We start from the raw sequence: 72,089 nt of genomic DNA, 5'->3' as shown, positions 1-72,089 counted from the left end.
TCTGGAAATATTCCAAAGACATAATGTAGATAAAAAGCATCTATTCAAGGGGCGCCTGGGTGGCTCGTCAGTTAAGCATCTGCCTTCGGCTCAGGTCATGATCTCAGGGTCCTGGGATCGAGTTCTGCATTAGGCTACCTGCTCAGTGGGGATCTGCTTATCCCTCTCCCACTCCCTCTCCCTCTCCCTCTGTGATCTCTCTTGATCTCTCTCAAATAAATAAAATCTTAAAAAAAGTATTTATTCAAGAAAATCTACTAAAATTTAGTAAGAACTATGATGGTATATGGTATTTGACTGAGATCTTCTTTCTCCTTATCCCCTCCAACTTAATGAGATGGAAATTACACTCTGGACTAATTTAGCCAAGAACACAGGACTTCATCTGCCCCCAGATCCCAGTTGGAGGGCTATCTTCCCAAGTAGGACAGTGTGTCAATATTTTTCATCTCCCAAACTACCTGTTGCTCAGTGCTGAAAATAATGTGGCCCCAATCACTCTTGCCCAAGCTCATGAGTCAGTGGTTCCATTATAGGAGAGGGAAGTCAAGAAGATCTGAAACTACAATCCCACTCTATCAGAAACATAGACCCTAAAGTAGAAGTTTCACTCAGAGACAAGTATGCCATTAGCTCCATGCCAGCTCCAGAGCAATGGTTCATAAATTTTTACCTTGTGAAGAGAAGTAAGTGTTAAACAGATAGCTTTCAAAGTCTCCCAAAGGAACTGACTTCATTCCAAAGTATGGACAAATTCAAGTCTACGGCACTTTCAAAACCAGTGGAAGTTGTAGTAAAAAATAATTGGGAAGAGATTTGTGGGTTTCTTGTACATAAAGTCTATATTATAGGCTGGTTTGTTTTCCCTAGACACTCAGAGAAGGGAAAAAGTAAGAAAAACCTGCTTGTGGTCAAAATAACTCAAAAACTAACATCAGAACTATCACTTCAAAGGAGCCCAAATTCCATTGCTTACGTCTATGTAATAATTTATACTGCAGGGCTTTGTTGAAACAAATAGATTAGCATATAATGCAAATACCATAAGGAGAGGAGGAAAAAAAGGAGCAAAAAAATAGTCAAAGAAATTATTACTGAAACTAAGCACATTTTTGAAAAATTGTAACTTCATATCCAGGAAGCTCAACAAATAGGATAAATGCAAAAAGATCCACAAGCAGATACATCATAGTAAAAATAATGAAACAAAAGACAAGAAAAATCTTGAAAGCAGAAAGATTAAAAGGACTTATCATTTACAAGGGAACTACAATAAAGTAAAAAGCTGACCTAGTGAAAACAATGAAATCCAGAGGTGGTGGAAGAATATATTCAAAGTGTTCAAGGGAAAAAAAAAATCCAGTAACAAAGAATTCTATATCCAGTAAAGCTATCCTTTTAAAAGGGCTAAAAAAAAAATAATGATCCCAGAAAAACAAAAAACTGAGATAATCTGTCACTAACAGACCTGTCTTATGATAAATATTTTTTTTAAAGATTTTATTTATTTATTTGACAGAGACAGAGATAGCGAGAGCAGGAACACAAGCAGCGGGAGTGGGAGAGGGAGAAGCAGGCTTCCACCCGAGGAGGGAGCCCGATGTGGGACTTGATCCCAGGACCCTGGAATCATGACCTGAGCCGAAGGCAGACGCTTAATGACTGAGCCACCCAGGCGCCCCTCTTATTATAAATATTAAAGAAAATTCTTTAGGCTGAAAGCAAGAGACCAGAAAATAATTAAAATTAACATGAATAAGCAAATAACTATTATAATGGTAATGATGTGATTATAAAGGACAGTATAAATGCATATTTTTCATCTTCTTCAATTGATTTAAAAAACAATTATATATAACAATATCACATATTGTTATATATATTATATATATTATATAGAGAGCAGTTATATAAAATAATACAAATATTGTGCCTAGAGCATACACAAATGTAATATTTGCTACTAAGGAAGCAAAAACATGTTGGTGGGAGCAAAGCTGGGCTAAAGAAATAACTACAGACTGTTACTTGGATCCACAAGGACAAATAAAGAGAACCAACATGGATAAATAAAATTAACAAAACAAAAACTATAACTATAGTATACAGTATATAACTTCCTCTCTTTTCTTCTTTCAATTATTATAAAGACCTGAAATCATAGTGTATTAGGTATAAAAAATGTACTTTTAAATTTGTACAATTATAAATATAATATGTACAACAATAATAGAATAAAAAAGGATTAAAAGAAATAGAACTATGTAGGAGTAGCATTTATATATCTCATTGAAATCAGGTTAGGATAAATCTGAAGCTGATCCTTATAAGTTATGATATACATGGTAAACTCTTGAGCAATCATTTAGGAAATAACTCAAAACATGTAGTGAAAAATCATTAAAGAGATTAAAATGCTACATTATAAAATATTAACTTAATGCAAGACAAAGCAGTAGAGAGGAAATACAAGGAAAAAAGACATCAGACACATAGTAAACAAAAAAGTAAAATGGCAGACATAAATCTAATAATATTAATATTAACATTAAGTATAAATGATTTAAAAAATTCAATAAAAGTACAGAGACTGTCAACCTGAATTTTTTAAAAAGGGATGTGACTATATATTGTCTACAAATTTACATGTACACATACAAATATATTAAAACTAAAAGAATGTGAAAAAATGTCATCATGCAAACAATAATCACAAGAAAGCTAGAGTAGCTAAACTAGTATCAGACAAAATAGATGTTAAGACAATAAATTGTACTACACATGAAAAGAGATATTTTGTAAGGTGAAAAGGTCAATTCCTCAGAAAGATATAACAATTATAAACATATATACACACCTAATAACAGAACACCAAAATACATGCAGAAAAAAAAATGAAGGGAGAAATAGAAAATTCAGCAATATCAGCAGAGACCTCAATACCCTACTTTCAATAATAGATAATAGAAAAACTAGATAGAAGATCAACAAGGAAACAGAAGACAAAACTACAAACCAACTAGACTTATTATCTATAGAACACCACTCCAACAATAGCTGAATACATATACATCCTAAGTGAACATGGAACATTCTCCAGGATAGTCTATATACTAGACCATAAAGCAAACATTGACAAATTTAAAAGATGAAATAATACTAATTGTTCTGACCCAAATGAAATAAAATTAGGAAAAATCTTTATTTGGGAAATTCACAAATACATGGATATTAAACAATATGCTCCTAAATAACAATTTAATAAAGAAATCAAAAAGAATATGAGTAAATAAGATGAATGGAAATGAAGACAAAAACATGCTAAAACTAATGGAATCTAGATGAATGGAAATGAAGACAAAAGCATGCTAAAACTAATGGGATCTAGTACACAGTGATAAATGTATAGCTGTTTATATATAGATTCAAAAAGAAGAAAGACCTTATTTAAATCAGTAATCTAACTTTCCACTGTAAGAAACTGGAAAACAACAAACTAAACTCAAGCAAGCAAAAAAAAAAAAAAAAAAAAAAAGACAAAGAAAAAAGAAAGGAAATCAGATAAATAGAGAGGAGTAAAACAATAGAGAATATCAATAAAACCAAAACTGGTTCTTTGAAAGATCAATGAAGTTGACAAACCTTTAGTGAGACTGACAATGAAACAAAATAAAAACAAAACAAAGAGAGAGAGAGAGAAACAGGGACAGAGACAGAGAGAGAAGACTCAAATTATTAAACTCTGAAATGAACAAATTAGACAACTTCAATGAAATGGAAAATTTCCTAGATAGACACAACTAACCAAAAGCAACATAAGAAGTGGATAATCTGAATAGACCTATAATAAGTAAAGAGATCAGTCATCGAAAAGCTAACTAAAAAGAACAGCACTCCCCAGTGGCTTCACTGCTTTTACCAAATATTTATAGAATGAACTCCAATTATTCACAAACTCTTTCACAAAATAGAAGAGGAGGAAAATGCCCAACTCATTTTATGAGGCCAGTTATACCCTGACACCAAAACCAAACAAAGATATGAAAAAAGAAAGCTATACCTATATATCTCTTACCAAGAGATATGGATGCAAAAATCCCTAATCCCTAATACTAGATAACCAAATCCAGCAACATATAAAAAGTTATACTTAAAAGATAAAAGGAAACTGTCTTTTTCTATTTACAGACAACATGATTTTGCACATAAAAACAAAAAAAATTAAAAACTAAAAATAAATTTCAGAAATAAAACTATTTGTGTATAGTCAACTGACTTTTAACAAGGGTGCCAAGATCATTCAACAGAAAAGAATAGTCTTTCAATAATTCTGGGACAATTGGATAGTCACATGCATAAAAATGAAGTTCGACCCTTGTCTCACACCACATATAAAAATTAACTCAAAAATAGACAAATGACTTAACTGTAAGTGCTAAAGCTGTAAAACTCTTAGAAGAAAACACAGAAGCAAATCATCACGATCTTGGATTTGGCAATGGATTCTTAGATAGGACACCAAAAGCACAGGCCAAAAAAGAAAAAAAAATACATTGGACTTTATCAAAATTAAAAACTTTTGTGCTTCAAAGGATACTGTCAAGAAAATGTAAAAACAACTCAGAATGGAAGAAGATATTTACAAATCATATGTCTGATATAGTGACTTGCACCAAGAATTATTACAACTCAATTTTTTTAATGGTCAAAAGATATGAATAGACATCTCTTCAGGGACTATATAGAAATGCCCAATAAGTACAAAAAGAAATGTTCAACATCAACATCAAAGAAACATGCAAATCAAAACCATAATGAGATACCACTATCATACCCACTAGGATGGCTAGATCTTGAAGTCAGAGAATAATAAGTGTTGATAAGGATGTGGAGAAACTGCCACCTTACACATTGGTAGTGGCAATGTAAAGCAGTGCAACTGCTTTGAAAACAGAAAGTTTCTCAAATAAACAAACATAGAGTTACCATACGACCCACCAATTCTACTTCTAGGTACTTAGCCCAAAGAAATAAAAACATATCCATGCAAAACTTGTACACAAATATTTATAATAGCATTGTCCATGTATTATTAATTGTGCTAAAAGCTGTAAACAACCCAAATATCCATCAACTGATGAAAGGATAGTCAAAATGCAGTATATGTGTGTGTGTGTGTGTGTAATACTTATATATAAGGGATATTATTGGAATGGTTTACTGAATATAATTGAATACTATAATAATGGAATATCATGTGTGTTCATATGTATAATATATATTATATTACATCACTATATATATAATGAAATATTACTGGAATGGAATATTGAATATAATGGAATATTACAATTATGGGATATTATTCAACTATAAAAACAAATGAAATATTAATGCATGCAACATAAATAAATTGCGAAAAAGATTGTGCTAAGTCAAAGAAACCAGGCAGAAGACAGTCACAGAAGACCACATACTATATTATTCCATCTATATGAAATGTCTAGATTAGTCATTTAAGTCTATAGAGGCAGAAAAAATAGTGGTTGCTTAGAGCTGGAAGAAGGACGGGAGAAAGTGGAGGGATGGTTTATGGACATAATGGACACAGGATTTCTTTTGAAATGATGAAAATGTTCTAGGAGCGCCTGGGTGGCTCAGTCGTTAAGCATCTGCCTTCGGCTCAGGTCATGGTCCCGGGGTCCTGGGATCGAGCCCCACATCGGGCGCCCTGCTTGGCGGGAAGCCTGCTTCTCCCTCTCCCACTCCCCCTGCTTATGTTCCCTCTCTCGCTGTGTCTCTCTCTGTCAAATAAACAAATAAAATCTTTAAAAAAAGAGAAAATGTTCTAAATTTGATTGTGGTGATGGTATCAAATATATTTGAATACACTAAAGTCTACCGAATCGTATACTTTACATGGGTGAATTGTGTGATATGTGAATTACATCCTGATACAGCAGTTTAAAAAATGAATGGATGAAGAAAAATAACAGCACATCTTTGCAATTTGAAAAGGTATACTTGTATCTAAGTTTGGTAGGAGCACTATAAAGACATAAAATAAATTCTAGTTGAATTAGTAAACTAAACCATTGCATGGGAATTACCATTAGCACTCATGAAAGGAGAAGATACTTCGAGACAGTAACACTCAAAACTAAGTAGCAACACCAAAAAAGTGACCAATGATTTTAAGTGGAATGATTATTCAGAATTATACATTGTAGTAAAAAGGATATTTAGAGTCAGAAGAGCTAGATTGTGTTAGAGGCTCCCCCTAAGAGGTCATCTTGTTCAAGCTACTTTTCTAAGCCACAATTCCTATTCTGTAAAAGTTGACAATTTTAAACTGCAAAGCAGTATATAGAAATGTGAAAGATGTATTAAATATATAGAATAGGGTTGAATTCTAATGTCAAGTACATATTTCAACAAATATTCATCCTGTAGAATTACTAACTTTACTTGTCTTTTCTAAATCTCTCCACAGGGTTGCTTCATCTTTAAAATATTTAGTAACCATGCCAATAATAGTCCACAAAGCCAATTTTACACAATATCCTTTTATCTCTTTTCCTTAGTGGGAGGAGCATGCAACTATGGTAGTATTAACTTGTGGCATGCCTGAATTCCAAACAGAATAGTAAACTGAACTTCACTGTTACCATTCTATTTATACTCATTCATCATCACCTACAGGTGAGCTTTTACCCTCATAACTTCCTGGGCACCACATTTTTACTGCATAAGATTAATGTCTTCTTCTACTATTACTTTCAAAATTGTGACTAGTAATTAAACGTGTAAAATAATCATCAAAGAATGAATCATTACTGAATAATTAGAAGGACAGATTGACCAGAGCACGTAGGATTACACGGTAATGAATTAGGGCATGTGCATATTATAGTGGAGCCCTTCAGAGATGCTATTATGAGAATAAGACCATTGCCAAGCTAGGCTAACTATAATGAAATTGTAAGTTATTATAATTAAAACATTCAAGTGAAATAGTTATTTTTCTATTACAATTTAATTTTTCACCAGAACATAAAAGCAGTCCATAATACACCAAAATTTATTCCCTATATCTTAAGGATTAGTTTCATTTTCAAACTCCTATTACCTATTAAAATTTTAAGTCTATCTTGATTCTGTCTTAAAATTAAGTCATACCAAAATGGTTTTGCATAACAATTTCCACAAATTTAGAAAAAGTTTAACCAAAGGCCATGTATTCTTTGCAGTGCATAAATTGTTTGCAACAAGGACCTTGAACAGACTTGTTATTAATTGGCTTTTTAAAAATTTTTTTAAAGATTTCATTTATTTATTTGAGAGAGGGAGAGAGAGTGAACACAAGTAGTGGGGAGGGGCAGACGGAGAAGGAAAAGCAGACTCCCCACTGAGCAGGGAGCCTGATGTGGCGCTCGATCCCAGGACCCTGAGATCATGACCCTGAGATCATGACCTGAGCAGAAGGCAGATGTTTAACCAACTGAACCACCCAGGCACCCTATTTATTGGCTTTTCAAGCTTTGTGATTGAGACTCAGAAAACTTTAACAAAGATACACAAATTAGATAAGTAACATAGTAATAAACTGTCTTTGACCTAAATCTGAGAGATTTAAAAAACGGTTAAACACATATAATATTCCAAGTTATTTCCTTTATGCTTTTGAGTAACACAGAGATTTCATTGCATGAGTTTTTATATTTATGTAAGTTGATGCTAAGAGTATATTGAGATATTCATATACATATTAACTTTTATGATAAATACCCTATTATTTATTAAAAAAAGACTACTCAAGGTTATCCAGTAAAGTAGAATATAAATTTCAAATAATTCCATTTAATTCTTCCTTCCCTGTCAAAAATGCTATTTGAAAATTTATAAGAAAAATGTATTTGGGTCCCTTCTACTCTCACATTGTCTCTGGGACCGAAATAGCATCAAGATCTAAAAAAAATAATAATAAAAAAAATTAGTGCTGTCGATAATCGGATATTCTCTATCTGCAATTTTTGGGCATTGAGGAATTTATTTTTTTTTAAAGAATTATTTATTTGACACACAGAGAGAGACAGCTAGAGAGGAAACACAAGCAGGGGGAGCGGAAGAGGGAGAAGCAGGCTCCTGGCTGAGCAGGGAGCCCGATGCAGGGCTCGATCCCAGGACCCTGGGATCATGACCTGAGCTGAAGGCAGACGCTTAACGACTGAGCCACCCAGGCACCCCTGCATTGAGGAACTTATTTAGCCTACATCATTAAATAATATATTGACAAAACTTCCCTCAATTGCTTCCACTCTCAGAAAATATGGATTGGACATTATTATTCCCTGTTCTTGTCGGTTTTCCATTTTTTAGATCAGCTCTCATGATTCTATTAAACACACAAACACTAGAACTTTGCCCTCAGCAAAAATACAGAAGCAAGAAAGGCCCCTCATTTATGGATAAATAAGAACTTATATTAATGCACACTACAACCTTTTTTAAATGTTGCCAATATTCACTAAAATCAATTTATCCTCACAATACTTTGAGATTCTTATTAACTTATGGCACAGATTGAGAGACAGAGAGTTTATATATGACCTTGTACGACATGACAAAGTGAATTTTAAGAGCAATGGGAGCTACTTTCAAGTTTAAAGTAGGAGAGTGACATGGTATGATATACATTTAAATAATAGTATGACAGTAGGAATAAAGGAGAGCTAACAGAATCAGAATATGGGCACTGTAATAGTCTAGGTAAATGGTAGCAGTGGCCTGGAGTAGAGCCCGGTGAAATGCAGAGAGATAGAATAAGTCTAAATTTCTATTTGGAGGCAGAACCACACTTGATGATGGATTAATACGAAAGGGAAGAGAAAAAATATATCTTAGTGTTGGGGCTTAAGCAAATGAGAGAATCACCACATTTTATAGTCAGGAGGAACTGAGAAAAATCAAACCTACAGGGAAAAAATCAAGAGCTCTGTTGTTTTTATGTTTCAAATGATTAGATGTATGTTGTCTGACACTAACTTCATATAGCTACTGAGCACTCAAAATGTGAAGACTCAAAATTAAGATAATAGTAGTGAAAAATATACAATGGATTATGAAAACATAATGTAAAAATAAAGTAAAATATTTCATTAATAATTTGTATATTGATTCCAATTTTAAGTGGTATTATGGGTATATACATCATATAAATATTAAAATGAGTAACTAGAAATTTTAAATGACTCTGGGGTTCACATTATATTTCTATTGGAAAGAACTTGATTAGCCTATGAGCTAAAAATAATGGACAGCTAAAAAATTAGTCAAATTCATGTTTTAATTTTATTAAACTTACCTGTAACCTCCTTTTCATATGTCTACACACACTAAAAAAGACTAAGTGAGGAGATCCACCCATTAGGCCTATAAATCTATTTCTTGTAGAAAATATTTTTCTAAGTTACAAAATATGTGTTAGCATTTTTGAAGAGTGAATATTTGTCACAGGAAAACCAAGAGCATGGTGATATCTTCTCATTCAAAAAAACTGATAAGGTAAAACTTCTCCATGAACTTACTTTTAAAAATAATAATGTTGCTAAATATGACTTTGTTTTTAAATTTAATATATATATATTTTTCTAATTTCCCTTCTTTTGGCTATGAAAAAAAGACAAAATTTTTAGTATTTAGAGTTTAATGTGAACGGTAAAATTGTAAATATTATGTAATTGTGCACTTAAAAATACTACTTGAAATATGGAAATATGTGCACATGCACATACATGGTAAGAAGTATCTAAGGAAACAAGTCAGCAGTCTGCTGGAAGAAAATATTTGTGTTTGTTATTCAAGACAATATCTGTGCATAGGGACTGTCAAACTGGTATGCTGGTGATATGTTTAAACAGTAAAATTCTATCTGAATTTTTGCTTGCTATTTTGCAGGAAACACATCTAGAAATACAGGAAGACCAGCTTGAATGAAATTTGAAGGAGACTGAGTTGGAAGACCTCGATTCTAACCTTGGTTCAGTCATGACAAGCCCAAGAAACATTAAGTGAATCACTTTAGCTTCTTATTAGTCTCTCTTAGAAAATAAGATACCGGTATGAATAGTTTCTAAGCTTCCTTCTCACTACATTCCTATTTGGGAATTATATGTTTCATTGTAAAACGGTTCTACAGAGTAACAACCTACATGTCCACAACTACAGTTAGCACCTGGTAAGACTGCAACACTTCCAGGTTAAGCTATTGTAATTCTAAAATATTTTCACTAATGAAAATGGCTATTTGATCTTTGCCTTCTTATTCTCTATTCTAAGATAATGTGTATGCAAATTATGTTTTTGATTGGTAAGGCATTTATCATTTCTGAAACATAATGAATTTAGTGGTTATACAGGAAACTAAAATATTTGTTTTTCTCCCCTGGTTTGATTTTTTCCTATTTTATCACTTGGAGGAAAAATGTAGAACACAGGATTGATCATGTTTCACATGCAGACTCTGTCACCAGGTTTACTGCTTCCTTTGATCTGTAGTGGTTTTTAAACTTTCTAAAGGTAGAGCAGATATATAATTCACAGCAAAGGAAGAAACATAGGTATAAGTCTTCAACAAAAAAAATTATTTTCTAATTATTTGAGTTTCATAAAGTAATGTGAAAGTGGGGACAGAAAATATTTGCTTATATTTGCTTTATCAAAACATATAATCATGCTCATAGGACTGAAAAGCTGGAAAATTCAAGTCCCTGTGGACACACATGTGCAAACCGAATCCTTGGAAAACAATTCTGAAAAAATCAGCACTGTCTTACAAATACAGAGCTATAAGTAGAAACGAATGAACTAGAGGGGTCTAGAGTATTACTTTCAAATCAAGAGCACAATTTTTTTTAATGCACTGGATTTGAAGTATTGAGCATGTTTTCTCAAAAAAAAAAAAAAAGAGAGAGAGAGAGAGAAGGGAAATTCCATCTTCTTAATACCACTCGGCTATGGAACAACATTCCCCATCATACTGCCTCCTACCTGAGGTTTTGTCTTTTCAGCATTCTTTCTTTAATCCCTCTTGTACATCTCTGTCAAATTAAACTGTAGGAAACATTACTTTCAACACTTTACCACCCTAATCATAAAAGCCTCAATAAACTCCTTTGGTTACCCATATCTGGGTAATCAAGGTCTTCTACAATCAGTCCTCTGCCTTCTTTTCTATACCAATATATCAAGAAAGAAGCAATTACTATGTTTCATTTTATTTTTTGTTTTGTTTTTCCCCACACTCCATTCTTTAAAGGCATAAACATGGAGACAGGAAAAGTGATTCTAGGGAAGGACAGGCTTCAGATCATGGAGCCAAAATTAGCCCATGAAACAAAATGCAGGACTGAAAGGGAAACCAAGTTCACTAAGAGCATATGTTCAAGCCATAAAGATGAAGAGACAAATCTCAAGGTTGAGGGCCAGCCCTAGCAAGAGGGTCAAGAAGAGATGTGATGAAACAGAGTCTAGAGAGGTTCCTTGAGCCACCAGAACATGGCAGGTACATTTCACAGGGTTTTTCCAGGTAGAATGTATATGGAGAATTTTTTGAAAGTTACCAAGGGGATCTAAGCCTTTAGTTGTGATAAGTGAAGAACAACAACAAAGAATGAAAGAGATAGAAGAGACGGAGAGAGAGAGAGGGAATGGAATGATGGAGACAGAGAGAAAGAAGGGAGGAAAGGAAGGAAGGAAGGAAGGAAGGAAGGAAGGAAGGAAGGAAGGAAGGAAGGAAGGAAGGAAAAGTAGAAGAAAAAAAGACTAGAATTTCCAAGTCCCTCTTGCCCAGAACAGAGTATTTCTGTCTCAAAGACGGCTATGATGCAGATTCCAGGCTTAAGCATTTAAATACACTTTTTAAATGCTTGGTTCTTCAGAACTGTAAGAACATTACAGCTGGATGAAAGATAATTTTTCATCTTCTTAGATGTCAAATTCCTTTGAGCAATTTGGAACATTCAAAAAGTATATTGACAGATCAGCAAAAATGAAAGGGCATTTTCATCACCTTGAGAAATGGTGATCAAAGGAAATGTGCCAACCAATTAAAACATGATCAATACCTCTATTTCCTTTCTTTTCTGTCATAAACTGTGGCTAAAAAGAATTAAGTTATTATTTTTTCAAAGTCCGCTTCATCTTGATAATGTCATATAAAAAAGCAATTTGAATCACAAGGGTTTAAATATACCATGTGGTAAATTACATTGATACAATTTTATGAAGGCAATATTAATCATATTTGAAATACATGACAGTCTATTAGTTGTTTTAGTTTAAAGCAAAGCGACTGGGATTGGTAGGCTTAAAATGCTTTTATGCTTTTGTACAAAGATATATAAAAACAGAATTAGTATGAGTTACCAGTTTAAGAAATCACAGTCTTTATCTTCTTATTTTAAAGTCAGCTATGATAAAATCTTTTCTTCTACAGTGTACCCACTTCCTTATCTCAGGAAAAGACCTGTGTTTTGCGGCTGGCTTGGTAATTTGGATATATAAAAATGGGAGTATATTTTATCTATATGCTACACAGCATGTATACATTTAGAATTTTGATTTATAGCTTTCAGATAGCTTGGGAAGACACATATAGGTCTGGCACACACCCAACTGTCAAAATATTAGGAGCCTGGGGTGCCTGGTTGGCTCAGCCGTTAAGCGTCTGCCTTTGGCTCAGGTCATGATCCCAGGGTCCTGGGATCGAGCCCCACATCGGGCTCCCTGCTCAGCGGGAAGCCTGCTTCTCTCTCTCCCACTTACCCTGCTTGTGTTCTCTCTCTGGCTGTCTCTCTCTGTCAAATAAATAAATAAAAATCTTAAAAAAATATATATATTAGGAGCCTGGACACATCCACAACTTCTACAGTTCCATGGTCATTGATTAAAAACTGTCAAAATCTCACTGAGAAGATAAAGATCCAAATGAGACTCCCAAGGACAAATGTCTTACAGTTACAGTCTGTGTACATGCTTGCTTCTTTCATCTCACTCTAGAGGCATCTGCTCTTCTCTTTCCGTTTGCAGTGACTCCTCAATCCTTCTTGGACCCCCTCTGAACTACAAACCCGGTAGCTCTTACCATACTTTACTCACACAACTGAAACTCTACGGTGAGCTATGCCCTCCTATTGAGTATGCCCTGAGATAGTACCAAAGTCAGGCCCCTAAAAAACAAGCTAGCATACTTGAAGTAAACCATGTCTCACCTGTAACCCATATACCAATGTTAAAGGACAAGGCAGAGGAGTCAGGAGGTAGGAAGACCTTTGCAGGAGTCCATGTGATGGATGGGTCAATGTCAAGGGAAGAATTTGATTTCTCTTATCCTGGCTTCAATTATGTTTCAAGCAAAACAGAAAGCAAGGACCATCAACAGGATGAAGTTGGAAGATGAGATATTGGACTTGAAAAATAGATAAAAAGGGTGAGAAACAGCTGGCTAAAAAGGAACAGAGCATAAAAGTGTGAGCGGCCTATGGACATAACAATGTACTACCTGGAGACATTAAGGAAACTTGGTTCATGATCATAAACTTGAATACAGTTTAATCATTGTGTTTGTGAGTTTTCTCTCAGTCATTTCAGCAGCAGAGGATTAAATTATTTATAGTCAGAAAAACAGTGTATGTGGGTGTGAGTGTGTTTTTCATGAGGAGGAGGATGGGTAGAATAAAATAGACAATTTAAAATTACTATCTACCTTTTCTTTTTATTATAGTGCCAACAGCTTTCCTCCAGCATTAACAATTTATTCCCTTCATCTAAGCCATGCATTTTATAATTACTTGTTTTGTAGTCAGCTAATTTATGTGCTTTTATAATTAAAGTAGTAATTATATAAGTTATTTGGAAGGCATCTCCGCTCTAAAAATTCGTTATTTAAAAATAAAGTCAAAAATTCAGAAAGCATGAAAATTGGCCCAAAAACATATAAAAAGATATTAACAGTGCTACATAGTTATGATCTTAGCAATGAATCTTTGTTAAAAAATATTCATAAACATGCTTAAGAGAAAAAACTAAGAATTGCCGAGAGCACTGTAAAGAAGGATTTGCCTACAAACAGAAATTCTCTAGTAGTTACATTGTAGAGTGATAAAGACATCCTTGGATTGGCTCTGTATGTTTTACCTTCTAACACAGACTAGCACATTGAGCCCCAAAGAAGGAAAGGCCTGTAGTTTCCTAGACGCAAAGTAGCAGAATGGATGGGCAGCCATGGCTGCAGAGATGCCCAAGAGGAAGATCCCCATAAGTGAAAGCAAAGATATAAAGACAAATTACCCAACTAAAGTGTCACAAAAAGAAAGTCTATCTCATCTTAAAGACTATAACAAAAACACCAAGTGTTAAAACAAGTTTACTATATTTCTGAAAGGAATAAAGCAGTATATTCAAGGACAATACATTGTATGCAGTTTAACAAAAATGGTTCTTCACTTATCATTGTGGTTGCTCCTATTATTGCTGAGAAATCTATAAACCCAAGTCATTATATAAATATGTAAAAAAAAAAAACCTGAAAAATGTATATAATCATCTTAAAATGTGAAATAGGTATTTAATTCAATAAAAATCAAGTACTAGTATTTTTGTGGAAAAGTAACATAGAAGAATTTTATCATAATTATCGATTTTTAAAATGGTCACTAACACCCAAAGGATAAAATATTATAAGTTTTCATCTATTAAAAAGAATGTCTACACTACATCAAAAACTAATGATGGGGTGGGAGGAGCAAGATGGCTGAGGAGTAGGAGACCTGGATTTCGTTTGGTCCCAGGAATCCAGCTGGATAGGGATCAAACCATGCTGAACACCTACGAACTCAACAGGAGATTGAAGAAAAGAATAGCAGCAACTCTCTGAACAGAAAAGTGACCACTTTCTGGAAGGTAGGACGTGCAGAGAAGTGAATCCAAGGCGATATTCCGGAAGATAGACTGCAGGGGGAGGGAGCCTCCATCAGCTGCTATTGGCAAGTGATAGAGCCGCGGAGCACAAAATCAGAGCTTTTAGAAGTCTGCTCCACTGAGGGATGTTGCTCCAGTGGCTAAGTGGGGAGTGAAACCCTCGCTGGGACAGCATGGTTTCAGGACACTCGAGGTCACAGAAAGACCGGGGGTGAGTGCAGCAGAACTCCCAGGTATTAGAGCGGGGAAGCCAGCTGCAAAGATGGAGCCAAGGCGCAGGCTTTCAGCTCGGGGTTGCCATAAACTGTAATCTGCGGCACAGTCGGGCCACTGCTCTTCCAGCAGGGACCCAACAAGTGGCAGATCTAGGGAGACTCCCTTCCCTCCCCAGGGAGGAGCGGTGCGGGAGCGCACCATAGGAATCTGCTGGGTTTGGAGACTCCAAATGGGGTCAGGTGCCAGAGATGGAAGCACTCAGTCACAGGCCAGGTGAGCACGGAGTGCGGCTGGAGACCAGGGATACAGGAGGGATTGACTGCTTTTCTCTGAGGGCTCACTGAGGAGTGGGGCCCCGAGTTCTCGGCTCCTCTGGGGCGGAGACTGGGAGGCTGCCATTTTCACTCTGATCCTCCAAAGCATACAGAAAGCTTGCAGGGAACAAAAGCTCGCGAGAACAAACCCGAGCAGATTACTTATTCCAACCCCCGGCAAGGGCAGGGCAATTACACCTGAGGCAAAAACATTTGAGAACCACTGCAACAGACCCCTCCCCCAGAAGATCAGCAAGAACAGCCAGCCAAGACTACTATTACCCATCAATGAGAACGGCAGAACTCCAGCACTAGTGGAATACAGCACATAGAATTCATGGCCTTTTTTCCCATGATTCTTTAGTCTTTCAAAGTTAATTTTTTAAATTTTTTTTCTTTTTCTATTTTTTTTAATTTTGCTTTTTCCCCTTTTCAACCAACATCTTATCAATCCCTTTTTAAAAAATCTTCCTTATTTTTCATTTTTAGAGTCATATTCTATCCCTTTATTGTAGTTAACTTTATTTTTGGTATATATATATATATATATATATGTTGTTCTCTCTTTAAAATTTTGGGATATAGTTTCTTCTGACAGATCAAAATATACCCTAAATCTCTAGTGTATGGCTTTGTTCTAGTCTCCTGCCTGATCACATTTGCTCTCCCTGTTTTTTTTAATTTCTCTTCTTTCTTTTTTCAACCAATTTCTTATCAATTCCTTTTATAAAATCTTTTATAATTTTCATCTTTACAGTCATATTCCATCACTGCATCATACTTACCCTTATTTTTGTACATATATAAGTTTTCCTTTCTTTAAAATTTTGGGAAGCAGTTTCTTCTCACAGACCAAAATATGCCCAAAATCTAGTGTGTGGCACTGATCTCTTCACCAGCCTGATTATATTTGATCATATTCCTTTTTTTCTTTTTTCTTTCTTTATCTTTATTTTCCCCCAGTTTCAGGTCTCTTCTGATTTCTTGAGTGTATATTTTTTTGGGGTCGTTGTTACCCTGTTAGCATTTTGTTCTCTCATTCATTATTCTCCTCTGGACAAAATGACAAGATGGAAGAACACACCTCAAAAACAAGAACAAGAAGCAGTATCGACTGCCAGGGACCTAATCAATTGGACATTAGTAAGATGTTGGAAATAGAGTTCAGAATGATGATTATAAAGATACTAGCTGGGCTTGAAAAAAACATGGAAGATACAAGAGAAACTTTTCTGGAGAAATAAAAGAATTAAAATCAAGTCAAAATCAAAAAGGCTATTAATGAGGTGCAATAAAAAATGGAGGATCTAACTGCTAGGATAAATGAGGCAGAAGAAAAAATTAGTGATCTAGAAAACCAAATGATGGAGAATAAAGATGCTGAGACAAAGAGAGATAAATAACTACTGGACACGAGGGCAGAATTCGAGAGATAAGTGATACCATAAGACAAAACAATATTAGAATAATTGGGATCCCAGAAGAGAAGAAAGAGAGAGAGGGGCAGAAGGTATATTGGAGCAAATTATAGCACAGACCTTCCCTAATTTGGGGAAGGAAACAGGCATCAAAATTCTGGAGGCACAGAGAACCCAACTCAAAATTAATAAAAATAGGTCAACACCTCGACACCTAATAGTAAAACTTACAAGTCTCAGAGACAAAGAGAAAATCCTGAGAGCAGCTCAGAACAAGAGGTCTGTAACCTACAATGGTAGAAACATTAGATTGGCAACAGACCTATCCACAGAGACCTGGCAGGCCAGAAAGGACTGGCAGGATATATTCAGAACACTAAATGAGAAAAATATGCAGCCAAGAATACTATATCCAGCTAGGCTGTCATTGAAAATTGAAGGAGAGATAAAAAGCTTCCAGGACAAACAAAAATTAAAAGAATTTGCAAACACGAAACCAGCCCTACAAGAAATCTTGAAAGGGGTCCTCTAAGCAAAGAGAGAGCCTAAAAGTAACATAGACCAGAAAGGAACACAGACAATACAGAGTAACAGTCACCTTACAGGCAATATAGTGGCACTAAATTCATATCTTTCAATAGTTACCCTGAATGTAAATGGGCTAAATGCCCCAATCAAAACACACAGGGTATCAGATTGGATAAAAAAACAAGACCCATTGATATGCTGTCTGCAAGAGACCCATTTTAGATGCAAAGACACCTCCAGATTGAAAGTGAGGGGATGGAAAACCATTTACCATGCTGATGGACATCAAAAGAAAGCTGGGGTGGCAATCCTTATATCAGACAAATTAGATTTTAAACCAAAGGCTGTAGTAAGAGATGAGGAAGGACACTATATCATACTTAAAGGATCTATCCAACAAGAAGATCTAACAATTGTAAATATCTATGCCCCTAACATGGGAGCAGCCAATTATATAAGCCAATTAATAACAAAAGCAAAGAAACACATCGACAACAATACAATAATAATGGGGGACTTTAACACCCCCCTCACTGAAATTGACAGATCATCTAAGCAAAAGATCAACAAGGAAATAAGGACTTTAAATGACACACTGGACCAAATGGACTTCACAGATATATTCAGAACATTCCATCCCAAATCAACAGAATACACATTCTTTTCTAGTGCCCCTGGAACATTCTCCAGAATAGATCACATCCTAGGTCACAAATCAGGTCTCAACTGGTACCAAAAGATTGGGATCATTCCCTGCACATTTTCTGACCACAATGCTTTAAAACTAGAACTCAATCACAAGAGGAAAGTAGGAAAGAACTCAAATACACGGAGGCTAAAGAGCATCCTACTAAAGAATGAATAGGTCAACCAGGAAATTAAAGAAGAATTAAAAAAATACATGGAAACAAATGTAAATGAAAACACAACTGTTCAAAATCTTTGGGATGCAGCAAAGGCAGTCCTAAGAGGAAAGTAGATAGCAATACAAGCCTTTCTCAAGAAACAAGAAAGGTCTCAAATAAACAACCTAACCCAAGTAATGGAGCTGGAGGAAGAAGAGCAAATAAAGCCTAAACACAGCAGGAGAAGAGAAATAATAAAGATCAGAGCAGATATCAATGAAATAGAAACTAAAAGAACAGTAGAACAGATCAACGGAACTAGGAGCTGGTTCTTTGAAAGAATTAATAAGACTGATAAACCCCTGGCCAGACTTATCAAAAAGAAAAATGACCCAAATAAATAAAATCATGAATGAGAATGGAGAGATCACAACCAACACCAAAGAAATATAAACAATTTTAAGAACATATTAAGAGCAACTATATGCCAGCAAATTAGATAATCTGGAAGAAATGGATGCATTCTTAGGGATGTATAAACTACCAAAACTGAACCAGGAAGAAATAAAAAACCTGAACAGACCCATCCACTAAGGAAATTGAAGCAGTAATCAAAAACCTCACAACAAACAAGAGCCCAGGGTCATGGCTTCCCAGGGGAATTCTACCAAACATTTAAAGAAGAATTAATACCTATTCTTCTGAAAGTGTTCCAAAAAGTAGAAATGGAAGGAAAACTTCCAAATTCATTTTATGAGGCCAGCATTACCTTGATCCCCAAACCAGACAAAGACCCCATCAAAAAGGAGAATTACAGACCAATATCCCTGATGAACATGGATGCAAAAATTCTCACCAAAATACTAGCCAATAGGATCCAACAGTACATTAAAAGGATTATTCCCCGGGGCGCCTGGGTGGCTCGGTTGGTTAAGCGACTGCCTTCAGCTCAGGTCATGATCCTGGAGTCCCGGGATCAAGTCCCACATCGGGCTCCCTGCTCAGCAGGGAGTCTGCTTCTCCCTCTGACCCTCCTCCCTCTCGTGCTCTCTGTATCTCATTCTCTCTCTCGCAAATAAATAAAATCTTAAAAAAAAAAAAAAAAAAAAAGGATTATTCCCCAAGACCAAGTGGGATTTATCCCTGGGATGCAAGGTTGGTTCAACATCTGCAAATCAATCAATGTGATAAAATACATTAGTAAAAGAAAGAACAAGAACCATATGATCCTCTCAATAGATGCAGAAAAAGCATTTGACAAAGTACAGCATCCTTTCTTGATGAAAACTCTTCAGCATGTAGGGATAGAGGGTACATACCTCAATATCATAAAAGCCATCTATGAAAAACCCACAGAGAACTTCATTCTCAATGGAGAAAAACTGAGAGCTTTCCCCCTAAAGTCAGGCACACAGCAGTCCACTATCACCACTGCTATTCAACACAGTACCAGAAATCCTAGCCACAGCAATCAGACAACAAAAAGAAATAAAAGACATCTGAATTGGCAAAGAAGATGTCAAACTCTCACTCTTTGCAGATGATATGATACTTTATGTGGAAAACCCAAAAGACTCCACCCCAAAACTGCTAGAACTCATACAGGAATTCAGTAAAGTGGCAGGATATAAAATCAATGCACAGAAATCAGTGGCATTCCCATACACCAACAACAAGACAGAAGAAAGAGAAATTAAGGAGTCGATCCCATTTACAATTGCACCCAAAACCATAAGATACCTAGGAATAAATCCAACCAAAGAGGCAAAGGATCTGTACTCAGAAAACTATAAAATACTCATGAAAGAAATTGAGGAAGACACAAAGAAATGGAAAAACGTTCCATGCTTGTGGATTGGAAGAACAAAAATTGTGAAGATGTCAATGCTACCTAGAGCAATCTACACATTCAATGCAATCCCCATCAAAATACCATCCACTTTTTTCAAAGAAATGGAACAAATAATCCTAAAATATTATGGAGACAGAAAAGACCCCAAATAGCCAGAGGAATGTTGAAAAAGAAAAGCAAAGCTGGTGGCATCACAATTCCGGACTTCCAGCTCTATTACAAAGCTGTCATCATCAAGACAGTACGGTACTGGCACAAAAACAGACACATAGTTCAATGGAAAAGAATAGAGAGCCCAGAAATCTATGGTCAGCTAATCTTCGACAAAGCAGGAAAGAATGTCCAATGGAAAAAAGACAGTCTCTTCAACAAATGGTGTTGGGAAAATTGGACAGTCACATGCAGAAGAAGGAAACTGGACCATTTTCTTACACCACATACAAAAATAGACTCAAAATGGTTGAAAGACCTCAATGTGAGACAGGAGTCCATCAAAATCCTAGAGGAGAACACAGGCAGCTATCTCTTCGACCTCAGCCACAGCAACTTCTTCCTAGAAACATTGCCAAAGGCAAGGGAAGCAAGGGCAAAAAGGAACTCTTGGGACTTCATCAAGATAAAAAGCTTTTGCACAGCAAAAGAAACAGTCAAGAAAACCAAAAGACAACCGACAGAATGGGAGAAGATATTTGCAAATGACATATCAGATAAAGGGCTAGTATCCAAAATCTATAAAGAACTTATCAAACTCAACACCCAAAGAACAATTAATCCAGTCAAGAAATGGGCAGAAACATGCACAGACATTTTTCCAAAGACGACATCCAAATGGCCAACAGACACATGAGAAAGTGCTCAACATTGCTCGGCATCAGGGAAATCCAAATCAAAACCTCAATGAGATACCACTCACACCAGTCAGAATGGCTAACATTAACAAGTCAGGAAACGACAGATGTTGGTGCGGATGGGGAGAAAGGGGAACCTTCCTACTCTGTTTGTGGGAATGCAACCTGGTGCAGCCACTCTGGAAAACAGTATGGAGGTTCCTCAAAAAGTTAAAAATGCTATGACCCAGCAATTGCACTTCTAGGTATTTACTCCAAAGATACAAATGTAGGGATCCAAAGGGGTACATGAACTCCGATGTTTATGGCAGCAATGTCCACAATAGCCAAACTATGGAAAGAGCCAAGATGTCCATCGATAGATGAATGGATAAAGAAGATGTGGTGTACATATACAATGGAATATTATGCAGCCATCAAAAGGAATGAAATCTTGCCATTTACAACGATGTGGATGGAACTGGAGGGTATTATGTTGAGCGAAATAAGTCAAACAGAGAAAGACATGTATCATATGATCTCACTGATAATGAGGAATTCTTAATCCCAGGAAACAAACTGAGGGTTGCTGGAGTGGTGGGGGGTGGGAGGGATGGGGTGGCTCGGGGATAGACGTTGGGGAGGGCATATGCTATGGTGAGCACTGTGAATTGTGTAAGACTGATGAATCACAGACCTGTACCTCTGAAACAAATAATACATTATATGTTAAAAAAAAAAAAAGAAAAAAAGAGGATAGTAGGAAGGGAAAAATAAAGGGGGGGAAATCGGAGGGGGAGATGAACCATGAGAGACTATGGACTCTGAGAAACAAACTGAGGGTTCTAGAGGGGAGGGGCGTGGGGTGATGGGTTAGCCTGGTTATGGGTATTAACGAGGGCACGTATTGAATGGAGCACTGGGTGTTATACACAAACAATCAATCACGGAACATTGCATCAAAACCTAATGATGTAATGTATAGTGATTAACATAACATAATATAATTAAACAAAAATCTAATGATGTATTGTGTGGTGACTAACATAACAAAATAAAATTAAAAAAAAAGAATGTCTATATTATTTCTATATTATTCTACAAAGTCTAGTCCATCCAATGAGAAAGAAAAAAAGAGCATTACTATTAAAACTGATAGGCCAAAGGGCCAATAAGGATATTCAGATGAGATATACATATATCTCAGAAAGCCATAGTTACTCAGAAATTTTAATAAATTCAGTAAGTTTTAATAAAGCAAAATGTTATTTGTTTTTGGTTTGTTTTTGCTATGCTTCTATTTTGGATCTAGAGTAACACAGAAAAGGGTTTGTCATACTAAGACAAACTTTTACTCCATGTATTAGATTCTACTTAGTCTTACATTACTGATATTCTGAAATGCTGTTCAATTCTCTTTACTTGTACTTAATATTTTTTGCATATTGACTTATAAGAATTGTTCACTAGCTTTTATTGTAGCTATCTTTTGTTATATGCATTATTATGGTTCAAGATATATGGTTGTGCTATATAAATTTTAAATAGTTTGTGCATTTTGAAATAATCTGTTTTCTAAAAGTCTGCATGAAATAAGTGAAACCCCCATCTAACTCTGGAGTTTCATTAATGGATAATGTCTTTATAACTGTCTTCAATTCCTTCCATCCTTACTTAAAATTTTCTATTTCATACCATTTATTTATATTCCAGTTCATAAAGTTTTTGCAATACACTGCAGAGATTTTGGAAAATATATAAAAGCAAAAACAAACTTTTAAAAAATCACTGTAACTGCAAAAAGAATAAATAGCCACTGTGAACATTTTGGTGTCTATAAAACCTCCCATGTCTCATCATTCTCCATTTGCACAACATCCCTTTGTCTTGGTAGTTTATCTTTCTTCCTTTCTATTTCACCCTTTCCCCCAGCTGGCTTTCTGAACAACTTTTATGGAGCTGGTCTCACTTTGCAGTGAGAGTCTATCAATTATACCAGAGTTTTCTTCTGGAAATCGAAATGGATCATTTAAAACTCTTTGTTCTAAGTCTTTTTGATACTGATCTGCTCCCCTCCTCAATTTCTACAGTACTTTAATACACCACCACCCAATGTCTGTAGTTTCTCATACTTGAACAAGGCAAAATAAATGTAGGTCAAGGACAGCCAAAAAAGGTACATGACTTAAACTTTGACTTCTCTCTATCCATATGAGTAACAGCTTTGCTATTGTCACAGACATCTTCCATTGTGAAAACAAAGCAATTCGTAAAAATCAGTTCCCCGATTTTGCAGAATGACAAAATTACCAAATCACTGCTCCATTAACAACTTGCTTCTATTACCTATTATGAAATTCATAAAAATTTGTCTTTGGGAAAATGAAATATTTTAACTAGATTTCCTCCAGGTTAAAATCCAGATAGTTCCCCCTTTCACACTTCTGCTAAGCCAGACTTGCTATCTCCAGAGGTCAATAATGAGGTTTTGGCAGAGCACTGGGGATCTAGTTGGAGGTAAGTTTCATCCCCTTGTTATATACCAATGCATGCACATAAAAACTATTTATCACAGGCTACAAAGAAATAAGGTTGCATCTGCAGCCCGAATAAGGGCTATTTAGCCTTTAGGAAGAGACTGTCTGACTTATTTTTATTCCTTTCTTTAGCATATGCAAAACTGTATTTCCACATGGTCAAGTCTTTCTCACTAGAAAACTTCATTAGGCCAAAAGTTCAAAGTTGCCTGATTATATATTCCATCATTTACTACCGTCTCCTGTGTGTGTCTTCTCCTCAGATATCTGAAGGGGAAAGGTAGCTGAATGAAAACATAAAAACACGTCAAGATATCTTAGTCCAAACTGTACTATTACTTCTATATAAATCCCTCTTTTTACATGACTTGCATTTCCAAAGATTTTGATATACATTCAGGCAAAGATAAATGTACAAAGATGATTATCAGCCACTGTAATACAAGAACTTTTATCAAATAACCAATTTAACCTGGTGTTTGTTAAAATTTGCAGAAGAATGCTGTGTGGCTATTAAAACTGATTTTTATTTCTTTGACTTACGTTTCAGGTGTTACCTAGTTACTCAGAGGAATAAAGATGAGGAAAACGGCTGTTCACATTTTTTCTAGTAGGTGTGAAAGGCTGATGGAACTAACATATCTTCATTCCCAGGTTCAAAAGTCACATGGCTTTTTATTAAGATTGTCATGGACATACAGATAAATAATGCCACAAACTGCCCCATTTTTCCTCATTCTTCACCCTCAAGAATGTAAGGTGAAAAAATTATCCTAACTTTTTGTATTGCACACATTACACCTTGATCACATATACTGAAATCATAATATTTTGACTTCACTGCACTGAATAAATGTATTATTAAAATTTATTTTATCTGTTTCTTCTAGTTCTGAATGTGGTCACTAGGAAATTTAAATTGCATATATGCCTTCGACTTATGAGTCACAGTGTATTTCTATTGGATAGCTCTGTCCCAGATATGTGTATGATACAGTAATATTTAGAGATTTATCCATGTAGATACATGAAATATGTTTATGTACAGTTATCACTATCTTCATTTTTCCATAGTATATTTTAACATCCTCTTAGACTTCAATAGAATTAATACCATTCTCCTCATTCTGAGCTTGGATTTGTGAAGTTTCTTATTTTCCTTAGATACCCTGACTTCCATTCCAGGCCTTGCTGCATAACAGGAAATCTTAACTTCTGATACCAGGTTTGGTGTTATCTTTTAAAGGTTTTTACATCGTGAGGGAAACAATCTGTGAGAGACTCAGAATCCAAACTCGTGAATAAGAGTTAAATCTTAGAATACACAAAAATTTACTTTCAAAGAAAATGCATTTTAATAACAATATATATCACTATTTTATAGACAAAATTCCTGGGCACCTGGATGAAACATTTCCTCTCCAATAATTAAGATTATATAATAAATGTGAAATATGTTTTCTTCATAATACCTGGGCTCTCCTTCATAAAAATGTTTTACTTATTACCTTATAAATATTCTCTCTGTATCACAGAGGCCTTAGTTTAAGGAAGGCAACTTCTCTTAGCAATATTAAGATGTTGACTCTGCAATCAGTCAGGGAATGAAAAATGAAGTTATGCATATTTAATCTACTCAGTGAGGATTTGGGGCTGCCTCTGAGAATAAGAGAGAAAATTAATAACTCCCCACCCTCCTTCACAAGGATATTTATGAGAACAAAATTATATCAAAACATATGGGAAAGCATTTAGGAAGTGTAACAGGATATAAAATGTAGGGCACTTTATGATTATTTTTATGAGTGATAATTATTTAAAACTTTAGAAGAAACATTCATTGACTTTTGTGAGTTTAACACTTCTTTTAAGCCCTAAAGGCCAATTCCCTTTTTTCTTCAAATAAAAAAATATATCTTACATCAATAATAGAATATATATTTTCTCACTTTTTTTAACATTTCAAGAATTCTACTTTATGTAGAACAGTGTTTAGCCTTGACCACCTTGTCTAAACAGTCTGTGCCAAAAGGATTCTTACATGGTATTCCTCCCAGCAAAATAATGTATAGAGTACAGTTTCTTCCAGAGCTGTACAAGAAAAGAGCAGATAAGGCAGAAAGAGAGAAAAAAAGGGAGTTTTTGTTTTTCATTTTCCTTATTGCCAGTGTATATATAATCCTTTAAAATATTAATTTTATATTCATTATTTTATTTATCCCCAACGTCCTTAAAACAATTCTTATTTTTCAAACTAAGCTGTACACAGAAGAAAGAAGGAAGGAAGGAAAGAAGGAAGGAAGGAGGAAAAAGAAAGAATGAATTCAATCAAGGAGATGGGGAGGGGGAGGAAAAGCGGGACAGAAGGCAGTTAGGAAGGAAGAGAGAAAAGGAGGGAGGGGAAATTAGGCCCTGGATGGAAGTAGTACCTAGCAAGGACTAAACTTTTAACTGTATTTTCAGCTGTAAAATTGACTACGTTAGTATTGAAAGTTTCTAGTTTCTAATTTGGAGACTGAAACTCACTTTGGGGTAACATTCTCACTTTGTTCTGGGACAGACAATGGTAGGATAGACCATTTAAGCATGAGGACTTATAATTATGAGACCTACCCATCTTTGTCCTTGTTGCAGCTGTGAATAGTGAGGTAAACCAAGACAAGTACCTCAGGCTATAATGCTATCTTTCTTTCTTTTTTTTTTTTTTTAAGATTTTATTTATTTATTTGAGAGAGAGAGAGTGAGAGACAGAGAGCATGAGAGGGAGGAGGGTCAGAGGGAGAAGCAGACTCCCTGCCGAGCAGGGAGCCCGATGAGGGACTCGATCCTGGGACTCCAGGATCATGACCCGAGCCGAAGGCAGTCGCTTAACCAACTGAGCCACCCAGGCGCCCGCTATCTTTATTTCTAATAAGAAAATTTTATAATTGGGTATAGTACTGTGCTCCCTGAAAATATATTTTTCCCCATCAGTTGGTCACATGGGTAAGAATCATTGTTTCTTTTGTGTTGTTGTTGTTAGGTGAGATGTAGGATTTAAAGGGGTTGAGGAAGGGATGATGAGTTCAGACTAGAGCTAGCTTCTCCTACTGAAACGACCTCCAATGATTATGGCCACCTCCAATGACTGTATTGAATTTCTTTGTATGCAGTGACTTCAGTAAGACCTTAAGACCTTAGTGGGGTTATGGTGTTTTTGTTTTTGTTGTTTTTTGTCACCAGACCACAGCATCAGTGCCCAGTTGAGTGACAATAGCACAACAGCCAAAAAAGAAAGGTCTAAGAGCCAGTTCTGTAGCATATATAACATGGTCATTAATTTGCCCTCACGAAAGTCAATGTGCAAAAGAAAGTTGAAAACTTTTTTTTTGTCATTTCTCTATCATTCTTCTGAGCTCCACCCTGTTTAATAACAAACATACCTAGACTTGCCAATGAACACTATCTCATTTACTCCTAATCAGTCTTATTTCAGCTTAAATATTAATTCTACCCAAGTCTATCTCTTCATGACTGTTAAATAGTCCTTTCTGATGACTTTGATCTAGATGTTTTTCAGAATTAAGTTCTCCCCTCCAACTGACCACCCACCTCTCCAGAGGTTCTCCTATTTTGAATGGTGGCTCTGTGGGTGAGGGACTTCTGGTAATGGTAATGGTAAATTGTAATGGTAAAAAGTGATGATAGTAGGCTGGGACTGAATATTACCTGCACATGCCACCTTGTCTCTTCAGTGGGGAGCAGACGGTTTCTTGGACTAGTGAAGATTTTAGCACAGCTGATTTATTTGGCCATCGAGCATAAAGTTCTGGCGCTGGACACTGGAACTTATTCTGTCATATTATGACTTATGGAAGGCCCAACAACTAGACCTAAATGGGACAGAAATATCCCAGCAATGTCTAGTATTTTTTTTTTACTCAATCCAGCCTGTTTTATTTGCTACAGAATGGCTTAAACTTATTTATTTGCTTAAGAACAACTGGGTATGTTAGCTGCTAAATGGAAAAAAGGGCTTGGGGTAAATATTCCCAGAGCAAGATACCCTTTGTTTGGGTACTTATTTATTATTGTATTTGTTTAACTGCTGCCATTCTGCTTCTTTCCAGATCTATTCCCTCCTTACCTTAAACACACACACACACACACACACACACACACGCCTGTGGTATCGGGGACTTTTTTTATTCATGGCTGTATTTCTACACTTAGAAAATTGCCCGATACATAGTGAAGAGTCAATAAATATTTGTTACATGTGTGTATGCATGCATGCATGAACTTTCATTTATACAAGCCAGAAAACTCAGTGAGAAATGTTCTAATTGATTAATAAACATTTATGGCTTTCGTATCCAAAGTGCAGCCTGTGGACTAGCAGCATCCACATCAGTCGATAAGTTGTTAAAAATGCATCATCTTGTGTCCCACCCCAGATCTTAAGAAGATGGAATCTGCATTTCATCAAGTTGCCAAGGTGCTTCATATTGTACAGGACAGTTTGAAACACCCAGTCTCTTGTTAAAGAGTCATACATATCGCCAAACCCTCACCTGCACCTAAGGCAGCAATCATTAATTAATCAAGGTAACCTTTTCCACTGAATCTCACTCAATCGAAACTCAAAACCATTTTCACTGTCCAACTCTGCCTAGCTTTGATTGATCAATAAAAATTGACATGGAGAGTTACAGATTTGTGTTTATTTCATAAAGTTAGTTTCTTCTTATCTTTTCAATTTGAGGAATTAGTAAAACTGGCAGTTGAAAAACGTAGAGGCAACTATCAATTAATGAAGGAGTATTTATGTAATGTTAAATAAATGATTAGCTCTAAATTAAGCCTTTTAGAAGATAAAAACTTAGTAAGCGATCTCTTAATGAATTTACAATTTTATACATAAGCTAAAATGGAAAAATAAACATAAATGCAAGGGTTAGAAACTAAATAACTAATTTTGCAATACTGATCAAATTAATAAGTATAGAAACTAATATTTTTTTTAAGATTTTTTTTTAATTTATTTATTTGAGACAGAGAGAATGAGAGAGAGAGAGCACATGAGAGGGGGGAGGGTCAGAGGCAGAAGCAGGCTCCCCGCCGAGCAGGGAGCCCGATGCAGGACTCGATCCAGGGACTCCAGGATCATGACCTGAGCCGAAGGCAGTCGCTTAACCTACTGAGCCACCCAGGCGCCCGAAACTAATATTTTTAAGTCCTAAAATATAATTGGGATCTTAGGATTTTTTTAAATATAAATACATACAGGAACTTACCAAAATAATACTCTAATTTTAAAAATAATAAAATTAATGCTCAAAGAGCATAAAATACTTAGCCAAGAAGCTAAGGGATAAAATGGTGATTTGGACAATTTGTGACTCATCTCCAAATAAAGGTCAATAAAAGTATGCACATAAATAGAAAAGTAAGAATGACTGGCACCATCCAAGGAAGAGGGGTTATCATCTCTTGTGTTTGCTACTCATCATCCCTTCCTCCAAGGAACTGTGTTTATGAGATCCCAGATCCCACTCCTCCCCTTCTTTTTTCCTTGGCACTTACTCCAAGAAACAAGGGGTGAAACTGTAGGCCAAAGTAAGGTCAGTCAGATCCTCTTATCTGCACATCTGAAACCATCTGAATCTTGAGGCATGGCTCAGGCACTGAAGGCTGTTGGAACTGAGTCGTCTGTTGGCAGCCCTGATGAAGTTTCATGGATTCGTTTCTGAAATCTCCAGATGGGTCTGAGCACAGTGTGAAATTTTAACTTGTCCTTTGATGACAGTGAGACACTCAGTGTACTTTCAGTAGCACACTTTATTTTTCCTCAGTTAACTAGATTTGGTTTTTGTGGCTTACAAAGGAAGAAATCTATTCGATAAGGAAACCGATAAAGACAGAGGGATTTAAGCAAAAGACTGCAGGTGAATTATGGGAGAATTTGTAATTAACTGCTAGAAAGAAATGGGGTGAAATACAGCAAGATTTGTATATATATATTCTGTGTGGGATAGCATTATGTGGGATGTATTAGAGAGCCAGATATTCAAGGAACCACCAACATACTCACTGACAATGAAGACCAGGAATAATGGGTCAATATGGGGATACATCAATTTAAAGAAGACCAGTAATGTCAGTTGCGATAGACTAGTTTTTGCTTGCCCTTTTCCATTTTGCTCTTATTCTTTTAGAATAAGAACTGCAATATTTTTCTGGTATATGGTCACCAAAGACTACATATGCCTGCTTAGCTACAGCTAGGTATGACCATGTGCCTAAGGTTTAGCCCATGGGATTTAAGCAAAAGTATTTGTGAAATTTCTGGATCATGCCATTAAAGCAAAGAGGCAAGTTCTTTTGCCAACCTTTCCACTGACTAGAAAACAGGCTTGGTGAATGGAGCAGCGATTTTAGGCCACAATATGGACTCCATGGGTTTAGGATGTCAGAGCTGCACTGAGAAATATTCATAGCAACCTGGGCTACATATATTTGGACTGCACTGTGAGAGAACATTATAATTCTATCTTGTTCAGGAACTGCTATTTTGGCTTTTGTTACGAAACTTGATCATTATCCTTCCTATTACATGAATGGAGGTTGTTCATGGCAACATTGAAAGTGAGAAAGTGACAAGCACAGACTTGAAATTCTTGCCTCAAGGTATGGAATAAAACACAGGATTTTAAGCACCAAGGTTTAGTGCTTAAACTTGTATAGAGCATTTTACTAAATATTAAACTCAGCAACTGATTTCACACAATCGGGGTTATACAACAGCAGTTAAATACATTATCTTTCAAGGTGTTTTTTTGAGAAACCTACGATATTAACAGTGAAAGATCAGGATCTTAACAATAACAGTGATATCCCTGAGAACTCGGGAGATTCCAAATAATCTTAAACCTCCAAAACTTATAGAAAAATTCTCCTTGCTAAATCTCCTTTGCCCGAGGAAGCTTTCAAAACAAACAAACAAAAAACCAAACCACACACACAACCAAAAACTAGAAAAAGAATAGTTTCCTTATGTACTTTCATTATTTTCTTGTTTAAAAGGGATTTTGAATTCAACATGTACTAGCTGTAAAATGCAAAGATGAGCCAAAGGAAATACTATACCTTAAAGTTTCTCAAATAAATTAAGAAAAAACTATATTAGAAAATATCTGGAATCATTTGTGAGAATGGAAAGAGAATGGGCATGACAAAAGATGTATTAAAGTTGTTACATATAGCTCAATTTCTTGGCATGAACACACGTTACCAGAGAAGCAGAATTCAACATTGTATAGACCACTTAGTATTTCCAACTACCTAACTACTCATTCTGATTTGGATGTATAATAGGCTTTGTAAACTTAAAAAGTTCAAAACAAAATTATTCATTTCCACATGCACCCCTTTAACCACAAATTCCTTCCCCAGGCTCCCCCATTTCTGGAATCGGTACCAGTTTTCATTAAGTTTCCGATGCATAAAACCATACAGTCGTCATTTATTTCTGTGCTCTCCTTATACCCACATTCAATCCTTAATCAAATCAACTGGATCTTCCAAATATGTTCAGAGTCTGACCACGTATTACAACTTCTACCATGACTTCTCTAATCCAAGTCACTTTCATTGCTTACCTGGAAGATCACATTCTCTGAACAGCTCTATGATCTCTATAGACTGTAAATCAGGCTCTCTCACCCTCCTACTTTTAGTTGTATTTGGTCACAGAGAGGCATTAGCATGAGATTTAGAGGGTAATAGAGAAGAGAATAGAGAACAGAGGTTTCTTTGGTTTGGGACTTTTTTATTTGCTAGTATAAACTTTTTTATTTGCTTTTTTATTTTATTGTTTGCTATTAATTTCCCTCTAAACACTGCTTTATCCATAGCCCATACTTCTGTATCTGTTGTTTTTCAGTTTTAATTCAAATCAAAATATTTTAAAATTTCATGGACTTCCTATTTGACCCATGAGAGTTGAAGAAAATTACCCTTTAGAAATATTTAAAACTGAGGAAAATAGTAGTTACATCCAGAAATGGGCATGCCTCTCCTGTCATGTTTTTAGTATAGCAGTTGAGCTACTCTAATCAGGGGATGAGTTGGGTCTGAATTTTGTTTTTCCTATAGTTAACCTAATTTGTACCACAATATTAAAATGTGTCTAATGAAACCTTGTTGTTATGATGAGAACTGAGATATTGCAGGGTTTTCCTCTAGCTAATCGCTCAGCTTTTAGTACCCGCTCTGGGCCTGACAAGTACTGTTGGTTGCTACTTGGTATTTGCTTATGTGCAGGTAGAAGCCAGGAGGTGATCTCCATTACCCTGGACCAGCCTCAGCTTTAAGGAAAGCCATGTGCTCCTAGGCCTCAGGTATGGGGTTTTGTCATTATTCCTGATCCTCTTCTCTGTGGCTGACAAATTCTACCTTGATCCAGGCAGGTCTTGCATGGGAGGGAGGTCATGCTCCTGACTAGAAGTAGAAGGTTCTAATGCTATTAGGCCCAGAAATGTTTTCTGATTATCTTATGAATGAATGAATGACATGTGTTTTGTTTTTGTTGTTGTTGTTGTTGTTTTATCCTATGCTTTCCTCAGAAACAAATAACTTATCCTTACCTCCCTGTTACTTTGCAGGATTTGCAAGTAGCTTAAAGGAATTTCTCTGTCCAAACGAAATGCACAAAGTGGCAGGAATTTATGTCTTTTCTGCAGTGGTATCTGATACCAACAATTCTTACACTACTGAGAAATGCTCTCTCTCCCTGTCCTCTATCCATAAGAAATTGCCCATGATTAAGTGAGAGCTTTTCTTTTGTCTATAGTTGCACCAGTTCTTCAGTAACTCATTAAACTAAATTCATTTTTTTCTCACTTTTTCGGCAGCCACTTCTTCCTGTGCTGTCCCTATCTTCATTTTTTGTGCTTCCTCATCAATCCTTACATATTCGACTACTAGTTGTTTAATGATCTCAGTTCTCTGTTGGGCTCAAAGACTTATCACTTTATAATTTATGCATATTACTTATCATTATTAGGTAGGAGGGACATACTTTCTCAACTCACCAAATCCTAGCCATAAGGAGAAATCTTAAGTTTTAAAATGGATTGTGCTAGATAATTTGTATAGTTTGTAGATGAATGTTGTTGAAAACTGAAGACCAAATATAAAGTTCTTGTAGTAGTTCAGGAGAAAGAGAATGATTGTGTGGCTAGAGTGGTAGAGTGGTAAATGGTCTGAGATAAATTAATTTTAAGAGGTCAAAATTCTGAGTGGTGATGTTGAATAGACAGTCTATGAATTATCTTCAAGGAGACAGATTATTTTAAAAATTGCATTATGCTTGAAATCCACTGCATTTTGTTCTTAAGGAAACTACGTATGCAATTCCAATACAAAAACACTTATAGAGCGCCCACCTATGTACATAGTAGGCATAACAATGAATATGATAAGGAACCTGTTGTCCAGAAGCTCATCATCTAGCGGGGAAAAAAGCATACACATACAGAGAAGCTCAAATAAAATAAATAATCAGCTTCTTTTCTTATCATTTTTCATTAAGTGCCAATGAAATATATGGCTTCTGATTTCAGCTACAGTTTTAATCAAATATGAGTCAAAGGGTGTGGAGATTATGATAATTTATTACTACATGAATAAGTAAAGAAATTGTGGCAGTAACGTATTAAAACTGGAGGGATAAGAATTGAAGACTAATGATTGGGATTGAAATCATCATTTTTATTGATGAAAAAGTACATAGTCACTTAAGAATGGGTGGCTGAATTGGAGAAGAAAATATATTTCTTAGAAATGACAAAAAATAAGTGGTCATATGTATGACTGTATGATTTAACATATTAGAATCACCAAGAAAAATACATTCAGCAATAAGTTTAGACAGGGATAAAACATTAAATGAAGCAGTGGGAAAGAGCTAGTTTGAAAGACAATAAACCACAGAGAATCAAGTATAGTATAGGCAATAAATAGTACATGCAACAAAGGTATACATACACATACACATATATTTACATATATGTAAATATGTATTACTTCATTGCATGCATATATATGTGCATTTACAGAAGTGCATAAATATATTTATGTACTAAAATAAATATAAGTAATAAATTAGATATATACACCTTTTTTTTCCTAGGAGTAATGGTTTAGAATAAGCAAATAGAAGCCTTTTTTTTCTCAAATATAATGGATATGAGAAAGAAGAGATAAAATGCCCAATTTCATAATTCTAGGATTTCCATAGGGAAAGTTCTCAAGATTATGTTTCCTGTTCCATATCCATATTAGTTAAAATAAGACATAAAGTGCATAATCAAATATTTAAACTGAATCTATCTCCTGGGGGAAAAAGTTCCCAAAGTCAAAAAGGAAACAGTATCTATTAGAATGACTAAAATCCAGAACACTGACAATCAACTGCTGGTGGAGATGTGGAACAATAAGGATTCTCACTCGTTGGTGGGAATACAAAATGGTACAGCCACTGTGGAAGTCAGTCTGGTACTGTCTTAGAAAACTAAATATACTCTTACCATATGATCCAGCAATTGCACTCCTTGGTGTTCACCCAAAAGAGTTGAAAATTTATGTCCACACAAAACCTGCACATGTACATTTATAGCAGCTTTATTCATAATTGCCCAAACTTGGAAACAACCTTTGGTATATGAATGGTTAAACTATAGTACATCCAGATGATGGAATATTATCTATGACTAAAAAGAAATGTGCTATGGGGTGCCTGGGTGGTTTAGTCGGTTAAGTGTCTGCCTTCAGCGCAGGTCATGATCCCAGGGTCCTGGGATTGAGCCCTGCTCCCCAGCCCCCAGCCCCCATCCCCCCAACCCCCCGCCCCCGCTCCCTGCTCAGTGGGGAGTATGCTTCTCTCTCTCCCTCTGCCCCTCCTCCTCCATCTTGTTCTTGCATGCTTTCTCTCTCTCAAATAAATAAAAATCTTTTTTTTAAATGTGCTATAAAGCCATTAAAAGACAGAGAGAAAACTTAAATGCATATTACTAAGTGAAAGAAACCAATCTGAAAAAGTTACATACTGTACGATTCTAACTATATAACATTCTGAAAAAAAAAAAAAAAAAAAAAACCTACAGGACAGTAAAAAGATCATGGTTGCTGGAGTTTAAGGGGGAGGGAGGGATAAATAGGTAAAGAACAGAGAATTTTGAGAGCTGTGAAACTACTATGTATAATATTAAAAGTGGATATATACCATTGTACATTAGTCTAAACCCATAGAATTCAAATGCCAAGAGTGAACCCGAATGTAAACTATGGACTTTGGGTGATTAAGATGTGTCAGTATAAGTTCATCAGGTTTAACAAATGCACCAATCTGGTCAGGATATGGATAATGGGGGAGCCTATGCATGAGTTGGGGCGGAGAGTATATGGGAAATCTCTGTCCCTTCCACACAGTTTGCTGATTTAATACAAACAAAAGAAACTCCAGATTTTTAGGTAGGATACAGAAATACAGCCGTTTAACAAATAATATATAAAGCTAGAATAAAATAAACAATTATACTGGCTTTAAAAAAAGGAAATAAAAACTGCTAGTACAAAAAGACAACAAGTGACTTTTTCTGTTGAACATTTAATTATGCATCAGAAACTCTTCAAAGGAATTTACATACATCAACTCATTCACTCTACACACAAAAACTTATAAGTGTACTTATATTATTTCCTGATTATTTTTTTATTTCCTGATTATTTAGATCAGGTAACTGAGTCCCATAAAATTTAAGCAATTTTCCTGATATCATATATCTCAAGATAAGTAGATTCCAGGTTCAAATATAAGCATTACAGCTCTTGAGTTATTAATACTCTCTCTACATTACTATTCATATAGTTAGCACTTGAATCTTCCTGATGATAGCATTATGATTCTAGATGATCATCTAAACAAAAAGAACAGAGTGAAAACCACATATCAAAACTCATTTCTTTGTCTAAGCGAGGTAATGTTGGAAACCATTCAGAAAGATTTCTTTCTTTCACCCTAACAGATAAGAGTGAATGCCCTCATGTTCCCATCAGGTTATAAACTGGATGATATGGGCGAAGTGATTATTTGCCACAAAGGTTGTATGAGAGGTTTCAGCACTTTCGTTTATAAGGAGAGGAAACCTGTTAACACTTTTTTCATGATAGGCTCCTTGAATTGGTACTTAAAAAAAAAAAAAAAAGATAAAGATACGTATTTCTTAATTCTAAACTATACTACATAGAAAACAGTATCCTATGAGATATTAAAGATGGCTAGTTGAATCTATTTGGAAAAACTCCTGATAGGCAAGTTTAAATAAGTGACTCACTTTCCCCCCTAATATATAACCTAATGACAATGGGGAGCAAAGTACGAAGTATTTCCCAAACTTAAGATATAACTTAAAATCTCTTAGTACCTATTTAGGATTACTGTCTAAATTTTTGCTGCCCTTGAAAATGCGTATGCTGGAGTTGTAGTTGTACCTATAATAACTTTCCTCCAATGAGAAACCATGGTAGTAAAATTTTCAGTGAAATAAAGACAACTGTTGATATTTCAGTGTGGTTATATGGATTAATTTAAGCTCCACTTATGGTGTAAATGACATTATCCATCAGCACCTGAGACTAAAAGTATAAACTGACTCAAATTACAAATACTTATTTTTGCCCAAGACAATGATGCTTTTTTTTTTTTCATTTATAGAAACTGAAAACAGATCCATTAGCTATGAGAATTAGTAGGGAATATTATTTGACATAAATGAGGAAAAGATAGAATATCCAACACACTACAAGTAGTATAAGGGAATTTCTTGGGAAAAAAAGAAGAAACTTTACCTTATACTACCTTAAAGAATATATTCTAAATGGCTTAAGGAAGTATTTTATAGTACCAAAGAAATGATTTTTCTTTGTGAATTTATATATAATCTTAAATATGTGGAAGGCCATATTAAGAAACTCAGAAACCAAGAAGCCAAAAACGATGATCATAATAAATACCATAAATACTGAGCGATTACTCTTTGTCAGACACCTATCTACATTCTTTATTTAAATTATCAGTCCCCAGGATGCCTGGGTGGCTCAGTTGGTTGAGCAGCGGCTGCCTTTGGCCAGGGTCCTTGTATCGAGTCCCACATGGGACTCCTTGCTCAGCAGGGAGCCTGTTTCTCCCTCTGCCTGCCACTCCCCCTGCTTGTGTCCTCTCTCTCTCTGACAAATAAATAAAATCTTTAAAAAATAAATAAATAATCAGTTCCCACAATCACCTTAGGACCAGTTTCTACTATTTCTCCCTCTTTACACATGAATTAACCTAGCCAAGAGGGGTTTTGACTAATATTCAAATTGCCAAATACTACAGTTAATAAGTGGCAGAGTCAGGATGTAAACCAATTTAATCTGGCTTCAGAACTACAACAAAAAAACATAGCATTTTCAGATTGTCATAAACTTCTTTTAAAAATCTTACACTGGGGGCTCCTGGGTGGCTCATTCAGTTGAGCCTCTGCTCAACTTTTATTCTGCTCAGGTCATGATCCCAGGGTCCTGGGATCAAGCTGCATTGGGCTCCTTGCTCAGTGGGGAGTCTGCTTCTCCCTCTCCCTCTGCCTGCCGCTTCCCCTGCTTGTGCGCTGTCTCCCTTTCTTTCTCTCTCTCTGTGTCAAGTAAATAAATAGAATCTTTAAAAAATAATAAAATATTAAAATTAAAAAATCTTATATTGTTCAGTAATATAAAAGATGGAAAGATTATTATCATATAATGTTGAAGTCACTACAGTTGGACACATACTTTTTGAGGACAATTTGGCACTAAAATTTAAATTTAAAATATGCTTACCCTTTGATTCAGCCTTTGCACTTCTAGGTATTTATCTCATTTATCCCTTGCTAGAATTTTTTTTTTTTTCTTTTTTGTGCTACACATGAAAGAAATGTTATTGCAATTTTTGGGAAAATACTAAGTTTCTAACTGGGCTTTTAGAAAACAAAATTTAACAAATATAAAACACAAGCTGAAATTAAATGCAGGTGTTGTCTAGCCTACCCTTTTATTTGAGGATTAAAAATTGAGATCTGACAAGGTTAAATATTTCTAATCATACAGCCAGTTTTATGGAGATAGGAGTAGAGTATCATATTCTGTTGGCTATTCCAATAATGGAGCTTTCTATCCCACAGACATTTTGTTATCTGCATTATTCTGTAGACATTATTTGTGTTATTCTGCAGACATTATTCATTTTATTCTGCAGATGTTTTATTTTTCATGGACTATAATCATGCAATTTGTACCACAGTTTAAGAAATCTTTGGTTCTCTCAAAATTTTAGCTCCTCAGAATACATACATGCGAAGTCATTCTATTGTAAGGAACATGATGAAGAGATAAAGACTTTACCTCAGGCAGCTAAACAGATTATATGTGAATTTACTGTTTTAGAGTTATTTATAGAAACATTAAACAAATATCCCTCATAACACCTGCTAGTGCATATTAAAACTCAAAATAAACTATGTAATAGTCCACTGATAGTAAAATCCACAAAAGGAAGAGGTTTATTGTTTTTATTTTTACTACTTATGAAAATATTATAATTGTTGTTAAAATGTTCAAATAGTATCAACGTTTAGAGATCCCAAAGTTAAACTGCATCCACAAGCTTCCCAACCAGTAGCATGACATACCTTAGAGAGCACTATTCAATTTCACAAGGTATCCTCCTAGATATTCTGTGTACCACATACTTACATATTTTTGCATTTTGATTTTACATAAATGAAATTATGTTTTGAAAACCTTTCCGTGTTTGAAAAATAGACCTATCATTTTCCTTTTAAGTAAGCAGAATATTGTCTAAAATGTTCCCTAATAATGGACATTACTCTGTTCCAAATTTTCTCTATTATATAAAATGTAGCAATGGATGTCCTTGAACACATATTTTTGTATTCTGGTGCCAGTATTTATGATAAATAGAAAAATGTAATTGGCAGATCAAATGGTATGCATTTTTTATTTGTTCATCAAATCATCCAAAAGAGCTCTTCCAGTTTAAACTTCCAATAGTTGGGCATGGAATGAGTGCTTTCCCATAATCATGCCAATTATCAATTATATATATATATATTTTTTTTTAAAGATTTTATTTATTTATTTGACAGAGAGACACAGCGAGAGAGGGAACACAAGCAGGGGGAGTGGGAGAGGGAGAAGCAGGCTTCCCGCTGAGCGGGGAGCCCGACGCGGGGCTCGATCCTAGGACCCTGGGATCATGACCTGAGCCGAAGGCAGACGCTTAACGACTGAGCCACCCAGGCGCCCCTATCAATTATATATTTTTTAATTTAACTTATCTTAATGGTATTCCACAAAATTTTTAATTTGAATTGTACAGATTATTTAAGATATTTAATACCTTTAATGTGCTCATTTATTTTATGGGTCATTTGTTTTACTTATGTTAACCAACTCATGTCTATAGTTAATGACAGTTCAGAAACTTTGCCCCTTTCTTGCTATGGGGCTGATTCCTTAATTATTGCTTTGAAAGAACTATTTATATAATTATATTCTAACCTATAAACTATGATATATATTGCAAATAAATATTTCCAGTCTTCTTTCTTATTTTTCAGAATGTCATATTTTTCAGAATGTCCAAATTGTCTTTGCCACCTAAAAACGGATTTAATTTTCATATGGCCAAATCCCTCAATCTTTTCTTTAATGGTTTCTTGATGATTTTTCTTTTTGCTTACCAAGCCAAAAAATATTATTCAGATATCTATAACTGTATTTATATCTTTACCTATAAATGTATATATCTATAGATTTATTTTATATATGTGTGTCTTTATGTGTGTGTTTTGTACTCTTCTGTCAAGATCTTGTACTCACCTGAGATATTTCTGTGTGTATGAGGAAACAAATAAAAACTTTATTTTTTCCCAAATCAATGATAATCATTTCTAAATCATTTCAAATATTTTTGAATAATTATCCATAATATATATAAATCATCGTATGTACATGGAATTTCCACTCAGTTTACTTCTTGGCTTATTCCATGACGTGAACTGAAAGCAATACACTATAATAAAAGCTTCCACCCCAAAGCTTCTTACCGGCTTAAATTTGGGGGGGTCAGAGTATAGGTTGCATTATCACAACTATTCTTAGGCCAAGATTATAGATTCTCTCGTAGTAAATTTTCTGCTAAAACTTAGAAGGCATCCAGTTGATTTGCTTTCAGTTAGTTCCACTGAAAAATAAGCACAGCTTAAAATATCTCATTATAATGTTTAAACCTGAATTCTCATTATTTAAAAGGCCCTATTCTTGGCCTTTTCCCCCTCTCTGCTAGAGCCTACTGAAATAAGCTTAAAAGAAAAAGTGAAATAAAAGTTGGACAAAACCATGAAATGATACAAAGCATTATTTGGTCTTTGTCTCTTTGCTTGCATCCATTATATGGCCAAGAATACTTCCCTAGAGGTTCTTCTTTTTTTTTTTTATGTTAGTTAATCACGATATATTACCACATTAGTCCCTAGAGGTTCTTACAAAAGGCTATAAGGGCAAATCTTATCTATTCTTTCTTCTTCTTTGTTTTAATCAATTGCCTTTTCCAAAGTTTATATGTAAATTTAATGTATATAACCTAACAATTGGATATATAACCCACTTGAAAAGAAAGTTTCTCTTTGCAGAACTGTATTCCTTTCCATTTTTCTGCATTTGGCTAATTCTCTGATATTCTGTCTCTAAAAGCACCAGGATGTAGCTACCACATCATTTTGTTTGGTTAGATAACCTCATAAAGCTATCAAGTGTCACTTAGTCTGACTTTAAATCATAGCAGATTTTGCCAAAGCATGAGTAGAGCCTTTATGTTTTAGCATGCATTACTTTTTCTTTCACAGTCTTATAGTTAACTGGACACTCACTGTGTTGTGAATGCTTTTAAAATTAATAGTTTTATAAAATAACACTGTAAAAACAACCTTGTCATTTTATTAGAACAGGAAGGTAAACAAGCATACATTATTATCCGACATTGCTATGTATGCATGGAAATAATTATATCATTTAGAAAGATAACACGTAACATCTTTGCTGGATAACAAAACCACATAGTTTTAGACTTATAAAGCCCCTTAAGACATTGTCTCTAAACCCCTTATCTTACATATGTGAATCTGAGACCTAAATTCATGTAGTGATCATGGCAAAACTGGCCTAATACCAGGTCTTTCTATCCTTAAGGAAGGTGATGCTTCATATTATGTTTTCTGCCTTACACTTTCAAATTAATTTCATATGGACAGGTAGTTTGAGTTCTGAGAATTGATATTTTCTTTTCAGCCCAAAGACAGAAGCAAAACCCAAAATGAACCCTGGATCCCCAAATAATATGTAGAAAATATAAAGTGCTGTTTATAAGGAAGCAAACTATTCCCATGCCAAGAAGTGAGATCTCTCAGGCGGCTATGTTCTTTTTTAGAAGAGAAAATGTTGATTTTTGTTGGGCAGAATTACTCATCAACTTTGTTGTCCACATCCACTCCAACACCTAAAACCACTTCATGTTAAATCAGTTTATAAAAAGATTAAATGCCACAAAGAAAAAAAAAGTACACTTCTGCAAAGGAATGGGAAAAAAATAAAGGTACAGCTGCATTTGAGAAGTATTTTGAAGTTGCTTTTCAAAAAGATTAGCCACAGAATTGTGCAATCTGCAGCATAAAGTCTTTGGTATCACACATCTAACTTATTTTTTTTCCTTTGCAATCCACATTGGATTACACCCTGTCACAGTGCTCTTTTGAAAGATTTAAAAAGGATTTGTATAACGGGGAAAAAAAGGTTTTAATTACTATCTCTCACATGAGAGATTTCTACTCTGTTCAAACAGATAATTTTGGGTCAAAATGCATAATATAGTTTTAGTTCTATTCCTATAAATAGTATCATTCCAATATTTCACGGAATTATCCATGGATAAAATTTCTTCCTTTTTTAATTAGCGTCAGCTACCATAGAAGTAAAGGACAAAAGAGGAACAAACAAACAAACGAACAAAAAAAACAGAGAGAAAGAGGGAGCAAGAGCAAAAGAGCAACTCACAATTAGAGTATCTCCTCAACATCAGCAGTAACTGGTTTACTTATAGTTTTAATACCATAATCAATTACAAAACAAACTTAAAATCTATTATGTGGATATTTTTCTTAACATTACTAACTAAAAAATCAGAATGCAAATCAAAATAGAAACACCATTTTATGTTTTAGCAAGCAAAAATGTAAAGAAGTAGTTAAAAGGTGTGTTCATAAATGTTGCAATAAGCATCTCCTACCATCAAACTTCTACTCGCTGAATGCATTTTCAATGACTTAAGTAATGAACTCAATACTGAAATATTTGACTGGCTTTTCAGCCCAGTGATTTCCAGGCCTTAAAGAATTATAGCTGAAATTGTAGTATTTAGATCTGGTTGTGTAAGGTTCAGGAAATATTCATAGCTTTATAGAAATCCAGTGCACTTTTTCAAACACCACCAGCATGGTTCACATGTCAATCAACTGGAGTTAGAGATAAAGAAGGAATTTATAAAGCTCCCAGTGAACCCTGCTGGCAGCCACAAACACATAACTAAAAAGAGCATTAGAAACCGTTCGGTTTACAGCAATTAACTGGACCCAAAGCCCTGTCAGCAGTTCCGGTAGTGTGGTCCTTCTTTGTGTCTGTTCTTTAATATTCAAAACATGTTCAAATAGTGTGAAAAATTGAATACATCCCTCTGCTGTAACTGACTGATACATATGATAAACTCGGGAGCTAAAGCTGCAATGATGCATCTTAATGTATTCAGAGGCTATCACCAAATGGAATGTGTGACAGAGAGCAGTGGCTTTGTGGAGATTTTGCGCTAGCAGATATTTTTTCCCCAGGTTGAAACACAGAAACTTAAAAAAAAATCCTCAAATCAGCAACTAACTGGCCATCCATCTGGTAGCATTTAACAGAGCTGAATTCATTCGCTTATTAACACTAAGGACACTGGTTCAAAGCCTGAACTTTAAAACAGTCATGTGACTGAGTACACACTTTTTATTTTTTAAAACTAAGTGACAACGCAGGGGAGCAAGGCAGGCATTATATATGTGCTTTGTAATTGGCAGAGCACTCTAATGCTACCTCTGTGGAGTGTGAATTAGTAGATGTCTGTCCTCATGTTCTTTGGCCACCCTAGTAAGAGAACTAGAAAAATAAATATATGCGAACTGTCTTCCAAATTAAGATATTATAATTCTAAGCTCTACTTTATTATGAATTTTTATGAACTGTTAAGGCTCGTTTTACTCAATTGGCATCTCAGAATACAAACTCTGATAATAATCCTGAAGAAAATCATGGAAAATGAACTTACAAATCATTAAACTATCAAGACAGTACATTAAACTATTAAGACAAACTATATAAAAATTGAGTTTTCTATATGTCAAAGTAATTCCATAAATAAATATTATAGAAAAAGCCCCATTCATTTAAGAAGCTTATGCAAAGAGACTCCTCTGAGGCACAGCACAAAGAAAAGACCTAAAACTCAGAAAAGAACAGGTTTTGTTCTGTTAAACCAGCCCTCTCCTACATAAAAGGTATCCCTCCAGGAATTTGATGACTGTCGTAGTGTAGACAAATAGTGCCACAATAAACTACATGCTTGCTCAGGTCTTCTCCTCTCTCCCGGCTGTATTGTGCTGTTACTTTTTATCTGTGGGTTCTTAACCTGGTGGTGAAGTGTGGTTTTTGCTATTCTGATTAAGGATAAGCCTTAGACAAGGCATTCTCCCTGGGTGCCAATGAGTGTGGACATTTCTGTTCTCCTGCCCTGCCTCTATCTAGAGCTCCAGATTCAGCAGTTACTCCTGCCCACTTTCCCCTCCCTGTTCTCTTCTCACTGCTCCCATACGTGTTTCCTAGTACGTTCCAGTAGTTCCTTTGGTCCACTTTTTTCCCACCTGCCCAGATGGACATTATTAAGCACATTTGCACTCTTGTCTCCTTACCCACTTCTAAAATTTTATTTATAGTAAAAGTTTTATATCCTTAAAAAAGGGGAAAGAGAGAGAGAAAAGCAGTGATTGCTGCCTTTCCCACCACAGATTAAAACTTTTGTTTGCTGGGGAGGATAAACCTCTACCCTTCAAGGTTCTTCTGGCTGGTCTGAGAAACAAATTGACATGACACAGATTAGCAAATGAAGTATATATGTCATTCTGAACTAAGGAGAAGGGGGGGTAGGGCTTTAGGGCTACAAAGGGAAGGACAACAGTTCATGGGAGAATGGAAAGAGTAAATGTTTGGTAAACCAATGTTTGCTGAGCCATCCAGAAAATAATGGGAGATAGGACTTTGATCGAATAGGCCTTGCTAGATTCCTCCCTATCTATCACACCTAGTCCTATTAAACTATAGCTATTTATAGTGTTAACTCCCTTCCTGAAACAAGTCTTCTATCTAAATACTTTTAGGCAGTTAGAGAAAGGGTCAAACGCTCTGCCTGAGCCTTCTGTTTCTTAAAAATAATCAGTCTAAAATAATCCACCTGCCAAAGAGATACATTTTGCAGTGGCAAATTTTGCTCTCCTACATGTTCTGCAGGAGATAGAATAGAGAAAGATCCAGGTGGAGTTTCTTGCTCCTGCATAGCTGCTATTCTCCTCTCCAGTTCTGTTCATGATGCACACTTCTTAGGACTCTACTACAATCTTTTACAAATAATGCTGCAATTAATAGCCTTGCACATACACAATATTAGATGGATAGATGGCTGGGTAGGCAGAAAAATAGAAAATTTGTTAGTATACACTTCAGATTCTAGAAGGGAACAGATCTTGTTATATAAATTTGATTTTAGAAAGAATTAAATATTTATATAAGAAAAACTAAAATTAATCACAAAGAAACCATTTATTTCCTAATATGTAAATACTAATTGAAACATATGGACCTAAATGTATATCAAGGTTAATACACATATATATACATACACATACATATACATATCTATTCACTGGCTCCCTCTTTAACAATGAAAATATATTTATGTGGGGAACAGCCAGGAAGATTGTAAGTAGATGAGTTATGGGGGAACGTGTTCTTTAAGTTATTTAAATATGTTATTAAGCTTTAATAATTAGAACTTTCTGTTACTCAGACTAAAAGTGAATTTTATGAAATAGAAAAATTTCAGGAATAGAGAGCCAGGAAATCATCCAAATGCAGACTGTGATAATGTTAAAGTTTTAAAATAGGTGGTAAATGTCAGATTATTCAGTAAATGGCATTGCTTCAACTGTCTAACCATTAACAAAAATAGTTGCTTCACACCTTGCAAAAACATAATTTCAAAATGGATGAAATGAGAAGATGGAAAATAAAAAATGAGAACTAATTGATTAATGATGCCTTTATGGGTATTTTTTAAGTTATATTTTTATTTCCTAAATTTTCAATGAAAACTTAAGTTACTGTCAAAATTATTTTTAAAAAATTTAATAGTAGCTTTTGGCTTTTGGCTCAGAGGAGGCAAAGGTGCAACTGTCTTCAGTTGTCCAAATACAGGTTCCTGTGAACACCAGACACCTCCACCAGGCCACCTAAATTCAGCCCCAAGCAGATCAAAGTCGAACACCTGAGGTACACCAGTGGGGAAATCAGTGCTTCCTCTGTCCTGGCTCCAAAGATCGACCCACTGGGTCTATCTTCCAATAAGATTGTTGATGATATCGCTAAGGCAACAGCAACTGGAAAGGTCTGAGGATGACAGTGAAACTGACCATTCAGAACAGACAAATCCAGATTGAAGTGCTACCTTCTGCCTCTGCCCTGGTTATCAAAGCACTCAATGAACCATTAAAAGACAGAAAGAAGCAGAAAAACATTAAGTACAGTGGAAATACCACTTTTGATGAGATTGTCAAAATCAGCCCCAATATTTAGTCATTTTTAGCCAGAAAACTCTCTGGAACCATTAAAGAGATCCTGAGGACTGCCCAATTTGTGGGGCCTGTAACGTCGATTGCAGCCACCCTCATGACATCATTGATAACATCAATTGTGGTGCAGTGGAATGCTCAGCTAGTTCAGAACTACAAAGGAAAATAATTTAATAAAGGATTTGACAACCAAAACAAAATTTAATAGTAATAAACTTCATAAATATAGGAATAATGGAAAAGTTTGGTGTTGATTCCGTTGAAGTTGCACTTAAGAACAATCAAGTTGTTCATCCAAATAAGATAAATTAAATGTAGTGAGGTAATTAATGTGTAAGCATTTTAAATACTATAAGACCCCACACAACTATTAGTCATTAGTTGCATTGGAATATTAAGGAATTAGGTGGGAAAGAATAGAAAAAAACTAGTATAGTTCAGAAGGTTATTAGAGCAATCCAGGTAAGTACAAGACATATCTGAGATAGAATGGCTTCAGTAGCACCGTAAAATATCAGGGAGATTTGTTTATTATATTTTGGCCAGATGCATAAAGCCATCAGAAGTAATACTGAGTGATCCATCTAGTACTGTATTCCTATCTTTTCCCTTACACTCTATCTCTTTCACTTCCAATACAACCAAATACTTTCACTTCCAATACAACCAAAGTTTGGTGTTTGGTGTGCCTGTGTTATACCTGGATTTTTAGATCGCCTGAGCAAGAATAATCTAATTATATGGTAGACCTTGGAGTTCTGGATGTTAATCTAGACTCAAAGAAATCATCATCATCATCATCATTATCAGTGGTAGGCATATTTTTAAGCACTTCATAGGTCTTAATGTACTTCTTCCTTACAAGTTTGGTATAGTATTTTCCTGCATCGTATAGAGAGTAGGAATAAAATAAAGAGGAGTCATGTAAATTACTCAAAAAAAAACCCAAAAAACAAAAAACAAATAGCAATTACCTGACAGGGTCAGGCAGGCTGGCTCCTAGAGTCAGACTATACTGGGCTATTGTTCCTGAGGAGGTTGAAACACATACTGTACTAGGCATACTTTTTTTCTGACACCTCTCAAATTGGCTGAGCTAATACTCAGGTATCTTCCAAATTGCATTTTACTTAGACTTAATGATTCCCCTGCTTCCCTTCTTTCCTCATTTCTCCCTACCCCATAATCCAACTTAACACTATTCTTAAATGTTGAACACTGACATTTGGAATTGTTCCTGTCTATGTGAGTTAATACACGATTCCTCAAAAACGTGTTTTGTTTTATTTTGTTTGGTTTTGTTCAGTCTCAAATACTCAGAAGGCTAAAGACAAAAAACATGACTGTAGCATCCTTGGAACAGCAAAGCCAAGATTAGCTGGATTAAGTCTATCATGATCCAAAATTAACTACTATAATATTTAATGGAAAATCTATTGTGAATTTGGAAAGATCACCTCAGTACAGACCACTGTTTGGTATTATAAAAGCACCATATCATTTTTCCATTAAATAACATGACTTAGAGCAAAAGGAAACATCTGGCTGTTGGCCCTATTGACTTGAAATCTTCTAGATGTGATATCTAGTCACGCATAACAAATGTGTTCTGCTTCAAGGCAAGACAGGAAGATAACTATATCAGGCAGTGATAATAGTTTGTAAGAAAGGTCAATAAATAAGTGAATAGATATTTAAAGCATAAGACATTTTAAGCAAGTTTATATTTAGGTTGATGTCAATGCTAATAGTACTCAACTTGAAATAGATTGGCCAGCAGATAGGAAGAAACAGGAAAATGGGGAGGAAAATTAGTAGATGAGGTATGTGATACTACTTTTTCACAACTGATAAAACTTTGCCTAAGGGCCTTTGTCATTAATGTGTAATATATCTTCTCTTGAACTCACTGTTCACATGATTTTAGTTTTATGTCTTTTTTAATTAGTAATTTAATAAATTATTTTATTGCCAATATCTATGAAATTATCATTAAATGTGGACAGTTTATGAATTGTAAACCATTTGAAGAGGGTATGTAATCTCCTCTATAGATTTTAATACGAAGATTACAGAAATGAGCTTTCATAATGTAAGGCAAGGAGGCTCTAAACTAAAATTAGACAATTATCAAAAAGTAAGGTACAAAAATATTCATTTAGAAAATCAAAATGAAAATAAAAGCCTGTATTATAAACATTTTAAATTTTAAATACAATTTTAATTAATTTATAATACACATAATTTAATTATGTTAAAGTTTAAACATTACATAATGGGATGAGGTTCCCAATATTTAAACAGATGCACATGAAGAACACGCTAATGTAATCTTTTAAGAAAAAATTTATAATTTTGTCACTGATACTTTTGGTAATGATGCCGATGATGCTGATAATAATATTTCAGTTTAATAATCAAAACCAATCTCCAGATTTAAACATGGATATATGGGCGCCTGCGTGGCTCGGTTGGTTAAGCAACTGCCTTCGGCTCAGGTCATGATCCTGGAGTCCCTGGATCGAGTCCCGCATCGGGCTCCCTGCTCAGCAGGGAGTCTGCTTCGTCCTCTGACCCTCCCCCCTCTCATGCTCTATCTCATTCTCTCTCTCAAATAAATAAAATCTTTAAAAAAATAATAATAAAAAATAAACATGGATATATATACTATGTGTGAATTCTTAATGCTCTTTTTTATAAAGAGAAGTCTCTATTTTACATCTTGAATTTTCTTTTCTATTTAGTTTGTTTTAGCACACAGCTAATGAAATCACTTCACACGAGATCATGTGAAAGCAAAGTACTATGGAAATGAAAGTACTCTGTTAAAGCCACAATTCATCTTCTCTACAAACAAAAATAAGTTTTCCATACAGTGAACCATGAAAAAAACTTGTCAAAAAGAAAAGAAATAAACATTAGTAATTTTTTAAATTCATAAGAAGAGCAGATGAGTTAACTTTTCCTGAGCTGGAACTTACTCTAATCACCCCTCTTTACAATTAGTTTATGCCTATCAGGTTGAGAAGAGAAACCTGCATTCTTACTGACATTGAAAAATATGGTTAATTAGCTAATTTCTTAACTGTAAAATTAACATCTTACTTGATGAAAATAATTCATTTTAAAGTAAAGTAATTCATTCAAGGACAAAAATTACCCATGGAAAAGCTTAGAGGAACAACTGATATATGGTATTTTATTTCCATTTGCACACGCCTCCATGTATGAAAGCAATTCTTAAGGAAATCTTGGTTCAAAGGAATCTATCAATATGAAGAGTTTAGACAAGAACTATGTTGTTGGTTTTAGGGGGGTGGGGGGAATCCCAGCATATTTTGACTATCTTTTCTCTACTTTTGTCAGTGGATTATTTTTATAAGGTTTTCTCATATATTTTTTTATTCATAGCTGACAATAATTATGCCAACATACTACTTTAAAAAATACACTGTAAAATGTGCTCACAGCATATGACGTGACATGTGACATCCATCTAGTTAATCCTATGCTTTGGATTCAGCATTTCTAAGTCCCTTTCCTTCACCATTCCTATAAATTCATAAAGCAGCTTTTCAAACTTTATCTGCAAGTACCTTCCCAGTCAGCATGCTTCTCTGCAGAGTCATCATCCTAACCCAAGTGCAAATCACCACCATCTCTTGACTAGGTTACCCCAGTAATTTTTCTAAATGCCCCATCTTCATGTACTCTTCTCCACCCCTCCTCCAATCTTTCATTCAAATTGCAACCTAAACAATATTTACAAAATGCAAACCTGATGTCATCCTTCTCTTTTCCATATGCTACACTTAAACAACTGCCCAGCATGGTGGCTACACTTCTCAAAAGATCAATTCTCTTTTATCACTGGCACTGCTCTGAAGCCAAGCCTTAAAGATGCATGACAGATTGATAGAACTAACGTACAGGTTGAACCAGCGTTGCAAGAGACTCTGAGTGAGGATGAACATTTAGTTGGCCCTATCTAGGTAAGATGGACTCATATTGACAGTAATTTTAAAAATAGAAAGCAATTGTTCAAAATGGACTCAAATCACGTCTTTCCTGGAGTCCAAAACTTGATTATCTCACACAAAATACTTCATTTTCCAAAAATAAGCCTCCAAACACCACCACTTCCACCAACATCAACAAAATCCCTTCCAGCATATTGTTACTATCCTTCATACAAATGATAATTCTCTCACTGCCTTTGGAAAATGGTGCAACTGGAGGTCTCAACAGTTACTGCATCCATCTCAAAGTCCTAAATCAACTGAGTGTTGCTCACTCCTTTATGACTATATTTACTTGATATTTTGTAATTTAAGAAGTAAATTGTAATTTTAACTATGACCTACAGTGTTTAAATTACAGAAAAATAAGAGGAAAAAATTTAAATGCATATTTATAATACATATTTATAATATAAATATGAAACCATGTTTAATATGTATATGTATATAAAGTATGGTGTATATGTATATACGCATATACATACACATATATATTTATTTATTCACTATACACATGACAGAGAAAGGAAAATCAGGGAGGTAAATTCTTCAGTCCGTATTTCTGCAGTTATTTGTGGAGCCATTATTGGGCTTTATGATTTCCTTCCTCTCCTACCTACTTTATATTTCCTTCTCATTCCGGGAATTCTTTCACTGGGATTCTTTATCTAGTGAAGATAATTGAATCTTCATTCTTAAGAGATCTGAATACTTGGTGATGCTATTTTACTATAGACTTCCAATAACTTTTACTACTAGATATGATAATATTAGGAGGAATCTCAAGGAGTCACAGGGTCTCACTAATAGTCCTCTCTGCCCTCTTTGTGAAAGAGTTATACTTTTTGCCCTTAATAGTGAGAATCAGATACCCCAGGCAGCACAGGGCCCCCCTCTGTTGTCTGTTCTAGCAGTTGCATGAGGAGATTAAAGTGACCAAAGACAGATTCAACTTCAAATTTAGTGAAAGCGATGTAATATTCATGGTGGAATCAGAATCTACCAACATTTTTTGTTTGTTTGTTTCATTCACATTAACATGGTTTGAGTTGATCCATCTTCCTATGGGTTTCCTATGTTCTACTACTCTCCATTCTTCTGTAAAAATAAATATTTCAAAGAAGAATAAAAATATTTAACATTTATTAGCACTGACTATGTGTTAGGCACTTTTCTAAGCATTAAATATTAACTCATTTTATACTCCAAATGATTCTGTAAGATAGGTATTAATACTACCCCAATTTTAAAATGAGCAAACAGAAGCATACAGAGGTTCTGTGCCATAAATTAATAAATCTTAGTGGCAGGGCTGAGATTGGAATCAAGGTAGAATCAAAATGCCATTTTTTCAATTTAATCATAATACCTCTCATTTGAACTGTTCAATGATGCCCTATATCTTCCTGAATAACACCCAAACACCTTAACATGACTTACAAAGATGCTTCTCCCGTAATATACCTCAGCATCCTTCACATACTACACTACATACTGAAATTTCATGAAGGTTCCAAGAGTCTTGGTTGATTCTGAGTATTTACATAGCTACTTCTCTTTTCCTATGACACATAAAGTATAAAATCAATAGACATTAATTGAATAGATCAATGAACAAATGGGTGTATGGATAAATAGAAGAATTTATCAAATTTAATTACTATTATATATAAAATACTATACATTAGATACAAAGTATATTATATATTATATATAATATATAACCTATATAAATTATATTCTATATATTTTTATATTTTTGCAGATGTATAAAAATATACATCATAAATGACATTTGTAAATGTGACTTGTTTACAGCTATAAATATATCAGAAGTTATAAAGTAAGCCAAACTCAGGGGTGATAGAGTAAATGCAAAATTGTATTTTTAAATGCTACTAACATATGTTTTGGTATTTTGTTTTGCATTTTATGAGCCTTGTATATATATATATATAGAACTGTGCTAGGTGTCATGATGGATTGAAAGTACAAATCACAGTCTTTTTTTTTTTTTTTAGGTTTGCCTGGGAAGCTATGATTTGATGAAAATACAAAATATAGAGTAGCATGAATTGCATCTAATAAGGGTTGCAGAAGATAAATGCAAGTAAACTTCTGAGAACTGAAGGAAAGACCTGCAATGAACAGGAAAGCCTTCAGAGAGAGATGAATTTGGCTGGAACTGGGGAGAGGTAAGAATGTATCATGTAACGTAGAAGCAGTAACACAAGCAAGTATGGGAAACATGTAGTCTATCAAAGCTTGTAAATATTCTTCAGGAAATGGAATATTTTTAATTTTTTTTTTTTTTTAAGACTTTATTTGTGAGAGAGACAATGAGAGACAGAGAGCATGAGAGGGAGGAGGGTCAGAGGGAGAAGCAGACTCCCTGCCGAGCAGGGAGCCTGATGCGGGACTCGATCCCAGGACTCCAGGATCATGACCTGAGCCGAAGGCAGTCGCTTAACCAACTGAGCCACCCAGGCGCCCGGAAATGGAATATTTTTAGACCAGGAAAGAACACAGGTACACATGACATAGACGGGCAGAAAAAGGAAGTGCAGTCTGTGTGGTGACAGTGTCCCATGCAGCAGATACTCAAAAGCACAAAGAACACTGTAGCATCCCCCAATAAAGTGGACCAATCAAATTATTTCACCTTGCATCATATTTATCATTATTAATTAGTAACAGCCACAAAGTCAAGGGAAAGAGTCAGCTAAAATAATGTCTTTTCTTTACAAATTTATCAGTACAAGAGGGTTCAGTGATACAATTTTTCCAAATCTTCATATCAATGCATTAAAATAAATGAGTATTATGTCCATAAATAAATAAATTTTATAAGACATCATTTAACCTAAGTCAGTTTTAATGTACATGAAAATTGTCATTTCTAACTTAGGAAGATCCAGAGGACTTCTGCACTAGAATCCCAACTTTGACTAATTACATTGTTCTGGTAAACTCTAGAGTCTTTCTTTTCATAGGCTTGTAAAATGGAACAATGATGAACTGTCTGGAGGCTTTTAGTGAGAGTGATCTGTTTTTACATCCTATTAAGCATTGACCAGCTAATTATTTTTAAGCTCTCTCTTCTTCAGACACTCCTTTTCCAAAACTGTTTAAATTACTGAAACGAGTGGAAGAAGTTGAGACATCTGCTTAAGTGAAACTGTTATTTTACCCCTTAAGTAAATAATAAATGTTTCTTAAGACTCTTTGAGATAAGTAAAGTGATATACAATTATAGAATTAAAACTAAAAATATTTGTGATCTTTTGGTCAATTACTAGGTAATTGGTAATAGGTAATTTTCTAGGTACATTTTTACCTTTACTGGAAAAATACATTCTGATTTTTATCATCATTCTTGATAACATTTGCTAGAGAGAATAATTTCAAATCAGATTCTTTATTAGCTTTTGTGTGCATCTCAAAATCACATGATTTGAATCAAAACAAGTAAAATAAATTCTATGCAAAACACTTTATATTCTTTATATAGTAACTAATCATGATCCTGCTTGCAGCTCCAAACACATATACCCAGACAAAATTTGACTTAAGTGAATTTGTTGGCCTTACTTTCCTACCAAAATGATTCCTGTGGCTGGATTCCTAATGCAAAATGCAAATTAAACACACTTAGTAGCTTTTAATTCAAGATGGGGAACTAAACTCATGCCTTGACTCCTTTTGATGAACACATTTAATTTTCTGTAAAGAAATACAATGGGAAATAACTCGAAGGAGCAGCAAGAAGCAGTGGAGATGAGCAATTATGGACAGTGCACTTCTAGGGAAGAAGAGGCAGAAGAAAGGATGTTACTCAATGGCACAGAATAGAGGAAGCTCCAGGCTGCAGTTGAGATGGAAACTCCTCCATAATACAGGAAGAAACCAAGAAGCAAATTACTAAGTTTAGTGAGAGGCAGAAAACAAGTTATATAGATGGATGGGAAAACTCAATATTATCATCACAAACATTTCTTTCTTTTCATTTATAAAGGTAAAAATATCTCTTTAGCTCCAATCTGATCACCTTTAGAATTCGACTATATGAGAACCATGCAAGGCTAACTATAACATTTTTTTTTTTTTTTTAAGATTTTATTTATTTATTTGAGGCAGAGAGAATGAGAGAGAGAGAGCACATGAGAGGGGGGAGGGTCAGAGGGAGAAGCAGACTCCCTGCCGAGCAGGGAGCCCGATGCGGGACTCGATCCCGGGACTCCAGGATCATGACCTGAGCCGAAGGCAGTCGCCCAACCAACTGAGCCACCCAGGCGCCCTAACTATAACATTTTTTATTGAGAAAAATAATAATGGTGAATTTGCATTGGCCAATATGAAACCAATCTAAAGTTATAATATTTAAATCAGCTTGATACGGCCTCAAAAATGGTCAGATCAATATTGGGATAAAAGGAAACAAGGATCAGTCTTAAGTAAGCGAAGTACAGTAATATATGCTAAATTTATGCTAAATATGTTATTTCATTGCCAGGTTCAATCACAAAACTCTAAATACATCTAAGTAAGTCCAGATATGCTTACACCTTTCATAACTTCTATAGGTCTTCTGACTTCGTTTTGTTGACTTGATCTACCTATTTCAGAATGGGGTTTGTTAAATATGCCCATTGAAATTACTCATTGTCCTTTTATATTTAATAGTTTTATCATTATAGTTTAGGGTGCATAGAAGTTTCTATAGTTAATCTTGTCAGGTTGTATCTTTAATCTTAGTAAAATACAATTACAATTTCAGTTTGATATTATGTGCAATTGTTAAGTATTAATATCATAGATCCTGCTTTTGCCTAAAATATCCTTGTTTACTGCTTTTATTAAAATTCCCTTAACCGTTTTTCTTTCTTCTGTTTATATATTTTAGGGGGGAAAAAGAGAAAATTCATTCACTCAAACATTATGATTCCTTTATTTTTGGAATTCTTAACATTTGCTTTAAATTTTCCAGCTGAATCATATGCAATTATTTAGTATTTAGACATAATTACATGTTTTTGTACTTACTTGGATTCTCACGTTCTTTTATTCATGTCTTTTCTTAGATTTAAGTACTTTTTTTTTTCAGAGAAGATATATGGTATATGTATTCTATAACTCCCCACTTGTCAAGAATATATTTATTTTGCCTAACTTTTGATCAAAGTTTGCCCAAATATAGGATGCTAAATTAAAATATTTATTCTTTGGGGGCCTGGGTGGCTCAGTTGGCTAAGCGACTGCCTTCGGCTCAGGTCATGATCCTGGAGTCCCGGGATCGAGTCCCGCATCGGGCTCCCTGCTCGGCAGGGAGTCTGCTTCGTCCTCTGACCCTATCCCCTCTCATGTGTTCTCTCTCTCTCTCAAATAAATAAAATCTTTAAAAAAAGTAAAAATAAAAAAAAAATAAAATATTTATTCCTGGAATTTGAAGGTAGTGATTCACTGCTTTCAGTATGGCGTATCTCAAATAAATAGTCTGAAAACAACCACAACATAATTCCTTTGTAAATACATTCCCCTTTTTTCAAGTTGTATGACAATTAGTACTTCTATTTATCTCTGAGTTCAATATTTATTTGCACATATTAATGTGCTTGTCTCACATTAATGATAATTTTCAAAGGCTCTTTGGTCCCTTTCCATGATTTTTTTCTTAAGTCTTGGCATATTTTCTTCAATTATGCTTCTGTATTTGTGCATGTGTATTGTCTCTTCTCTCTCCCTTTGGATTTGCTAATAACTAGTAAATGTAATATGGATATTGAAAACATTGAGTCAATTGTTGGCCTCAAATTTTCTTTCATAAATTTTATCTTTCTGTTGTATTGGACTATTTTATGGGAGAACGCCTCAGCTTTTTCATGATTAATATGGTAACTATATTTTTGCTTTTTATTTATCAATCCCTATCCTAAATACTACTTAAAATTTATCTAATGAGCTTACTGTTTCAAAGAGAGGTCTCCTCTTTCTCTCTCCCTGTCTGTCTCTCTCTATTGGTTCTTTTGTTTCAAATACACAGAATCCCTTGTTTTTTCTTCCTAAGGCTAATTCAAAGCTGATTTTCTTTTCCTTTTTTTTTTTAAGATTTTATTTATTTATTTGAGAGAGAGCAAGAGAGATCACAGAGGGAGAGGGAGAAGCAGACTCCTGCTAAGCAGGGAGCCCAAAGCTAGGTTAGATCCCAGGACCCTGAGATCATGACCTGAGCCAAAGGCAGACGCATAACCGACTGAGCCACCCTGGTGTCCCTTTTCTTTTCCTTTTAAAAATATTTTTTTCTCTTGCTTTTTGCCTTGATGATAGTTCCTTTTCAGTTAGCAGTCCCAATTCTGTTGATGATCATTAAAAGCTCTGTAGTCCGTGGCACCTGGGTGGCTCAGTCGTTTAGCGGCTGCCTTCGGCTCAGGTCATGATCCCAGGGTCCTGGGATCCAGCCCCGCACCGGGCTCCCTGCTCAGCTGGAAGCCTGCTTCTCCCTCTCCCCTCTCCTTGTGTTCCCTCTCTCGCTGTGTGTCTCTCTGTGCCAAATAAATAAAATCATTAAAAAAAAAAAGGCTTTGTATTCGTTATTTCTTGGATATACATATGCACACAGACAGGTAACTGGGTTATGATTTTTCATGAGTAAAATGAAAGTCACAGATTGCTGATGCTAATTATGGAAGCCCTGGCTATCACAGCGAGTAAGAATGTGAAGTCAGGCCATTTTAAACCTGTGCGAGGGGGAGGGGGGAAAGGGAGGGCCTTTTTTTTTTAATTTAAATATTTAAAAATCTTTGTGTTTCTAACATAAAGTAAGACGCCCAAACAAAAAATGCACAAACCAAACAGCACAGCTCAATGAATTACTACAACGTGAATATTTATTAGTCACTGTTCAGGTTAAGAAAGAGAACCCACGAGTGCCCCTTAGGCTTTCTCTAAAACTCATTCCACTCTATCCAACCCAAAGTAATTACTACCTCGACATTAAATTAATTCCTATATACATAATATATAGGAATATATATTAATGTATATTCATTTTAAAGAACAAACCTTAACGACGGCCCAAAGGACAGCAGTGTCCAGGATGGGGAGCCCACCACGGAACGGCGAGTTTGGGGTGCTGCAACCTTGGGCCTCGGACCTTGGCAGAGGTAGGAAGGCGGCCCAGGGTTTCCCCTCAGAAGCCCGTGAAGCCTCCCTGACTCTTCAGGCTCCGGGCTGTAAATTTGGGCCCGCGCATGCGCAGTTCTCGCCCGCAGGCCGGCTTCCGCCGCGTTTGGGCCGGAATGCGTTCAGGCACCTAGCAGGGCTGCTTTCTGCACTAGGGTTCAAACTGGGGAAGAGTGGGTTTGAGATTCCAGGAGCACTGAGTATTGCATTACACGTGGTGTGAACAGAGCTCCTTACGAAGGAGTCTGGGAGGAAGGTCCTTTGGCGCCCAAGTGGTTTCTCTCCAAATTAAAAAAAAAAAAAAAAAAAAAAAAAGGCATCCCTAAACACCTGAACACCACCACTTAGGTTGGTTCTTTGAAACTGATGTAAATGAAATCATACAGTGTGCGTGACTGTAAGTCTGCCGTCTTTCACTGAATGTTTCCAATATTCATGTTATTCCATGTTGCATCATTTAGTTTATTTACATTGCTGCATAATAATCCATTTTATGAGTGTATCACCATGTATTTATCCATTAATTCCCTGTTCATGAGCATTTAGGTTATTTCCAGTTTGGAGCAGTAATGAACTGTGCTGATATAAATACTACTGCATATGTCTCCAGGGAAAGCTTTAATTTGCATCCATTCACGAAACTGGTAATCACCTATTGGTTTTCATGTGTTTTTCTCTCATCTATATGGCCAACAATGGAATTTTGTGATGTTTTATCCTCATTATAGAAACAGAAAATTTTCTGGATTTTATCTGAGGTCAAAAGTCGCAAGCTTAAAAGGAGGAGGCAATTTTCCCAAACTGTGTAATTAATTACCCTGCTGGCTGCTCCATGGCCTTCCCTCACTCTCTGTTTCTTCTGAAGCAGATAAACTGAAATTGGCTATTATGTTGGGAAAACTCACTGTAATGTGTATGCTGCATGGGATTACAGTTTTATCAGCTGTTAACTTAATGGCATTTCTTTTACATCAAAAAATTTCTCAAATGTCCTTATTCTTCAATAGCATCCTTCCAAGTGCTTCAATGATGCTTTGGGTTTATTGTGTCTCAGTAATTATCTATCAGCCAATAGAAGAGGTAAATAAGTTGACTCACAGTTATTCTGAAGCAGAATTAAGGTCTTTAACGAATGGAGAGGCAAGGGAAGGAAAGCAGTAATAGCAGCCGCCATAACAATGGTAATAGAAATCTTCTAGAGCTGCTAAATTATCTATATACTCAGAGCTATAAGGCTCACTGAGTTGAGGTAAAAATTAATGCTATCATAGGCCCACCTAGAAATATCCGAAATGAGGTATATAGTTGAATGGGTTAGCATCTGTTCCATCCTCTCCCAGTGTCCATCTGTCCTAAAGAGGCAAGCCAGCTAAAAATCCATTTTTTTTCCGGACAATCTTACAGCTAGGATTTTGGGTGTGATTTAAAGGGGAGGCTTTGCCGTGTCTGCTTCTGATGTTTCTCTTCTCCAGCATAGTTGAAGAATTACTGGGTAACAAAAGTCAGACACTAATATCCTCCTTGGATCTAAATGGTGGTGCATCCTTTTATGATAGTAGCAGATTTCTGATGTCTAGATCACAGATAAAAATGTGTGTTCTGGGGCCAATATTTCCAGAAGTAGCTTCCTTATTTCTCATCTTTGTAATTGTACAGAGGTGACACCATCTTTAGTAAGCCAGATTGGCAATGTTAATCTAAAAGTCATTCCTAGCAATTCCATTTACAGAGTATTTCTCCAACTCTTCCAAAGATTGTATAAAAACTAATGTTCTGTATTAATCACTTCCTGACTTAAAAACAGTAGGGTTGTTTCTGCTTTCTCCAAGTTAGCCCTGACTTAAAAAGTATTTGATACAAGAAATGGTCACAGACAAAAAAAAATCCTCAAGAATAAAAATCTATGGGGTCGCCTGGTTGGCTCAGTCAGTTAAGCATTTGTCTTTGGCTCAGGTCATGATCCTGGGGTCCTGGGATTGAGCCCCACATCAGGCTCCGAGCAGGGAGCCTGCTTCTCCCTCTTCTGCTCCCCCTGCTTGTGTTCCCTCTCTCTCTCTCTCTCTCTGTCAAATAAATAAATAAATAAATAAATAAATAAATAAATAAATAAAATCTTTAAAAAAATAAAAATCCATAATTAGCTCTCTCATCTGATAGGATTTGTAGGCAGTGAGAATTTTTCCAATAAGTAAATAAGGTTACTATAAAAAAAGGAAGAATAAATACAAAGATTTAGGAATACATAAATGCTAAAATGTATTTAATTTATGTGATTCACTCACTCAACAGTATGTGAAGCCATACACAATAGATTACACACTAGATGATAACATTTATAAGAATTTTCTAGAAAAAGCAAGTATATATAGAAAACACAGACTAGTGGTTGCCTGATGCTGGGGGTTAGAGGAAAGGATGACTGCCAAGAGTCATGAGGGAAATTTTTGGATGATGCAAATGTTCTAAAGCTAGACTGTGTTTATCGTTGTACAATTCCATAAAGTTACTGAAAACCAGTTCAACGCTTATAATGGGTGAATTTTATGGTATTTAAAGCTGTTTTAAAAGTTTTTTTAAAGCTATTTCTTTTTTTTTAAAGATTTTATTTATTTATTTGAGAGAGAGAGAATGAGAAAGAGAGAGCACATGAGAGGGGGGAGGGTCAGAGGGAGAAGCAGACCCCCTGCTGAGCAAGGAGCCCGATATGGGACTCGATCCCGGGACTCCAGGATCATGACCTGAGCCGAAGGCAGTCGCTTAACCAACTGAGCCACCCAGGCACCCAAAGCTATTTCTTTTAAAATACTGATCAGCTACAACTCTTTAAATGTCTAATCAAAAAAAAAAAATGGAAGGCACTTAGCATAAACATTCAGAAAAGATATATACTAGAATAATTATTTTATTTTAAAATCAGAGACTATTTTTTTTTTTCAAATTAAACTGAGAAAACTCAACTGGACAGTTCTCTAGGAAAACAGAGAGTCTAACTTAATGTACAAAAATATTGATAAGACCATAACTTCAAAAGAAATTTTTAAAAATATATTTAGGGGCGCTTGGGTGGCTCAGTTGGTTAAGCATCTGCCTTCAGCTCAGGTCATGATCCCAGGGTCCTGGGATCGAGCCCCTCATCGGGCTCCCTGCTCAGCGGGGAGTCTGCTTCTTCCTCCCTCTCCCTATGCCCCTCCCCCACTCGTGCTTGCGTTCTCTCTCTCGCACTATCAAATAAATAAAATATTTTAAAAATAAAAAATAAATAAATAAATAAAAATATATTTAAAGAGAGTTCCTTTTCCCAAAATACCAAGGCTTAGACATATAGGAACTTCTTTCATTCAAATATTTTAGTATTAGCTAATTTCTGATATTTACTATTTCTTAGAACATATAATGCCTTATTTCATTTTAATTACCTTTTATTCTATAATATGATGGTACAGAAAGCAACAACATCATGAGAAAAAAAATTGGGGTAGTGTACATATGCATCTAGACAATTGAATTAGTTTTACATTAAGTATTTAATTAACTCTTCTTAAGATGGATTTATTTTATGAACATTTCAATTTGTAGAAAATTCAATTCAATTAATGTTATGAATAGTATAGAGAGAAATTTTAATTATTTTTTGGTCACAATTTAAAAGCATTTGATAAAATTTATACAAACATTTGTATAAACATATGCTTGCATCACATAGGCATTGAATTCACTTAATAGTGAGACATTCTTATTAATATTTAAATTAGGATCACAATTCTTGCAAGCATAAACATGGTTTAACATTTTTTCTGGAAATTCTAGCAGCTTCAATTAGACAAGAAAATGAAGATAAGTATTATGGTTATTGAAAGAAGAGAAACATTTCTATTTATTGGTTAGTAAACATATAATGTAATAGGAGAATTATTAAAACATTAGAATGCAATATGTGAAGATGTATAGAAATTTTGGCTAGAGAAGAGCTATCTAATGATACAAAGGTGATGACAATTAAGGGACATATTTAAATTTGTAGCAATTATTTAAAAAGTAAGAAAGAATTTCAGAAATACTTGAAATATATATGACAGATAAAAGGTCAGTATTACTATTTCATTAGAAGCTCTTACAAATCAATAAAATATTAACTAGTAGAAAAATGGAATAAGCACACAAAGTAATTTATAAAAGAAATATTTTAAATGACTAGTAAGCATTTAAAGAGTGTTGCACTTTGGTAAGTTGTAAATTTAATGGAATTTTAAAAATAACTAGATGTCATATTTTTCTGTTTAATAATCAAAGCTAAAAATAGGTTGCAATATTCATTGCTTACTAAAACTGACATGGATACTGTCATATATGTTTAAATGGAATAAAAACTGATAATCCTTTCAGATGTCTACTTTTAGAAATAGTGGGGTTTTTTTCTTTTTGTTTTTAAGATTATTTATTTATTTGAGAGAGAGAGCATGAGCAAGGGGAGGGGGAAGGGCAGAGGCAGACTCCCCACTGAGCAGGGAGCAGTTTGCATCTTAGGGTTGGATCCCAGGACCTCACAGCGGGGCTCAATCTGAGGACCCCAGAATCATGACCTGAGCCAAAGGCAGATGCTTAACCAACTGAGCCACCGAGGAGCCCCTAGAAATAGTGCTTTAAAAGTATATTTCTTGAAGGGGTGCCTGGCTGGCTCAGTCCATAGAGCATGCGGCTCTTGATCTTGAGGTCGTGAGTTCAAGCCCCACGCTGGGCACAGAGCTTACTTAATTAAAAAAAAAAAAAAAAAAAAAAAAAAAACTAAAAGTATTTCTAGACTAAACCATTCCTTTTCAATGAATTTATTCTAATAAATTATAAAAATGTGACAGAATATTCACAGAACCTTTGTTCACAAAAGCAAAAATTGGAAACATACTAGATGTTAACCTACATTTAGAGTCATATTGCTGGGCGCCTGGGTGGCTCAGTTGTTAAGCGTCTGCCTTTGGCTCAGGTCATGATCCCAGGGTCCTGGGTCATGATCCCGGGGTCCTGGGATCCAGCCCTGCATCAGGCTCCCTGCTCAACGGGAAGCCTGCTTCTCCCTCTCCCTATGTCCTTGCTTGTGTTCCCTCTCTCACTGTGTCTCTCTGTCAAATAAATAAAATCTTTAAAAAAAATTTTTTTTTAAAAAGTCATATTGCTTCCAGGCACCTGGATGGCTCAGTCAGTTAGGCATCTGACTCTTGATGTTGACTCAGATCATGATCTCAGGGACCTGAGATGGAACCCCACATCCAACCCCCAGTGAGTTCCAGCTCTGAGCATGAAGCCTGCCTAAAGATTCTCTGCCCCTTCCGTCTCCACTTGCACTCTCTCTCTCTCTCATATGCTAAAATATATATAAAAAATTTTTGTGAAGAACTATGAGACCATTAAAATGTGATGGAATATGTCATGTTCACTAATACACATGGAAGTGTAAAAATAGGTAGCAAATCAGAAAAGTGTTTTCCCATTGTGTGTGTGTGTGTGTGCAGGTTTGTGTGAGTGTATATGTGAACACTGATACCTCATACTAATATGAAAAATCTGGAGGATATTAACAAAAGATAAACTGTGGCTTTATCTGACTGATGGCATTGAGTTTGTTTTTATTTTCTTCTTTTTGTTTGTTACAATGAACCTTGTATAATAGGAAAGGAAAAAACTATGTTAAAACTAAAATATCTACAAAATACAAGAAATATGGATTAAGGAAAACTCTAAGAATGCAATCCTGATTCTTATAAAGAATACTGGTAATAATTTCCATTGCCACAAAAATTGATGTTTTTCTTTTGACCAATTTCTCACTCTGCTTTTTTTTCTTCTTCTTCTTTTGAAATACATGCCTTTAATTTTGTTGGATTAACTTAGGTAAAGATAAGGGCTCCTTTATTCTTTATCTGTTTCATTTGAATCCTGCTATCCCTAGTACCTAGCTTAATATTAGACTTTTCTTTCTCTTTGTTAATTAGGTAACTAATACTATGCACCAAATATTAAATATATAATCCATGACAATAATTAGAGAATAATTTTCTAAGGATACAAAAAGGTCTAAAATACAATTCCTCCCCTCAGTGAGTTTACATTTGAATAAAGAGTATAAGTTTATATTACCCTAGCTACGTTCTCATTTGAGTCCTTATTATCTGAATCACCTTCATTCATTTTGAGAGACTGCTAAGAACCTAGTTATGGGCAATAACTGAACTAAGTAATTTTAATATGCAAAAGTTACATTAGTCCTTGACCATCATTTATTTTTGTATGGTTACACAAATGTATGCCAAAATTCTTTTCTAATACACTCTCATGATTTTTTGATAACAATAACTTAACTATAATTAATTATTTGTGATATTTAGTAAAATAATTACTTATTTAAATGTTGATGACAATATTGGCTTAAAACTCTTCAAGTGTTTTCATTGAGGAATTTCTAAAGTCAAATGAACATGAACGTGTCCTGGCATTGTCTGGGGGAAAAAGGCAAAGTAGCAAGCAGTGAGTATGAAATGTATTGGAAAATTAATATTTAATTCTGTAACCAGCATACCGTTTCCTTTATCTTCCACAAAATATGTTATTTCTTGTAATGATGTTTGTGACTTTCCACTGTTGCATAAAGATACATCAAACATTTATTTGGATTTTCCTGACTCTAAAAAAACTTAGCTAAATTTAACTAGCATTTCTTGACCACCCCTCAGTTAACAAAGTTTAAAATAGGTAATGCTTATGAACTCAAACTGTACTCTTATGAATCACTATTTTTAAAATCACTTATTTTTATGACGTTGCTTGATTGTAGATTTGAATCACTTGAGATCTTTCTTGCCTCAGAAAGTGCTATTACAATTCACTTTAAATGAAAGTGTCACTCACAGTCTTGACAATTAACCCAGTTAACCTGCTGTGTGAAAAAGTTAACATCAGCCTTAACCTCATATACTGAACTGTTTCTCATCATGTCAGAAGTGCATTTCATTTCTGAGAAAGCCATATTTTGGTTCCCTTTGCATTAGGATTTCTAATTAATTACACAACATGGAGATGGTGTAAGCACTTAAATGACAAACATCGAAAGTGGGATGTATAAGACCTAGGATTCACAATGTAAAAATCAAACCCTGTAACAAATAATTCTATCCCCAGGTTAAAAAAACTGCAGTAGTTCCTGACAAACTAATGCAAAAGTCACTGGATTCATTATATAACAGTGAGATTTCTTGTATCTTATCTCTTCTTTAAAACCAACTTTCATTTCCTCTTCTTGTGGGAAGCCTTCCTGCACATTTCAGAGATGTTATATTATTATAATTTTTATCCCTTCTCCAGAGGGGAAAAATTCCCTTCCCTTCCAAATGCCCATCGTGCTAATTTTATGCCTTTTTTATTATACTAAAATTTTGAAATCTTAGTCATTATAATTGCTTTTGGTCTTATCTTCCCTGTGAATATTCTATGAGATGTAACAATATTATTCCTGATAGCCTACATATTGAGAATCACAATGGTTTGCACATGGTTAGTACTCAATCCACAAATTTAAAGAATGGAAAATGCATGATTGAATTATCTTGTAGTATTATTATTGCAACATTTATTCTTCGTACTGTTAATAAAACTGTCCCATGAGTACTAAAGTATGATCTAAATTTCTTTTAAAGAGAACTAATAATACATTGCCTTTGTGTTTAATACTACCTCTATCCAACTGTTGTTATTCTTTTTTCTCATACAGAAAATAATAATCGTGCCAAATGGTTTTTTGCCACTCTTTGTTCAGCGGGAATCACACAGGCAATCAATTCATTAAAATGGCAAATTATGCCATTAAACTGTAAATTATGTTAGAATAATCTAAAAGTTCATGGAAAGAAGATTAAGAGACTAAGAAAGAAATGATGATATATAGCAGCACACATGATATTTGACAGAAGAGGTCTGGGTTTGAGATCTATAAGAGATATTAAATGCATGACCCTGTAAAAATAGGAAAATTACACATCTGTAAAATAAGAATAAATCTTAAACCATGTACCTTTTGTATAACATATGTGAAATTGTGGAAACTCATGACTATACAAATAACTTCTAGTAATTTGATAGTTCTGTTCAAATAGTGAGGTTTTCTTTGTAGAAGTTATTTAAAAATGATAAACTTTTTAAATGCTCAAATCAATTACTGTTGTGTAAGTTGTGCAAATCAGGGTAAAATATCCTTAGACATGTCACTTACAGAAAATACTGAACACAGTAATAACTAAATTCTAATATTGACTAAGTACTGTTGTTACTTTTATTTTCTATCATTTATGTATTTTGTTAGCTTCCGAAAATATTATGTTTAAGACAACCACATTTTTGAAAACTTAAACTGACTTTTATGTGGCACATTAAGCATTACCTTGATTTATTGTTTCATTATTTTTCTATTGGCAAGCATAACTAAGTTATTGACATTGGAAGACATGAACTCCAACAAAAAAAGGAATATTTTTTTTCCTCTTAGAGATTACAATGCCATTTCTTCCACAGAAATATTGATAGATCTTTTTATTCATATTAAAATGGAAGGCTGAATTAACTCATAATGCTTTGAAGTAACTATTATCTTTTATTAACTAGTGGAAAAAATAACATTTTCTATGCTCAGCACAGAAAAATATATATAAACATGTTAAAATTATTGTGATATTTTACACAAAACTTTCAAGGAATTCTAAACTTGAATTTGAGATTTATTTTAAAAATAACCTTTTATAGGATCTATCTATAATGACATATTTGTTTTTAATCATTTATTGGAAAATAAAGTAAAAAGTGAAAAATAATCATCCACATTTTCACGAGAGTTTGACACTTTCCTTAATTTGATTTGTTTTCTTCCAAACGGAAGTTGTTATGTCAACAATACTAATCTAAACTTTCACAGTCAGTTATTTCTGCATATGAATGCACGATACTTGATTTATCGGTCTGAGATATCTGGAGATACACTTTGTTTAGAATTTTTCCTATTGTAAAAAACATGGTGATGGACATGATTTTTGTTTTTGTATTGTTTTGTTTTGTTTTTAAAGATTTTATTTATTTATTTATTTGTCAGAGAGAGAGAGCACAAGCAGAGGGAGCAACAGTCTCCCTGTGGAGCAAGGAGCTGGACATGGGGCTAAGTCCCAGGACCCTGGAATCATGACCTGAGCCAAAGGCAGACACTTACCTGACGAAGCCACTCAGATGTCCCAGTGATGGACATTGTTAAAGATGGCTTTAAGTCAATAAAGACTAAAAGGAAATGTTCTCTAATTTAGAGTGTATAAGACTCAATCAAGACATAGGGAATTTATGCCATTCCCAAGAGCCTACTGAGATTACTTAGGAACATTGAAAGAATTCATGAAACCTTCTTGCCTGCAAGATTATTTACATACCAGATCCAATAACTCCTGATATTGGTATTTTTAAGGTTATGGATGTAATGGGATTACACTACAGTCATTTGCTTGAAATTAGATCCAAGATATATAGCAATCTCTCCTTAGATGCCATCCAAAGTAACTCAAGATCTAGCAAGATTCCTTATGGAATCTCAAACTATCAATGTGAGCTGATAATATGAGCATTCTTAGTATCAAGCCTAGTAGAATTAAGATTTTTTGGCGGGGCGGGGTGTGCCTTGGTGGCTCAGTCATTAAGGGTCTGCCTTCGGCTCAGGTCATGATCCCAGGGTCCTGGGATCGAGCCCCGCATTTGGCTCTCTGCTCAGCGGGAAAGCCTGCTTCTCCCTCTCCCCCTCCCCCTGCTTGTGTTCCCTCTCTCGCTGTGTCTTTCTCTGTCAAATAAATAAATAAAATCTTAAAAAAAAAAAAAAGATTTTTTTTGGTAGTATGGATGAAATAACTCCTAATATCTATAACAACTTTTTTTCTTTTTTAAAAATTTTTATTTAAATTCTAGTGAGTTAACACGTAGTGCAATATTGGTTTCAGGAGTAGAACGCAGTGATTCATCACTTATGTAATAATTTTAATTAATTTTTCTATGGTGGCTCAGATTCTTGATGTTCAAAATGAATTATATGCATCTAATGTATTGACTTAGAGAATTAAGAAGGGCAGAGGTTTCAGACATTACAAATTTAGATACTAATGGATTTGAATGAACACATTTTTTTTCTTTATCAAGTTTTTGTTTAAATTCCAGTTAATTGGGGTGCCTGGGTGACTCAGTCGGTTAAGTATCTGCCTTCAGCTCAGGGCATGATCCCAGGGTCTGGGATCCAGCCCTGTGTCCAGCTCCTTGCTCAGCAGGAAGCCTGCTTCTCCCTCTGACTGCCACTCCCCTGCTTGTGCTCTCTCTCTCTGTGTCAAATAAATAAATAAAATCTTTTAAATAAATAAATAAATAAATTCCAGTTAGTTAACATATAGTATAACATTAGTTTCAGGTGTAGAGTCTAGTGATTCATTACTTACATACAACACCCAGTTCTCATCACAAGTGCCCTCCTCGATACCCATCACCCATTTAACCTGTCCCCCCATCTCCCCTCCAGTAACCCTCAGTTTGTTCTCTACAGTTAAGAGTCTGTTTTCTGGTTTGCCTCTCTTTTTTTCCCCCTATGTTCATCTGTTTTGTTTCTTAAATTCCACATATGAGTGAAATCATATGGTATTTATCTTTCTCTGACTATTTTGCTTAGCACAATACTCTCTAGCTCCATCCACATCATTGCAAATGACAAGATTTCATTTTTTTTTGATGGCTGAGTAATATTCTGTTATATATATATATATATATATATATATATATATATACACATAATATTCTGTTATATATATGTGTACAATATACCACCTCTTCTTTATCCATTCATCAGTCGATGGACATTTGGGTTCTGTCATAATTTGGCTATTGTTGATAATGCTGCTATAAATATTGGGGTGCTTGTATCCCTTCAAATCAGTATTTTTGTATCCTTTGGGTAAATACCTAGTAATGCAATTGTTGGGTCATAAGGTAGTTCTATTTTTAACTTGCTGAGGAACCTCCATACTCTTTCAGAGTGGCTGCACCAGTTTGCATTCCCACTAACATTGTGAGAGGGTTCCCCTTTCTCTTCATCCTCACCAACATCTTTTGTTTCCTGTGTTGTTAATTTTAGCCATTCTGACACTCTCTCTTTCTCTCATAATTTTTGGCTTATAAATTATAAGGACTGGTTCATATATCTTGGGAAAATTCATGTTGAATGCACAAATATCTATTAACTAATATATGCCAGCTAATTTTACCTATAAATTCGTCTAATTTTCCCAAGATATATGAACCAGTCCTTATAATTTATAAACAAAAAAAAAACTGAGAGAGAGAGAGGGATGCCTAGGTAGCATTAGTATTATAATACAAATAAAATCTGATCCTTAAAGACATGGATCTTTTCTATTTTTACAAATAGCTCCATAATAGCATTACATACAACATACACTACATGTATAGTTCCTTACAAGGTTATAGTCATATAAGAAAGAACCATGAGGCACCTGGGTGGCTCAGTTGGTTAAGTGTCTGACTTTGCCTCAGGTCATGATCTCAGGATCAAGGGATCCAGCCCCATGTTGGGCTCCCTGCTCAGTGGAGAGTTTGCTTGTCCCTCTGCCCCTCCCCCATCCTTGTACTCTCTCTCAAATAAATAAATAAAAATCTTAAAAAAAAGAGAGCCAAATAATGTAACATAAATCATATTCACCTAAAATAGTTGATTTATAAACTAACTTGACATATTTGATGTTAAAACAGGTAAAAAGGACTTACCTGTTAAGATGTCAATGAAAAGGGATTAAAATGTTGCTTCTCAAACTTCCTATATGTATCATGGGCATCTTGTTAAAATGCAGATTTTGCTTTATTAGGTCCGGAGTGGAGCCTAACTAAGGAGCTACATTTCTAACAAGTGTAGGTGATACTGATGGTATACATGCATGGATCACATTTTGAGTAACCATGAATTCTAGGACTAATTATTTACAATTCAAAAAACTAAGCTGCTTTTTTAATGAGGAGCTACCAAAATGCAGACAGAAATCTACACAAATGTTTTTAAACCATATTAAAAATGGCAAGTACTGGGCGCCTGGGTGGCTCAGTCGGTTAAGCGACTGCCTTCGGCTCAGGTCATGATCCTGGAGTCCCTGGATCGAGTCCCGCATCAGGCTCCCTGCTCCGCGGGAAGCCTGCTTCTCCCTCTCCCACTCCCCCTGCTTGTGTTCCCTCTCTCGCTGTGTCTTTCTCTGTCAAATAAATAAATAAAATCTTTAAAAAAAAAAATGGCAAGTACTATAACATTTTTTTCTGTATGATTTTTTAATCTTCATTGATTAGATTGGCTAACATTGGTACAAAGTCCAGTGTCTGTTGTACCCATATATCTACCTAAAATGTTCAGCTTCTCTCATCTCAGCAGGTAAGGTCTCATTAGAACCTGTGATTTAAAAAGCCTGAGTTTCTCCCAGCAAGATGTGGTTTTATTAATACGTGTTATATTTATTTTATGGCGTTATTATGTGCAACCAAATGTATAGTTATTGCTGTAGGACCTGTTTACTTCATAAATATTGATGGCTGAAGGTGTGAATCTTCCTAGGGTCTTTTACATAACTATGTGAGAGTAACATTAAACAAAAATGACTTAAGAATAAATGAAAACAATAACTTGTTTTAAATGGCAAGGAAAATGAAAAGAATAAGAAAATAAAAGTCGAGGAAAGAATATGTTTGCTAGCTGCTAATAAATGTGAATGTTATTATTTTTGAAGAAATAAATATATAGACATCTAATTATCTCTTTCAGGAGAATTATGACTTGTTCACTAAATGTATTGTCTAAAATATCTTTATTTGTTTTTTCTTAGCACTGTGGTATGATCGTAAATGTTTAACAATTAGCTTTCTGTAATAAAAAAGCCAGATTTGCAGCATTTTCAGATATCCACCGTGTAAGCATTCACTATGGTCAATTTCAAGCAACCAACATGACATTTGTGAGCATAGAGTTAGGGAAAAGTGCACAAATGGGGTCTTGCAGGCCAGCAGAAGTCATTTCCAACACACCACTGACTTAGTAAGTTTGAACACCATTTTGCTTTAACAATGTTGTATCATAATTGTCAATGAACATTCTTTGTACAATGTACTATATGTTTCCAATTATAAAATGTGGAAAATGCAAGCAATATGAAGACAAAATTAGTTATAAATCTAATATCCAAGGAATGATCATTATATATTTGTGTATAACTTTGAGAAATTTTTTATCATTTTATTTTTTGAGAATTTTTATTAAAATACCTACATGTATATTTGTTATAAAATTGAAAATTATTTATTTCATTTTTGTATTCTACCCATTCAAAAGATAACATACTAGAATTTACAACAATAATTACTTATTCCTTAAAAATGCATGCTGCCTTGTAGCTATGTTCTATCGATACAATAAATTAAATCTATTCTCTATAGTTGAATGATATCTGTATTTAGAGTGATTTCAAAATTATAATATAGTAGGTTAAGGAACATTCTCATACAGAAATCCTTGGGTTCATTAACTCTGCTTCTTCAGGGTAAATTCATAAAAGGGAAATTATTGCGTATAAATATGTGATTATGACAGCATCAGTAAAAGATGTGGAAAAATAAATAAATAAATAAATAAATAAATAAGTGATTACTTTCAAGATTTCTGCTATGTGTTTAAATGTTTAAAATGTTTAAACCCCTATAAGGGGGTGTCTGGGAAGCCCTCTTTCATCAGACTCACACAACCTTACTTAGAAAAAAGAGAAAAAAAACCCAAACATTTCTGAAGTTTAATTAAACCACACAATATCTCATTCAATTTTTAAATCTTTAACTTTATTGGCCATTTTCAGTTTTCATTTTTGAATTTCCTGTTAACATAGCTGACCAGCTTTTTTTTTGCTATGACTCTAAATAAGATTATTTATTTAGTAATAACATTAACCATTTTTTCATATCTGTCCAATTTAGCTCTTACTTTATAATTCCTCTTCATAATTTGGTTTATAATATTTTTTCATATGAACATGCATAAATTTTAAACTCTTGTTAATGATAATGCTATATGGTATATTGTGCATAATTATAAATATTATATCAAAGTTACAAAGTTCTCCTATCAATCCCCAATTCTTTCTTCCTGACAATAATTATTCATTTTGACCAAAAACTGTTACTGTTATAAATCCTTTGGGGGGAATAAAATAAATCAGAGCAATAAAAAACAAAACAAAAGCACAACGGTGTAACTATATGCATTATACAGGAACATCCACAATTTTCAAATATATTTAATTTACATTTAACTTAAATTTACTGTTTTACTATGCATTTTCCATTCTTTATTATTATTTTATTATTTTAATTTTATTATTCCACTTTTTCCTCTGTTGGCAGAAAGTTTCTATTTTCCTATTTGCTTTTATAGTTACTCTAAAATTAAAATCATGCATTTTTTACTTCTTTTTTTTTTTTTAAGATTTTATTTATTTGACAGAGAGAGAGACACACACAGCGAGAGAGGGAACACAAGCAGGGGGAGTGGGAGAGGGAGAAGCAGGCTTCCCGCGGAGCAGGGAGCCTGATGCGGGGCTCGATCCCAGGACCCTGAGATCACGACCTGAGCTGAAGGCAGACGCTCAACGGCTGAGCCACCCAGGCGCCCCTGCATTTTTTACTTCTTAAACTATAATATTAATTGATATTTTCTGCTAACTGATATTAAAGGAAGGACTTTCAAAAATCAGAATCTATTTATCCTACCTTCCAACTTCTATTTTTCTAATAAATTTAATATATACTCTGCCCAAATTATTATTATTATTGTTGTTGTTGTTTTATACAGTAGATACTCATTTTAACTTACCCATATATACATACTATTTTGTTATTCCTCATTATTTCATTAACCTCTAAAATAACTCCTAGTATCATTTTAGTTCTGCTTAAAAAATAACCTTGACTGTGGGTTCTGTATTGGTGAGTTACTTCAATTTCAATAGTACGAGTAGGTCTTTATATCACCTTCGTTTGTGAAAAAAATTTCACTGCATGTGAGATTATAGATTGGAAATTATTTCCTTTTAGTACAATGAAGATATTTCACTGTCTTCTGGCTGCCACTCTTGCTTTCAGAAGTTAGCTCAAATCTAAAGACTTTTTCTTTGAAAGGTGCTATGTTTATTCTCCTGACCTTAAAATTTCTCTTGTTT

At 34.8% G+C, this 72,089-nt stretch overlaps 1 pseudogene; it reads left to right on the top strand.

The window, feature by feature from the left end:
* The first annotated feature begins 30,115 nt into the window (after positions 1 to 30,115).
* Positions 30,116 to 45,757, top strand: LOC123850759 (large ribosomal subunit protein uL11-like; annotated as a pseudogene).
* The last annotated feature ends 26,332 nt before the right edge of the window (positions 45,758 to 72,089 follow it).

The sequence above is a fragment of the Mirounga angustirostris genome, unplaced genomic scaffold (assembly GCF_029215605.1).
Source record: "Mirounga angustirostris isolate CCGP_5_RB_7025 unplaced genomic scaffold, mMirAng1.0.hap1 SCAF_10, whole genome shotgun sequence".
NCBI classification, from domain to species: Eukaryota; Metazoa; Chordata; class Mammalia; order Carnivora; family Phocidae; genus Mirounga; species Mirounga angustirostris.
Note: the sequence above shows the minus strand (reverse complement) of the source record. Positions and strands in the feature narration are given on the sequence as shown.